General features: G+C 40.6%; 1 long non-coding RNA gene and 1 pseudogene across 1 annotated transcript; one reads left to right on the top strand and one right to left on the bottom strand.

Annotated features, from left to right (window-relative positions):
• The first annotated feature begins 41,116 nt into the window (after positions 1-41,116).
• On the top strand, positions 41,117-47,963 carry LOC117483696 (annotated as a pseudogene).
• Positions 47,964-54,002: 6,039 nt separating this feature from the next.
• Positions 54,003-54,909, bottom strand: LOC117483692. The gene is made up of 3 exons (XR_004556001.1): positions 54,825-54,909; positions 54,635-54,743; positions 54,003-54,051 (listed from the first exon to the last, which is right to left on the bottom strand). It is a non-coding gene; the product is annotated as an uncharacterized LOC117483692 (long non-coding RNA).
• Positions 54,910-72,089: the final 17,180 nt, after the last annotated feature.

The following is a 72,089-nucleotide window of genomic DNA, read 5'->3' as shown; positions in this document are numbered from 1 at the left end:
CAAGATATATGAGGTGTTTGCACTTTGGGTGTGTGGTTTGGGTGTGTGGTTTTGAAAATTGTGTTTTGAGAAAATGAGCCCTGTTGTCAAGAAAATTGAAAAAGGGGAAAAAGAACATGACGTTTGGTAAAGTTAGAATGAAACAGAGGCTTACAGTTTTTTTCAACAGGGCTCATTTTTGCACTGCACCCAAAACTACATCAACACTTACCAAAACCTAACTTCTGCACCAAATGGCACACACTTCACTTAAAGTACAAGACTCTTTGTCCAACCAACTACACACTGTGGTGCTTTATCTAAAGCACACTCATCTTTTATGGTGATCTGTATGGAGAGAATTCTGCATATTAAGATTGTTCAAGTCTACAGAGATATGTGCAGAAACACAAATATACAGTTGTTATACTTTTATCTTTCTCCCAAACAAATTGGTGCAACATTCCTACACAACACAAAGTTTTTAATTTTAGTGTTTTGAAAATGGCAAACAAGTGAATATGTCAGATTTCTGTGTCTTACTTAGAGAACCGTGTGCAGTGTTTTGCACAAAGTGCCAAGTTGAACTGCAAACTGGGTGCAGAGCTGAAAGTGTGTTTAGAGTGTTGGAGATTTGAGCTGAGGTTTTGCTCTTTGAGTGTGAGTTTAAATCATTATGCTTTATGTGAGACACGTGTGTGTTTGCAACGGAAAAAAACTGTAACCGGACATTATCTGATCAAACACATTTTATTAACATCAAAGTTCCTCATTTGTTAGTCGATTTTGGAAAGAACAATAACATTTAGCAACCTGGTCTCACCAGAATGCGTGACTCCACCACGACTCCTTAACACCGCAGTGCGTGGTGGAGTCACGAACTTTGCTACATTTACGTGTCTGCACCACGCAAACAACCCCAATGTAAAGTGAATGAGGCTCCTTTGTCGTGGTGCACACACGCATTTCTACAACGTCCCGCAGTGAGCTTTTATTCTATAACACGTTTTTAAAATCTACTGTATAGCTTGTAGTAACTCACAGGAGGCTTCTTTTATTTTATTTGTATTCATAATCATTTTTATTTTTCGTCAGAATGTATTATGGTGCATTATTTACCAATTTTTGTTCTCAAAAAACAGTGCATTGTGTGTAATACAACTGTGATTTTTATTAAATTAGTTAGTTTTTAAGGAAGGCCAGAGCTTCAGCTGTGTCAAATAGATTGTTCCCTTTAGTTAACGTTATTTAAAAGATAATTATATTCCTATTTGATCATGTCCCCTTTATTGTATTACGGACACAGAGAGCGATGAGCGTCCATTCCCATTGGATAACGGAGCATTTTACACCCGGAAGTATTCTCCTTACTGTCGATTGATTTTATTTACAGTGATATCTGCCCTACTCATCAACTCAAAAACACCAGATTATCCTTGTTAATTACACAACATTGATTGGTTTAAATTGTGTGCAATGCTTTTGTATTTTCCCCTTTCGATTCGGAGAAACAAATATTTGTTCGTAGTGTGTGGATGGCAGAAGACACTACACTACCCAGAATCCTCAGCTATGGGACTACACCATGTGCTTAGAACGTGTCCTACCCCCCCCCCCTTAGGTCACAGGCTCCTCCAACAGTGCAACACAATAAAACAGATACACAGACAAAATAGTGCAGTAAATACAAAAATAAAAATAGTAAAATAGTAAAAAGTGAAATAGTGCAATAAGAGTCTATATACAAGTGATTGAATATGATATATTAGATAAATAATTTCTAAGTAGCAGCCAGATGAATGTTATGGATGTTGTTTCAAAGTTCAGGTGTTTAATAGTCTTCTGGCCTGTGGGATGAAGCTGTCCCTGAGTCTGGTGGTTTTAGTCCGGATGCTGCGGTACCGCCTGCCAGACGGCAGCAGACAGAACAGTTTGTGGCTGGGGTGATGGGGGTCTTTTATAATCCTGAAGGCTTTCTTTAAGGTTAACCTGGTATTTTTACTCCACTACATTTATTTTAGTTACTTTACAGATTTGGATTAATGATGTGAAATATAAACAACCCTTAAATCAGACTTTAGTTACACCTGAGTAAAATTCAGTGAAGGTGATTGTCAAGTGCCAACAATCAGGCGAGATATTTGGTAGTGGGTGCTTGAGAAGGCTAAATATTTATCTGCAGATCCCTATAAAGTATATTCATTACTCGTTATTCTCTACTAATAGTTCATTGAAAACTGTATATAATGGCTATTTTGCACATCCCTTTCAAGATTTCAAGATTTTCTAAGGTTTATTGACATATCATATACACAACTACGGTGTAGTTATGCAATGAATGAAAAACTTGGGTCACAGGTTCCTCAACAGTGCATTACAAGACATCTATCGATATCTGTGTACCTCCACCATTAAACATATTCTGCACATTTCTTATACTATCTACATACATCTTATAAGAGTATAATTAATATGTATAATATCAGTTAAAATAAGTGCTTCAACATAGTTAACATTGCAGGAAAGTTCCAAAACAAACCATGCAATATATTAGACGTTAAGTACTTTGTCAGGCTTAATATCTGTAGATACCCCCAAAGCTTTTTTCTTATTTAAAAGAAGACCTTAACCTAAAGTATTCTTTAATGTTTAAATAAAGCCTTATTAGTTTGTCTGTTTTGCACATCCTCCTATCAGGCACTAAACTGTTTTATTGTAGAGATCACTTACAGTATCTTCTTGATATTTTCTATTCTATATTATTTATATCATTGACCTTCCACTTTCCCACTATATTAAGAGTATGTACTCTTAATATTTAAATGTTTTCATCAAATATAACACATTCAAAAGTGCTTTACAAAAATGAAAGACATTAAGAAAAAGGCATTTTAAAACAGTCATTAAAAAGCAACACAATCTACCTGCATTGCAATGACTCTAAACGTGTAATAACGTGCTTTAACCAGTAGGAGGTGCGGGTTAAAAAGCTGTCAAGTTTACAGTGTTAACAAAATAAAATATACTGCTGTTTCTGGTTTAGTTTATGACGGATATATTCTGTTATTGTTTTGATATTTGTAACACAAAAGCGATGTAAAAAACCCACAGCAACACATAAAAGATGGTCTTAACATGACCCAGCGGTCTAGTAGTTAATAAAAAACAATAATATCAAAACAAATTATTACTACTAACTTTATTGTGAAATTAAAACCGAACGGTAAAAGAATAGTTTCCGGTCTATTCTGAGGCCCGATCTCTGTAGATAAATAAAGAACTACGACAGATGTGTAATGTTTAATGCAGCCAAACCATTCATTACAATGCATTCATGTGATGACTTTCAAAGAGTAAAGCAAGCACTGCTGAATAAAGTATGATTTGATCTTTTACGAAACGTTTTTTTTCCATATGGAATGCAGTTGGAGGTCAACCAATCACAGAGCTTGAGGCAAAGCGGAACAATAGCTGAGGATTCTGGGTAGTGTAGTGTCTTCGGCCATCCTAAACTCTGAACACATATTTGTTTCTCCGAATCGAAGGGGAAAATTACAAAAGCATTGCACACAATTTAAACCAATCAATGTTGTGTAATTAACAAGGATAATCTGGTGTTTTTGAGTCGATGAGTAGTGCAGATATCACTGTAAAATCAATCGACAGTAAGGAGAATACTTACTTCCGGGTGTAAAATGAATGGGAATGGACGCTCACATTGCTCTCTGTGTCCGTAATACAATAAAGGGGACATGATCAAATAGGAATATAATTATCTTTTAAATAACGTTAACTAAAGGGAACAATCTATTTGACACAGCTGAAGCTCTGGCCTTCCTTAAAAACGAACTAATTTAATAAAAATCACAGTTGTATTACACACAATGCACTGTTTTTTGAGAACAAAAATTCGTAACTAATGCACCATAATACATTCTGACGAAAAATAAAAATGATTATGAATACAAATAAAATAAAAGAAGCCTCCTGTGAGTTACTACAAGCTATAAAGTAGATTTTAAAAACGTTTTATAGAATAAAAGCTCACTGCGGGACGTTGTAGAAATGCGTGTGTGCACCACGACAAAGGAGCCTCATTCACTTTACATTGGGGTTGTTTGCGTGGTGCAGACACGTAAATGTAGCAAAGTTCGTGACTCCACCACGCACTGCGGTGTTAAGGAGTCGTGGTGGAGTCACGCATTCTGGTGAGACCAGGTTGACCTTTACGCAGCATTTACGGCAGATCGTCTCACCGTAGCTGTCAATTAGATCAAAAGACGTGTTCAATGGCATTAAAACGAAAAAAATAAATGCTACAACTGTTGATCCATAGGTTGATAATGTACCTGTGCCTTTGAAAAAATTATTTATAATCCATAATTCCATTTTTTATGTAAAGATCGGAGCGGAAAAGTTAGCTGCTAATGGTAGCCACCAGAGTGTATGCAGCTTCCGGTTTTGGTAACGCGTCACTCTCACACCTTATTTGTTAACGTTTTGGTGTGTATATAATTTTCCCTCGATTCCATTGGCTCTAGCGGTTATAAAGAGATTTCATTAATCAAATTGAGCAAGGGGGGCCAGAGATAGGTCAAATCCACCCAAATGACCCCAGAAGTGGATTTTTTTGGCTAAATCTCTCTAAAAAGGTCAAATTTCACTTGTTTTGCATCAATCTTGATACAGGGTACTTATTATATGTTGTACTTTGGATTCCTAAAGCTTTTAGTCTACTGACCCATCATCCAAGGGTGGTTTTTACTATAAGTAAAAAAGAATTTTTGGACGGACACTATAATTTACAGTTTTTTAACACTGTAAAAACTGTTCCGATGGTGAAGTCAACAAAACTCAATTTTTTTATGTAATTTACTTGCCCTAAATTAGTTTTTTTTTCAATGTGCGTTTAAATAAGTAACACGTAAGCAACAATGAGAACATGTTTTAAGAACTCATTAATTTGTAAATTAATATCACATTTACTGAACTTTCTTTAAAAAGACGTTTTGGAAAACGTAATAAAAATGCTTTTTTCAACGCCACGGTCATGCCACGCCCTCAAACGAGAATAATAATTTTGAATAATAATCAAAAAAGTGTGAGACTTCCTGTTCCTCTTTGCAGCGGTTCTTCAGCAGTTGGACACGTGTTTGCGTTGGATCCTCCTCAAACCATCGTAAAACAAGTAAGCATGCCACCGGAGTTATTAATTACTGCTTTTTAACTAGAAAGTGTTATTTACTTTTCTTGTATTCACTGTTTTGAACGAAACATCGACATTTTAATGCATGCCAGCGCCATTACTGCTGTTCAAGTTAGACTCAGCCCTGTCCTGCTCATGTAGTCTATTTCTTCACGCAAAGTTTGCATCAAGTGCTTACCGACGCAATTCTGTTAAAAGTGGTGAAGTTAAGAGTATGTATTAAGAATCAACTCCGCAAACTGTTCCCCTATGCCGCTCTAAGCGTTTGCCCGGGCACCGTGATGCGGCCGCGGGGCTCAGAGGCTCTCCTGCCGTGCATGTTGTGCGGTAAAATACCTCCGTTAAAACTATTCCCTACTACTTTATAACCCAGCGGTTATGTAAGAGTAAGTTACTAATGCGCCTATTTGATATTAATTCCTCTATATGTATTTCGCCGTTTGTTTTACTGTGAGCAATGAATTATCTTTCAACAATCTTAGTGTACCCAATTTAAACTCATAGTCTGCAGTTACAGCATCGAGTTCTTATTATACAAAATGAAGTGAAAACTATATTTTTCATGCTTTTGCAACGCTATCCATGTTGGAATCTGCAGGAGAGTTAACGTTAGCTCTCAGTAGAAAGTGACGGAGGTGATTTCAGTTAAGGTGCATTCAGGCGCAATTCAGTAAAAGTGTGTATTGGGCGAGGAGGCATGTATAACGTCAGCAAGATATGTTCAATGTAGTACAGTAAAATGCAGTCTTTAGCGAGAAATATCAATAAATACAGTTTTATTAAGGAGATGTTTTACTACGACAAAGTAGATATTAGACAGTATGCAAACGAGATAAAGGAGTGTATATTGAAGTAATTAGGATCTGCTGTGTAGAGAATCATGGAATTGTACTGGTATCTAACAATGCCATCCTTATAAATGTATATAAATACAATACCGTTTTAAATGATAATTGTGTTTTAATGTTTGATTCCATTAATTGAATTAAATATGTTTTAATGAATTCTACTGAAATGATTGTTACATTGTCATCATGTAACTATTTTGTTCTTTCATTTGCCTCACCAGAAAACACACCTCCTCTTGAAGACATTTTGCCTCCTGCTATGGACTTCAGGTTCACATTAGGTAAGCCCTTGAGTGTGTCAGAGTTGTTGTTTCAGAGGTTAATTCAAGACGTGTTATGTTTACATACTACAGGGTGCGTACGGGTGCTGGAAATCCTTGAAAATGCTTGAAATTGTACGAGGTGTTTTCAAGGTTTGAAAAGTGCTTGAATTTTGGGAATGGTACTTGAATTTGGGATAAAGTGCTTGAAATTGTAAATGCTTTACTTCGCTTTTTAGATTAAAAGAAAATAAAGAAGTCGGAGCGCGCTTAATTGCCTCGCTTTTACATAAAACAGCTCCGCTCCGGCCTTCCCGCGCAATGCGCGTGACCGGCAAGTGTTTTTGTTACGTGTGTGACCTGGGCATTCTGATGAGAGTGATAGATGACAGTATGCCAGGAGGTTGCCGTTTCAACGAGCGTTGGCTAGCAGAAGACAAATACAAGCCATGGCTAAGACGAGGGTCAAGCGAAGCCCAAGAGGAGCCTCCTGCAAAGTGTGCAACAATGATGCGAGAGTCTGCGCTGACGAGCCACACACCACACGAAAGGTACGCAGTACACAGTAGAGCATTTTAGATTAGGCTATCGTTGCATGTAAAATACATGACACTTTTCTCTGTGCGCGGCAAAACAAGCTCGCCAAAATGGCTTCACTAGTCTGGCAGTATTTTAAGTGTCCGAAAATGACAATAAAATAGCGGTATGCAACGTGTGTGTGAAGCAGAAATCCTGCAGCTCCACCCGCTGTGACGGACCGGTGAGCGGAGCAGAACACACATTAAGAGTTAGACCTAACACACTTAGCTATTTTATCTACCTCTGGAACAAGATAAACTAGTTATAAATATATGTATTCTTCACTGTCGGGTCGCTCATTACTGGATCAGTGAGCTGCAGGAGATACTGACGGGCTGTCAGGAGAGAGAGGGGGGGAGAGAGGAAAAGACGATCGGAGCATCCCTAATAATTGTATATGATATGTTTTATAATGATTGATCATGAAAGTGTTATCAAAGCTGGTAAAGGTGCAGCTAGTTTGAATGACTTTGTATACTACAGAGTAGCTTGTGAATTTACTCCAGGTGGAACTAAAGTCTGATTTAACACTTGATTATATTTCACATCATTCATCCACATCTGTAAAGTAACTAAAGGTATTAAATACATGTAGTGGAGTAGAAGTACACCATTTACCTCTGACTTGTGTTTACTGCCAACCTAAAAGTACCTCAAAAATAGTAATCAATAATATATTGAAAAGTTATTTGGCTGATTGTTTTATATTGGCTCAGCCAGGTTATATGGGATGCCCAGTCTACGTACAGATGGGTCACACATTTTGAAATATTAAACTTAGTTTTCTTTTCTAACATTTTTTATTTTTCATCCTCATGTAGAATGCTATTATGAAACACACATTTGGTTGTTTATAGCATAAAGAACATCTGATTTAATGTGAGGTAGGGAAATAATCATTTGAGTATAAGTATGTGTATATAAATATGTAATTTACAACAGCTGTAAGATGCTTGAAAAGCTTGAAAATGCACCTTGAAAATGCTTGAAAAGTGCTTGAATTTGACTTTGGAAAAGGTGTAAGAACCCTGATACTAATATAATGAGCATCAGGTAAACGTACCCATTTCTATTTTTTGAATCACAAATGGGATGGAGATGTAAACTATGCAGCACTAGTGTCACCACTCAAAGTGATATTTTAAAACATTATCGACTCCATCATGGAACCTTTGGACAGAAACGTGCCTTGCCCTGCATTCATGTAGACTGGCCTGCGCTCTCACTTATCAAGATAAAAGTTGAAATAATCGTCTGTTCTTTTTATTCTAGGACCCATGTGCCACTTTATATACATCTCTGAGCATGAGGTGGGGTTAAAAAGAAGTAGTTGGACATTTTATGAACTATATCAATATCATGACTATTTGGTTCATTTTCTTGCAAACCAGCCTTTTTTTGATGGCTTAAACCCCTTGTAATGCATGTGAATAGCACCTCTGTTACCGTCTGTTAACAGCTAATGTAAACTGGCTCGTTATGTTTTCAAGACGGTTTTGATTTTTGTTTTGAGGAAAACACATGGTGTGTCCTGATTTGTACTCAATTTAGTGTTTTATTTGTATTTACAGGAAACAGCAGAGGTCGAAGTGCAACAGGCTCGTGATGCACAGCATGAAGTGATACGTTGCCCAAGAGCCAGATGCAGTTATAACCATCAAGTAATAACCATGTGTCTCCATGTATGTTAATGTCTTGTGCTTTTAAACAAACTTGTTACTCTTTTATGACAACTGTTTTGAAATAATCACATTTTAATAAAATGTATTAACATGTCCATAACGTTCCCTTTTTTAATTTATTTGTTTAATCTGCAATGTTTCAATGCTATCAAATATTTAAAGGGTTGGATTGAAATCAGGAAGAGTTTGTCGTATATAGGTTCCGGCAACTCAATTGTGTTTTATAATTTACTTTATTCTCGTGTGGTTCTTAGCAGATTGTTATTTGCATTGGTTACACTTAATATCTGGGCTTTTAATTGTAGGCTCATCTCATCTTTTCATATGCAGAAAAAATCACATTAGTGAGTTTACCCAACTCCTATAATTGCTTGGAATCGCTTGACACATATTTTTTAAGTTTTAGCAAAGTAACACATTCTTGAGTAGAGGAAAACTAAAAAAAGTACATTTCACCAACTCAAAAATTGCAAAAGTTGACTAAACTCTTAAAATTGCTTGGAATCGCTTGACACATATTTTTTAAGTTTTAGCAAAGTAACACATTCTTGAGTAGAGGAAAACTAAAAAGAGTACATTTCACCAACTCAAAAATTGCAAAAGTTGACTAAACTCTTAAAATTGCTTGGAATCGCTTGACACATATTTTTTAAGTTTTACCAAAGCAACAGTTTTTACAGTGTATGTAAAATCTGAATATTCTTTAAAATAAAAAACATCTATATTGATTCTGATTTTTCTACATCCAACTCACAGGTTTATCATTACTTTGAGAATAAAGATTATTAATTTAACCCTTTTAGAGGGGAAGATATGGTCATTTGTTCTGGGAATGTCATTTTCGAGACTGAGACCTGAAAAACAGGCTCAGGGCTTAAGAGGTTAAAGGGGACCTATCATGCAAAATGCACTTTTGTACGTCTTTTATACATGAATATGTGTGTCAGAAAACACAACCCTCTCTATTTTCCTCCATACCCAAATCTCTAAAAAAAAGGGGCTGCAACGGATCTGATATAACTGATCCAGATTTGAACACTGTCCTGACGTCAGGACGGTGGCGCTACGGCTATTGGGCCAACTCCACCAATCAGGAGGAGACAGCCACGGCCATTGCCGTTCGAAAGCGCTGGAGTACATATGCCAGGCCTGTAAGTGGTGCTGTAGTCTGCCACAAAAGCAGCGAAGAAGATTTCCCGCCCATAGTTACCATGTTTACCCTTCTGTTTATTCTCCGCTGTGGCTTTTTTTCTCCCTCCCCGAGGCAAGCGTTTGCTCCCGCTGCAATGCAATCCCTCCCCGTCGAGGCAAGCACTGTAATTCTCTCCGGTTAGTCCACCAGCAGATGACAAACACCTACCTCTCCGCCTCTTCCAAGGAACAAGGGGACCGTGCGGCAGAGTTTCAGTTTCAGTTTGTTTCGCCGGTCAAGATGTCCGTTAAAGTTTAAATCTTCCGGACAAAATTTGAAAAGTGCCGGTCAAAGGTCTTCTTTGTTATTTATTGAGCTTTAAAACAAATGAATAACGACTCTATATAATAAAACACGGAGGACGGAGATCTCTTTTTCTCCCCCTCTTCTGACAGCCCAGCAGCTGATCAGAGCACGTCTCCCCTCTCCTGCAGGGGGGCGTGGTCAGCAGAATCAGACCCGTAGACAGCAAACAGCACATAGAGCGAAATGAGGCATGGCTAAAATGCATGATCTGTTTGGTATTTTGAAAACAGAAACGTATAAATATACCTTATATAGGTATGGTCCTACAATATATCATTTAAATATAGCATGACAGGTTTCCTTTAATTACTGCTTTTCCTTCTCCTTTTCCAAGTTGAACTGGTAATGTTATTTCCTTTTGTAGTGCTCATTTATCAGCACACTCGTTCCCTTTCACCCCCCCATGTGCAGGCACCCAACAGAACTGCAGATCTATACCGCCTCTGTGCAGTCCAACCCTGTCTCTTAAAAATTACGTTCCCACAGAACTAAACTGCATTCTCAATTACGTTTAGCTAGAAACGTATTTTCTCCCACGTTACGTTTGTTATGAACGTATCTCAAATACGTTTATTTTCTACATATCTTCTAGAAACATATTTTCTCCCACGTTACGTTTGTTATGAACGTATCTTAAATACGTTTATTTTCTACATATCTTTGCCATTTATGGTCTTGCTTATAATAATGATAATAGTCATTTATAAATATCATTTTAGAGCACACATTTGAAATCGACGATCGGGCTCGATATCCTATGGTTCAATTCAAATCAGTAGGCGAGGCTGTAATTTCGCCAGCTGCGAGGCAGAAAATAATAGTTTTAACATGCCAAAAAGCTGCTGTGTCGTTTATTGCACCTCAAAGAGCTCTGTGGCTTCAGGCTTGATCGCCGTTCAAATTACAGCGTTGGTTTCCCCAAAAGTGGGCGGGGCCGTAAAGTGACGTAGATTTTACTCTCATCTATTATTCAAAACCATTCTATTTATTCTAACGTAAATTACATGCCAGTGTTTTATATTTTTATTTAGCGATTTGTTTCTGTTGTTTAACTGGGAATGTTTTCATGTTGAACCGGAAGTACTCACTTCACTTTGTCTTCTTCGTCCCTTTTACGTTCCAGACAATGCATGGCTCAGCGTAACAGACTGAACAGCGAATTGGAATTACATCTTCATTACTGAAGGAAAAATACTTTACCTAGTGTTTGTTAACTGGGTTTTTAATGCAGTTGGCTTTTCTTAATGGTTACAATATTGCTATGAGTTATATCTGAAGCAAATTATGTTTCTGAAGATGTGTAGTCAATTCCACCCTTCAATGTAGCATAAATGTGAACTCTCATTACCGGAACAATACCGGAAACAGACGTAGGAAAGATCCTCAGCTCGCTGATTGGATGTTTTAGCCGCAATGCACGTTGGGATATGGTGTTTATGCGATGTGAAATCCGAAAACATAAAAAAAAATAATAATAATACTTTATTCCGAGTGTTCTTGCTTTTCTCTTTGGAAGTCATCACATAACGGCATTGTAATACACGGTTCGGCTACATTAAATATTACACATCTGTCGTAGTTCTTTATGTACAGATGAAGCGTCTTATTTTGGACAGTTTAAAGTGCGAGGGTCCGTGATGGCCGGCCGGCCCCCAGTCAGACTTGATACCGCCCCCATGATAAATACATTTAATTATTGTGAAGCCAGCTGCAATGGATCATTGATCCACCAGGGGGTGCAGTGGGGTTCCACACTGGAGTCATGTGAAATCAACTTCTAAATAATAGATGTTGTTTAGTCGGAAAAAACGAACGAGCCGGCTCTCCCGATTTTTAATCCTAATTTAATCATCATCATTGATGTTTATGTTCGCCGAATTGACATGAAATCACTGACAAATATGAATATTCTGTATTCAACTTCATTGAAACGATCAGGATGGGTGTTATTTTTCCCCACAATGACCAAGTCGCTGCAAATGATCCCATGTATTACATGTACATGGCCACATTCTCAACAAAGTTACGTAACGAAACATTCTGTATTCCTTGCTTAATTTTTATTTAATGCTTTATAACAGCTGGAATAGTTCGTTTAGAACAGGCACCTCACTCGCAATCTGCTCCTCCGCAACGCCTACCACCTACCTCCGGCTGAAATTATGAATGTACAGTAAGGCATAGTAATCATAGATAACACGGCAGGGTCCGTTACAGTTTGTTTTCATCTGATTTCAAATATTTCAAATGTCTGAAGTTAATAAATACATTCTCAGTGTTCAAGTCAATAATAGTCATATAAGAAAAGTACTGATCTAATAACAGAGATTTTATAAGGACTTTTCAATGTTCGACATCGCTCATGTGAAATACAGTAAACTGGATGTTGTGGTGCCGAGAGGCGGGGTATCAAAAGTACAAGCTAAACTTTTATTTAGCATCTGAACACACTTGTAAACAACGTGATGCCCGGGAAGCGAAGACCCGGCGGAAACAGCTGGTCTGGTTCACTAAAATGTCCGTGTACAGTATATCTGGTACTAATGTATAGCGGATCTTTGTTAAGATCCATATGTCACGGATAGATATTATATATAGAGATGGGATGGCAGAAGGTGCTATATATATATATATAATTCCAAAGCTGGTAAAGACCTTTCAAATTTAGCAATAATAGTCATATAAGAAAAGTACTGATTTGTTCTTGAATATTATAATAAAATAAACACCGGCTGTTGTTATGCCTGCTGTAACGTTTACTTTCTCCGTTCTCCGCTTAAGTAATTATTACTTCCTGGTTAGCTTTCCGCTCGAAATTTAAATCTGAAAATGGCAAAATAACGGAGAAAAAAACGTTCACAGAGAAGACGACAACAATTGTCACTTGCACTTGTCATTTAGCATCTGAACACACTTGTAAACAACGTGATGCCCGGGAAGCGAAGACCCGGCGGAAACAGCTGGTCTGGTTCACTAAAATGTCCGTGTACAGTATATCTGGTACTAATGTATAGCGGATCTTTGTTAAGATCCATATGTCAGTAGAGATGGGATGGCAGAAGGTGCTATATATATATATATATATATATATATAATTCCAAAGCTGGTAAAGACCTTTCAAATTTAGCAATAATAGTCATATAAGAAAAGTACTGATTTGTTCTTGAATCAACTTTTTTATGGAAAATGTTTTATGTAATTTTATTTCATTTTAAATAAAATGAAAGACATTCACAGTTAATGTAATTAGATATACATTATTAATGCCATACATTTTTAAATGTAATTAGATGTACATTATTAATGCCATACATTTTTGCATAAATATTTATTCAGTATGATAGCTGTCTAACAGAAGTTAAATCGATTTCTCACTTATTCTGACAATGTACTTAACCCCAAATAAAAGAACCCAATAAAAATAGTTGTTAAATAATAGTGAAGTCACGTTGTAATAACAATAACTCATCTCTCTCGGTTTTTTTTGTTTTCTTTGTGTGCTTTGCCAAAAGCCACTGTGTCAAGTGTCCTAGTTGGGTTACCGTAACGAACAGCAGCCGGCTCTCGATTTTTAATCCTAATTTAATCGTTTATGTTCGCCGATTTGACATGAAATCACTGACAAATATGAATATACTGTATTCAACTTCATTAAAATGTTATTAACGTGCCTAAACTCAGTAATTCACTAAAAATTACTGATCCCTGTGTGTTATTTTTCCCCATAATGACCAAGTCGCTGCAAATTATCCCGCTTATTACATGGCCACATTCTCAACAAAGTAACGACATGACTCCCAATATTAATTAAAATGCTTTTATGGATTTAGAAAATATTTTTATTGATTTAAAACATAGTTCTATGTATTGATTTAAATTGACATGCATCCGCTAAGAAAAATAGTCCGTTGTTACCGTTTTTTAAACAGTCAGAATGAAACGGCAGCTCTCAGCTGTGTGTTCACACTCCTAACTCTGATCTTTCTTTTCCAACAGTTAAGTTAACTGTAGGTTACTCTGAGTGACAAGCTTACAGTTAGTGAAGTAACACTTTTTTTTTGTGAGTCACGACCTCGCTGTTTCATTCTAACATAACGCTCCAAATATGACTGTTTCCACTCGGACTTCAATACAGCAACACCATTGTTTGGTTTCCATGGTAGCGTGTCTCTTTAGTAGCGTGCACTCCTTTCCTGTAAATTACAGGTCCAGCCAGGCAAAACAGTAATATGAAATATGAACGTTAGTTTTTAACTGAAATAATCAAATAAAGTCAAAATGTCACAGTGTTTACAAACATTGACCATACCGTTCACCAGCCCCCACCCCACTCTTTGTTTAAAACGAATTGGCCATCGGAATGTGTGTGTCCCAACCCCCCCCTGTGATATCTCTTCACAGGGGGGAGAGAGTTAGACGCTCGTGAATTGTCAAGGGGGGGGGGGGGGGGGCTCTCTGCACGGAGGAGCCGCGGAGAAGTGAATCACAGTGATCTGCTATTTTAAAGTAAATTCAACACATATCGACCCTAAATATAGCATATATTAAGAACGAGAAAGTGTTAACATCGTTTTTTGTAAACATATGACCAATGTGCGAGGGTGATGACATCAGAGCATCGTCCTATGGGCTTAGCCCCGGACAGGTACAACAGGTATTCACTCAGAGGGGGGTAGTTACCCATTTACATGTCAAAAAGCAACATACAGTAGGCGGGTGGGGGATGGTGAACGTTTACATTTCTCTACAGCAGTGGTTCCCAAACTTTTTGTGCCCAAGGCACACCAAAGGACAAGTAAAAATCTCAAGGCACACCTATTGTGCGAAATAGCCCTTATAACACGTGTTATCACTCATATCATGTAAAATATCTGTAAATGTGCATAATTATTTACTAATGCCAAATAAAATGTATAGATAGAACAATCAGTGGTTCAAGTTAGTATATTCCTCAGTGTAACATATCCACTAGTTGCAAAGCTTAAACATTTTTATATATTTTTTTATTTTAAGGGAAAGGATGTTTTCACTACTCAGTTTGTCAACTATGTTACGGACAAACTTGATGTCATTACAATCATTTGATTAAGTCCTGCACTTCAAGTAAAATCAAATTTGAAAGGCTCTTGAGTCTATTCTACCATATATCCAAAGATTTTTTAAAGTTTAAAAAATAATTGTATTAAAGTTTTGTTTTTTCATGTGATATGTTCAGCACTGTCATTAAGTTTAGGGATATTTTGTATTATAAAACTACCATACAGGTCATTTTGATAGTTTTAAGAGATGTCATGTAAAACTCCAACCTGTGTAGATATACATTATACTATAAAGGATATCAGAAGCACTATTTTAGATATTTTAAATTTGAAAAAATGAGGTGCAACATAGTTGACAATGAAAGTCAAACATTTGACGCAAATAACATAGTTGACTGGACACATTATTAACCATCAGCACTATGTTAATTTCAAGGCAGAAGTGCAAAATTCCATTGATAATGATGTGTAATGACGTCTACATGTCGTACAAATTGTCAACTAGGTTACCTGTCAACTAAGTTACTACAGTTATTACAGTACTGGGTAACTCAGTTGACAGGTAACCTAGTTGACAATTTCCCTATTTTGACCCATCATTTCAATGGTAGGCCTTGCCTGGATGACCACATGTCATTTTCTTGAACAGGTTTAACATCACATTTGCACATATAATTGAATTAAAATCATTAAACAATTGTAAACCATAACAATGTACGTAACATTGTTGATTGTCAATGAGTATATTAATTGACCATGTGCTATTATACATAAAATATTGTAAAAATGTAGAGGTCAATCACCACAGTGTGTTCAAAATGTCTGCCAAAGAGGAACATGGCATCATGTGATGCTGGTGACATGGTATTGGGACAAACAATTTTTGAGTTAAAGGGGGAAGTTCTGTTAGTAACATAGTTGACAGAACTTTTGCGGACATTCATATATTAAGATATTTAAATTATTTAAAGGGGGAAATCAATTAAAAATATGTTATTATTCTTTAGTATTTAGACTTTTGAAATAAATGAATCATTTTTTAAATTTACTTTAATGGTTTTTATTCATTATTTTGAATCCAAGACACCCTCAACTGAAAAACGGACATAGCAAAAACTGACAATTTAAGAACATCATGACACATTTCAAGCTAAATAAAGCATAGGATGCACATAATGTTTGTGTGATATTATAACATGCTTTCCAATAATAGGCAAAATATGATATTTTTGAAGAAAATAGTTAGAATAATTATAATTATCATCAATGGACATCAATGGACATGGAATGTACCCTAAATTGTAGAATCACTCAGCAGTTACATACACCAAACCTTCCAGTTATATTCCTATCAATATTATGAAGGCTTTTACAGAAGGGTTTGGTCATATATAATTCATAGCCTGAATTATATAACATTGTATACCTAAAAACATGGTGAAAATTGATATTTTAGGGCTGTTGACAGTATTTTCTGATTTATGGAGTGATAAAAAGAGATATCCAAAATCCCTTCTGTAAAAGCCTTAGATACTAATATGACTACAAAATGAAACAATAATTTTGATCCTGGCTTTATCCAAAGTTCAGATTTCGGTTCCTGAAATGTGTTAAAATATGCGCATATTTCATGAGATAATGGTTCATTTGGATATTTAAACATGCTATTTCAGAAAACTTGTAATACAAAAAACAATTGCCTTATTGTAAGTAATTAACTGGAGAAATATTTAGCTGATATCTTTAAGTTAAAAATACCCTATTCACCTGGGGTGTCTCGCCTTAATTAGATGTTTGATAAGTGCAGATCACATAGTAAAACACGTACACAGATACATTATTTTGTATTTTTATTAAATTCGACAATGTCAATTTCACTTTCCACTATGTCCACCGTTGTTTTTCACAACCAATGGCAGAACTTTATTGAGGCCTGTAATTAGTCAACTACAGGTCTCTTGAGTCAGTCTTTTTCTTCCAAAAAGCTTGTGACAAGATGTTATTGCTCTTGGGGCATTAAAAACAAGATTTTAACTTTAGTTTTTTATATAATATCTGCATTTTCTATTGTGAAAAACTAAGTCTTAGTTATTTAATATATAGCGCCATCTCCTGGTTAAACCCTGAAATTGGAGAATAGTGGGAGGGCCTAACATTCCTGAATACTGGTCTTTGGCAGGCAACTGACTGGCAACTGGCTGGCAGTCGGCAGGAAGCTGTATGCTGGGGTCCAAAATAAGAGGCTCCATCTGTATAGAGCCCTGATGAGAAGACTTCTGGACAAACAGGAAGAACTGCCGCCGAAACTGAATACGTGACGTGGATCATAAATATATCAACAATTAAACAATATCTTACATTTATTTTCACAAAATACGTCTCCTTGCAGTATCAATAGTAATTCGGCTGACTTTTATATTTGATCCAATTGGTAGATAGGTTATATTTACACCATAACGGTGCACAGCTGATAGAAAAGGACTTGTAGTTTTTAAAGATATTACTGATTTTCTTATGTAATGTAAATACTGAGTTGAGAGAATAGTCAGGGGATTTGGGTGATGGGAGACACATCTATGGAATCACAATTTCAATAGCTTACCATCAAATGACGGATATACCTTTCTGTCTGTGATGTTTTACAAATCAGATATTAATGTGTAGAAGTAAAACATGAGAAATAGTATACCAATATCCTGTAAAATTATGTAAAAACATGTGTATGTACACTTGTGTATGTATAACATCTTCAGATGTTATACATACACAAGTGTCCTACACTAATAATACAAAGTTATTATTAGTATGCTGTGTGTACCTTGTGTGCACCGCCTAGTGGTTAAAGCACGTTATTTAATTATTTTTGTTGAATAATGTTATTTTTGTTGAATAAAATATTAAGAGTACATACTTTCATAGGGGGAAAGTAGAAGGTCAATAATAGAAATATAGAATATAAAAAATCAAGAAGATACTGTAAGTGATCTCTACAATAAAACAGTTTAGTGCCGGATGTACACAGATATTAATAGGAGGATGTGCAAAACAGACAAACTAATTAACCTTTATTAACACATTAAAGAATACTTTAGGTTAAGGTCTTCTTTCAAATAAGAAAAAAGCTTTGGGGGTATCTATCTACAGATAAATATTAAGCCTGACAAAGTACTTAACGTCTAATATATTGCTTTCCTGCAATGTTAACTGTGTTGAAGCACTTATTTTAACTGATATTATACACATTAATTATACTCTTATGTATGTAGATAGTATAAGAAATGTGCACAATTTGAGTTTAATGGTGGAGGTATACACACATATTGATAGATGTCTTGTAATGCACTGCTGAGGAACCTGTGACCCACATTTTTCATTAATTGCATAACTTCAACATAGTTGTGTATATGATATGTCAATAAACCTTAGAAAATCTTGAAAGGGATGTGCAAAATAGCTATTATATACAGTTTTTAATTAACTATTAGTAGAGAATAACGAGTAACTAAAGTCTGCTTTAAGGGTTGTTTATATTTCACATCATTCATCAGAATCTGCAAAGTAACTAAAATAAATGTAGTGGAGTAAAAATACCAGGTTAACCTCTGAATTGTAGTGGAGTAGAATTACAAATTAACAATGAGCTGGCATGTGGGTATATATTAATGCTTCCCATTATGGACACAAGCGATTTTCACCCATTTATTAATTACATGTTTTACATTTGTACACACCAATTTGTTTCCTATCCCCTAAACCTCCAGGGCTGTACACAGTTTAATACTGTCAACTTCTAATTTTGGGAAAAAACGAAAACGTCTTTTAAAACTACAATTCCCAGTAGAGACGTGCCATAGAACATGTTGCGAAACACAATAGAGTGGTGAAGTCCCTCCCCTTCCGGTGGACCTCCATGGGACCTTATTTCGGAAAAATTATGTATTGAAGTCAATGGAGAGAGAAAGATTATCTTTCGATCCCGTTTGAATTGTGCCACGAATTACACATATGTTGTTTGTCAATTTAAAAGATAATTTTGCAAGTCAAAAAAAAAAAAATGTGTCGTAAAACTGTGAAGTAACACATTTGTTTGTGTGAAACGCTCAATGAACTACATCTCTGGTCAACAACACACGTCACCAAGATGGCCGTCACTACTGTCTTGTCAACACAACCATTGACTACCCTCACTATCACCACAATGAAACACGTCCTGAAGAATGTCATGCAAAGCTGCCTGCCTGCCTTCCTTTGATTCTCTCTGAACTGCCTGGTCGTTTTAATGTTTAATGTCAACCATTTGTGCAGATAGCATGAAGTAGAGAAGATCGCTAGCGTTAGCGTTAGCATTTCTCCCCCGGGCTTAAATTGTGTATTATAGAATGATCACACCGGTGACAGTACTCTTCAAAGGGTTCACGAAATATGACTACTACTCTTACTGTTTAACATTGTGGGTTACTTCATGTTACTTCATGTTAAGGCTAATAAAAATGACAAGGCTGTAATGCTAACTAACGTGCTAGCTACTAGCTAGCTTGATCCAGAGTACTCCTGGTCCTTTCATCAGACGGGAAGCGAAAGAACGAGCAAGACCCATTGCTGGTATAATAACAACCTGGTACTAAGCACACAGGCATCTTGTTAAAGTTATCTTATCTTAGCCAGCGCCATATATATAGATTATATCTATATGGCGCTGATCTTAGATCTTAGTGGAGGAAAACAATTGTGACATCACTTACGCGACTCTGGGATTTGTAGACTTTCTAGTTACGTATTTTTCATAGTCTTATATTTCAACAGTTTTACGACAAACTGTGACTTTTTTGACATGGAAATTATTTTTTAAGATTGACAAACATCATATGTGTAATTCATGGCACAATTCAAACGGGATCGAAAGATAAGTTTTCTCTCCCCATTGACTTCAATGCATAATTTTTCCGAAATAAGGTCCCATTACCCGGAAGTAAGTGGGCGTGACTTCGCCACTCTATAGCCAGCATGTGTAGTTCTGGGGGGGCGTTCGAGTCCAGTTTTGGAAAGTCTGCCGTGGTTTCATTCCATTTCAAAGAGCTGTTTGGCGCTCGGCGTAACCTTGGCGCACTGCCACTCCAACATCCAATCCCAGAGCTTGAAGATTAATCACGGGGTTTGTCAATGGGACTGTAGTCCCAAACGATAGCTGGGGATTATGGGTAGTGTAGTGTCTTCGGCCATCCTAAACTCTGAATTTTTTTGCGGATTTCATATCGCATTAACACCATATCCCGACGTGCATTGCGGCTAAAACATCCAATCAGCGAGCTGAGGATCTTTCCTACGTCCCTTTCAACCCGGTATCACGGCAAGACGTGAACATGTGACGATCTACCATGCTGGGAGACGTGAATATGTCACGGTTTCGTCCCTTCAAACGTTACACGGTATTGTTAACATGGCCCAACCAGTGGAGAAATACCCGGAAGTGCCAAGCAAATGGTCTACCGCGCCTATTGGTCGATTTTTATTGTCAAAATGAGATGAATTTTGTAATCGTCACACTTGATTTCGCCGATTTTCTTGTTGCCCTAGCTGGTCGACACCTCTTTTAGCAGAAACAAAGGCTACATTAATGTATTAAATCGATGTTAATCCATGTGTGTGGATCATAGACTGGTGTGGAATTAACGGACGTGACGTTGTGCGATTGCGTTGCAACGCAATTTACAAACTCTTCAACTACAACCCTAATTATATTTTAAAACATTTTAGAAGGCCTCACGAAATACTTTAATGTAAATTAAAATGTAAATGTGAAGGGGTGTGTGTAATGCTTTATATATACAGTCTATGGTGTAATGTGGTGATTGACATTATTCACCCACGGATCTATGGGTTGGGGGTATTGTTCCGCACGGACATTTTAGTTAACCGGACTTACTGTTGATGTGAAATCCGAAAAAACAATTAAAAATAAAATAATACTTTATTCCGAGTTTGCTTGCTTTTCTCTTTGGAGGTCATCACATAACGGCATTGTAATACACGGTTCGGCTGCATTAAATATTACATATCTGCCGTAGTTCTGTATTTATAGAGCCCTGATGAGAAGACTTCTGGACAAACAGGAAGCACTGCCGCCAAAACTGAAAACGTGACGTGGATCATAAATATATCAGCAATTAAACAACATCTTACATTTATTTTCACACAATACGTCTCCTTGCAGTATCAATACTAATTCGGCTGACTTTTATATTTGATCCAATTGGTAGATAGGCTGTATTTACACCATAACGGTGCACAGCTGATAGAAAGGCACATCCAGTGGTTAAAGCACGTTATTGAATTTTATTATTTTATTATTTTTCACAAAAATGAAACCATCAATAGCAGAAACAGAATTAACTGTCATTAGTAAACCACCCAAAAAAAAAGATCATAAATGGTTTTGTTTTATATATATTTTAAGGATAATAATAGCAATGTAACACTGTCTATGACACTTACTGTATAACACTGATTTGAAAAACATACAGAAAAAACTAATTCACTGCCCTTAATAAAGTATTTAAATATACATTTCAGGTGTGCTGTTTTGTTTAGATCATTGACATCTGGAGCTCTTTTAATGTCCTTTTTGATTATTGTTACACCAGGTCTTGTCAAAACCTTTATTCCATATTCAATATCCATTACTAAACAAAACAGCAATTCTACTCCAGGTTAACCTGGTATTTTTACTCCACTACATTTATTTTAGTTACTTTGCAGATTCTGATTAATGATGTGAAATATAAACAACCCTTAAATCAGGCTTTAGTTACACCTGAGTAAAATTCAGGGAAAGGTGATTGTCAAGTGCCACAATCAGGAGAGATATTTGATAGTTGCTGCTTGAGAAGACTAAACATTTATCTGCAGATCCCTATAAAGTATATTCATTACTCGTTATTCTCTACTAATAGTTCATTAAAGACTGTATAGAATGGCTATTTTGCATATCCCTTTCAAGATTTCAAGATTTTCTAAGGTTCATTGACATATCATATACACAACTAATTCAATAACGTGCTTTAACCACTAGGCGGTGCACACAAGGTACACACAGCCATAATAACTTTGTATTATTAGTGTAGGACACTTGTGTATGTATAACATCTCAAGATGTGTAGTTTTATTCATGTTTTCACATAATTGTACAGGATATTGCTATATTATTTCACATGTTTTACTTCTAATATCTGATTTGTAAAACATCACAGACAGAAAGGTATATCCGTCATTTAACAGTAAGCTATTGAAATTCTGAATCCATAGATGTGTCTCCCATCACCCAAATCCCCTGACTATTCTCTCAACTCAGTATTTACATTCTTATATTCAAAGAAAATCAGTAATATCTTTAAAAACGACAAGTCCTTTTATATCAGCTGTGCACCGTTATGGTGTATAACGTATTTATTTTCGGATTTCACATCAACAGTAAGTCCGGTTAACTAAAATGTCCGTGCGGAACAATACCCCCAACCCATAGATCTGTGGGTGAATAATGTCAATTACCACATTACACACACCCCTTCACATTTACATTTGTAAATCGCACAACGTCACGTCCGTTAATTCCACATCAGTCTATGATCCACACACATGGATTAACATCGATTTAATACATTAATGTAGCCTTTGTTTCTGCTAAAAGAGGTGTCGACCAGCTAGGGCAACGAGAAAATCGGCGAAATCAAGTGTGACGATTAAAAAATAAATTAAAAACATCTAATTTTGACAATAAAAACCGACCAATAGGCGCGGTAGACCATTTGCTTGGCACTTCCGGGTATTTCTCCACTGGTTGGGCCATGTTAACAATACCGTGTAACTGTCACGTTTGAAGGGACGAAACCGTGACATATTCACGTCTCCCAGCATGGTAGATCGTCACATGTTCACGTCTTGCCGTGCACGTCTTGCTTGGTCCCTTTACAGCCCTGCCCACTTTTGGGGAAACCAGCTGTCATTTGAACGGCGATCAAGCCTGAAGCCACAGAGCTCTTCTGTTGTATACTGTCCTTTCTTCTTAGAGGAAGTACAGAAACACGTAACTCTGGATTTGTTTTAATGTTTGAGGTGCAATAAACGACACAGCAGCTTTTTGGCATGTTAAAACTATTATTTTCTGCCTCGCAGCTGGCGAAATTACAGCCGCGCCTACTGATTTGAATTTAACCATAAGATATCGAGCCCGATCGTCGATTTCAAATGTGTGCTCTAAAATGATATTTATAAATGACTATTATCATTATTATAAGCAAGATATGTAGAAAATAAACGTATTTAAGATACGTTCATAACAAACGTAACGTGGGAGAAAATATGTTTCTAGAAGATATGTAGAAAATAAACGTATTTGAGATACGTTCGTAACAAACGTAACGTGTGGGAGAAAATATGTTTCTAGAAGATATGTAGAAAATAAACGTATTTGAGATACGTTCGTAACAAACGTAACGTGGGAGAAAATACGTTTCTAGCTAAACGTAATTGAGAATGCAGTTTAGTTCTGTGGGAACGTAATTTGTAGGAGACAGGGTTGTGCAGTCTTAACAGGCTATGATTCAGTTCTATGAGAATGTCTTCTGACAGTTGTTGATTGTATGCTTTTTAATATGGACAATGAATCTGTGCATATCACCACCCTATCTGGCCTGACCTCTTCAACCCACTGTAATCCTATTATTACAGCCAGCATTTCTGCTGTATACACTGATAGTTGATCAGACGCTCTTTTTGAGATCGATATTTTAAAGTCTGGGATGTATATACCAACTCCAACACACTATTCCTTGTTCTTAGAACCATCTGTGTACATTTTGAGGTAATTGTAGTACTTTGTTCAGGTACATACTTGTTTTAATTCCCACTTCATTTATTTGCCACTCTTTTTTCCTTTCTACGATACTCATATCTATGTTAGCTTCTGGGGAAAGCCATGGTTGAACACTACTAAATGGGGTTGCTTTGGCAAACGTGAAGGTCTCCACTCCATATGCCCTCGTTCTCTCCTTACTTGTCGAGCCAAACCCACGCCCCTGGAACTTTGCATATTCCCAGCAATCCTGTAGTATTCTGTTTGTAATATTTTCCTCTCCACTTCCTTGTAGTCTGACCCAGTATTGTTACGGCCTAGAGATATTGGACCCCAAAGCAAAAGACTTGGAGAGAGAGATGGTCAAAAAAAAAAGTTTATTTTAAGCAGAGGCACAGTAAACGGCAGTGGAGGCAGGAAGCTGGCTGGCACGGAGACGTCAGGGACAGGAGGCCAAAATCCAGGCGAAGAGATCACAGGGACGAGGAGAGCAGCGAGACACACCGGAGGGTCGAACACAAAGGAATTATCTGGCAGGGAAGTGGCAAGAGGACCGGGCTTTTATGTCAACAGGTGAAGAGGTGAGTGGAAACAGGTGTGCCTCGTCTGCTGCTGGGAGGAGCCAGCCAACTCCCTGTCACACACCAGCCCTGCAGTGGAAAACAGAGAAGGGAGGGGGGAGACAGAAGAAAACACAAAAAAGCACACAACAAAACCAAAACTAAACAGAACAACCTGGTCTCACCAGAATGCGTGACTCCACCACGACTCCTTAACACCGCAGTGCGTGGTGGAGTCACGAACTTTGCTACATTTACGTGTCGGCACCACGCAAACAACCCCAATGTAAAGTGAATGAGGCTCCTTTGTCGTGGTGCACACACGTATTTCTACAACGTCCAGCAGTGAGCTTTTATTCTATAAAACGTTTTTAAAATCTACTTTATAGCTTGTAGTAACTCACGGGAGGCTTCTTTTATTTTATTTGTATTCATAATAATTTTTATTTTTCGTCAGAATGTATTATGGTCAGGGGCGGCGCCAGGCGGTAGCTTGCAGTTGCTACAGCAACACCAACAATTGGCCTAGCAACTGCTAAGCAACCCCAATGTATGTAAAATGTATGTTTTTTTTTTATATATGTGAAATTCATAATTTCAAAAATGATTGATTCGAAAATGATATGCAACAGTACAGTACAAGTAGCCTACTTCTGGGTGTTTCATTCAAGCTCGGCTCCGTGTGTGTGGCAAGAGCGAGTCATCGTGGGGGGAAACATTCACGAGTCCGAGTCCAAGTCAGCGTACGCGATAATTCACGAGTCCGAGTCCAAGTCATCGTGCGCGAGAATTCACGAGTCCAAGTCCGAGTCGCGTCAATCAGTGCGCGAGTCCGAGTCGAGTCACGAGTCCCGAAAATCGGCACTCGAGTCCGACTCGAGTCCGAGTCCAGGACTCGAGTACTCCATCTCTGCTTTATCCTTCCTATATGCCGTGAGCTGATTATCGAGCCTTCATTGTAACAGCCGCGGGTGTAGCCTACTGTATGTGCGTGTGGCAGAGATGGAGTACTCGAGTGCCGATTTTTGGGACTCGTGACTCGACTCGGACTCGCGCACTGATTGACGCGACTCGGACTTGGACTCGTGAATTCTCGCGCATGATGAATTGGACTCGGACTCGTGTATTTTACCCCCCACGATGAGTCAGACTCGACTTTTACATTGACGCTCCGACTTGGACTCGGACTCGAGCAAGTTTTCTCTGGAGCCTGATGTCCTCTATCCTGGCATGTGCACCTGTGAGGCGAGTTCACGTACTGGGCCCCGCTATTCCAGTCTAAAGATGTCTAGAGACACACCCTGCATCGTGCTGTATGCTTTCACACATTCTGCTTCCACATTGGAAAAGAGCAGCGCAAAATGCTCGTTATGTGGAAACAATATTGAAGAGAAGGCTCCGTAACACATTACTCTAAGGATCGAGTTCAGACATATAGGCTGTCTTGAACACTATCATCAGAGTAATGTGATCTAATCAATAAATAAAGATTCAGCCGATACTTAACATGCAGAATGACGTCATTTTGCATGCTAAGTAGCCATGTGCTTTCTGGGGCTAAATCTTTATCAGTAAACCGATTTAACCGGTAAAAGTTCCTTCAAAATAAGAGTCCCGATCTTATTACTATCAAAATAAAAGTGCAAAACGAAAACTTACCAACTTACCATATGAAAATATTAGCATACTGTACAAATATAATCACTTCTCTTAAAGGTAACTCATTTTAAATATAGTTAGACATATTAAAGGTCATTTACAATAATAATAATAATAATAATATTAGTAATAAGCTTTATATTTGTATAGTACTATTACAAGAATTGTAGCCAAACTGGCTTCACAGCAGTTCAATAGACAGATTAGTATAACATGACAGGATAAAAGCAATGTAGAGGAGCAGCTACATTCCAACACATATATCCACGAAGATTAATACATGAAGACTTGTGACTCGGACTTGACTTGGACTCTTCTTAGGTGACTCGGACTTGGACTCGGACTTGAACACAGGTAATGATGACACTCCTTGGGTGACTCGGACTTGGACTCGGACTCGAAGAGTGGTGACTCGAGAGTGACTTGGACTCGTGAATTGGTGACTTGACTACAACACTGGCGTGTGGGGAGTGTTGCAGTTGAACATTATAGCCCATATAGCTACCTTAATGGGAAACCCTACATGTTTGAGCAACCTCTATGAAGCGGCAAGCTACCCCACAACACCCCCAACAGAAAATCTCTGGCGCCGCCCATGATTATGGTGCATTAGTTATGAATTTTTGTTCTCAAAAAACAGTGCGTTGTGTGTAATACAACTGTGATTTTTATTAAATTAGTTCGTTTTTTAAGGAAGGCCAGAGCTTCAGCTGTGTCAAATAGATTGTTCCCTTTAGTTAACGTTATTTAAAAGATAATTATATTCCTATTTGATCATGTCCCCTTTATTGTATTACGGACGCAGAGAGCAATGTGACCGTCCATTCCCATTGGATAACGGAGGATTTTACACCCGGAAGTAAGTATTCTCCATACTGTCGATTGATTTTATTTACAGTGATATCTGCACTACTCATCGACTCAAAAACACCAGATTATCCTTGTTAATTACACAACATTGATTGGTTTAAATTGTGTACAATGCTTTTGTAATTTTCCCCTTCGATTCGGAGAAACAAATATTTGTTCAGAGTTTAGGATGGCCGAAGACACTACACTACCCAGAATCCTCAGCTATTGTTCCGCTTTGCCTCAAGCTCTGTGATTGGTTGACCTCCAACTGCATTCCATATGAAATTTTTTTTTTCGTAAAAGATAAAATCATACTTTATTCAGCAGTGCTTGCTTTACTCTTTGAAAGTCATCACATGAATGCATTGTAATGAATGGTTTGGCTGCATTAAATATTACACATCTGTCAATGTTTTGGATAGTGTGCCGTCGATGGGTTTCATTCCATTTCAAAGTGCTTTTTGACGCCCCGTGTAAACTTCGCGCACCGCCACTCCAACATCCAATCACAGAGCTTGAGGACTGATCACAGGGTTTGTCAAGCTAAGCACATGGTGTAGTCCCATAGCTGAGGATTCTGGGTAGTGTAGTGTCTTCTGCCATCCAAAAACTCCGAAAAGATATTTGTTTCTCCGAATCGAAAGGGGAAAATACAAAAGCATTACACACAATTTAAACCAATCAATGTTGTGTAATTAACAAGGATAATCTGGTGTTTTTGAGTTGATGAGTAGTGCAGATATCACTGTAAAATCAATCGACAGTAAGGAGAATACTTACTTCCGGGTGTAAAATCCTCCGTTATCCAATGGGAATGGACGCTCACATTGCTCTTTGGGTCCGTAATACAATAAAGGGGACATGATCAAATAGGAATATAATTATCTTTTAAATAACGTTAACTAAAGGGAACAATCTATTTGACACAGCTGAAGCTCTGGCCTTCCTTAAAACTAACTAATTTAATAAAAATCACAGTTGTATTACACACAATGCACTGTTTTTTGAGAACAAACATTGGTAAATAATGCACCATAATACATTCTGATGAAAAATAAAAATGATGAATACAAATAAAATAAAAGAAGCCTCCCGTGAGTTACTACAAGCTATAAAGTAGATTTAAAAAAAAAAGGTTTTATAGAATAAAAGCTCACTGCGGGACGTTGTAGAAATGCGTGTGTGCACCACGACAAAGGAGCCTCATTCACTTTACATTGGGGTTGTTTGCGTGGTGCAGACACGTAAATGTAGCAAAGTTCGTGACTCCACCACGCACTGCGGTGTTAAGGAGTCGTGGTGGAGTCACGCATTCTGGTGAGACCAGGTTGAAACAGAATCATCACAAGTATGACAGAGCAAGTTTCTCTCTTCTGATCTCCAGAGGCGTCTCTCCTGCTTCTATCAGAACTGCATTGATAGGGGATGACTTTATCACTCCAATACACAGCCGCAATGCTTTATATTGTATTCTATCAATTTTTAAAAGCGATGTTTTTGCTGCTGCTCCATACACTATACAACCATAGTCTATTGTGGACCTCATAATTGATCTGTAAATGTCTATTAATGCTTGTTTGTCTGCGCCCCAGTTTCATCCAGCTACAGCTCGCAATACATTTAATCCTTTTTTGAATTTTGTTTCCACTTGATTAATATGCATTTTCCATGTATATTTGCTATCAAACCACAGTCCTAGGTATTTGAACTCATTCACCTTTGTCATTGGACGATCATATAGTGTTGGTTGATAGTGTTAGCTGTTGGCCATCAATCTTGCGTTTATTTGTAAATACCATGTAGCATGACTTGCTTTCTGACATTTTGAATCCCCAGTTATATGACCACCTCTCCACTTTTTTAATCGCTCTAGCTGTTAGGATGGCGTGGAAGGGTAGGACCCAAATGCAGACTATCAAAAAGGTAACAGGTCTCGTAACAAAAGGCGAGCTTTATTTTAAAAGCTGATCAAAACAAGGCATGAAACAAATGGGTTGTACAAAAAACTGACCGTGACCCACATGGAGGAAGACAGGAAAAACCAACAATGAACCGACAGGGGAACACAGGAAGAGACAAGACTAAATACAGGGAGGGGTAATCACAAGACAAGACACAGCTGGGGTAAGAGAGGCAGAAACACAAGGGCAACAGGTGAACACAATCAGACACACCAGGGGAACTAATGACAGGAAGGCAAACACAGGAAGAAGGAACAGAGAAGACACAAGGAGGAAAACATTTCAAAACAAAAGGTGGAAAATGAAAACATAAATACAAAACCGTAACAGAACCCCCCCCTCAAGGGACGGATTCCAGACGTCCCAAGAAAACCCCCAAAAGTCCAAAAAATTCCAGCAGGGTGGGTGGAGGGGGTCTGGAGGACGGGTTTGGGCTGACAGCCCAGGGGCACAGCGGAGGACCCGGAAGGGGTCTCGGGCGGACGGCCCGGGGGCAAGGCAGAGATCAAGGAGGGGGTCTCGGGCGGACGGCCCGGGGGCAAGGCAGAGTTCAAAAAAGGGCGAAGACCACAGCGGGCGAACTCAGGGGGCCGGGCATGAGAGCAAAGGCAGCGGCTGAAAGCGTCAGGAGGCCGGGCTCGAGGGCGAAGGCCACGGCTGGGGAAATCAGGGGGCCGAGCTCGAGGGCGAAGGCCCCGGCACTCAGGGGGCCGGGCTCGAGGGCGAACAAGAAGGCGTCGACAGGACAGCTCCGGAGGCCGGGCAGGAAGGTGCTGACGGGACAACTCCGGAGGACGGGCAGGAAGGCGCTGACGGGACAGCTCCGGAGGCCGGGCAGGACCCGTTGTCGGCCAGACAGGAACCGGAGCCGACGGAACAGGCGTAGACGGGATCCTGGACATGACATGGACTGGTGTCAATGGGACCCCGGATGGAGCAAGGGCTGGTGTCGACTGGACCTCCAACGGAACAGGACACAGAGTTGGCAGGACCCCCGGTGGAACAGGTGTCGGCGGGACCTCCAACAGGACAGGACACAGAGTTGGCAGGACCCCCGGCGGGACAGGTGTCGGCGGGACCCCCAACAGGACAGGACATGGTGTAGGCAGGAAATCTGGTGGAGCAGGTGTCGGCGGGACCCCCAACAGGACAGGATCTGGTGTTGGCAGGAAACCTGGCGGAGCAGTAGTCGGCGGGACCCCCAACGGGACAGGACATGGGGTTGGCAGGACCCACAGCTGAACCCCCAACGGCACATGACACAGGGTTGGCAAGACCCCCGGCAGAAGAGTAGTCGGCGGGACCCCCAATGGGACAGGACATGGAGTTGGCAAGACTCCCGGCAGGAGAGTAGTCGGTGGGACCTCCAACAGCACAGGACATAGGGTTGGCAGGACCCCCGGCAGAAGAGTAGTCGGCGGGACCCCCAACGGGACAGGACATAGGATTGGCAAGACCCCCGGCAGAAGAGTAGTCGGCGGGACCTCCAACGGCACAGGACATAGGGTTGGCAGGACCCCCGGCAGAAGAGTAGTCGGCGGGACCCCCAACGGGACAGGACATAGGATTGGCAAGACCCCCGGCAGAAGAGTAGTCGGTGGGACCCCCAATGGGACAGGACATGGAGTTGGCAAGACTCCCGGCAGGAGAGTAGTCGGTGGGACCTCCAACAGCACAGGATATAGGGTTGGCAGGACCCCCGGCAGAAGAGTAGTCGGCGGGACCCCCAACGGGACAGGACATAGGATTGGCAAGACCCCCGGCAGAAGAGTAGTCGGCGGGACCTCCAACGGCACAGGACATAGGGTTGGCAGGACCCCCGGCAGAAGAGTAGTCGGCGGGACCCCCAACGGGACAGGACATAGGATTGGCAAGACCCCCGGCAGAAGAGTAGTCGGCGGGACCTCCAACATCACAGGACATGGGGTAGGCGTCGGCCATAGAGCCAACAGGACACGGGGTGCTGGAGTCGGCCGGACCACCGACAGAACACGAGGGGCTGGAGTGGGCCGAACCACTGACAAAACACGGGGGGCCGGAGTCGGCCGGACCACCGACAGGACACGAGGTGCCGGAGTCGGCCGGCCCACCGACAGGACACGAGGTGCTGGAGTCGGCCGGACCACCGACAGGACACGAGGTGCTGGAGTCGGCCGGACCACCGACAGGACACGAGGTGCTGGAGTCGGCCGGACCACCGACAGGAGACGGGGTGCTGGAGTCGGCCGGACCACCGACAGGACACGAGGTGCTGGAGTCGGCCGGACCACCGACAGGACACGAGGTGCTGGAGTCGGCCGGACCACCGACAGGACACGGGGGGCTGGCGTCGGCCGGGGAGCCAGTACTGGAGCCGAAACTGAAGTCGGGACCATGGCTGCTGGGGCCGGAACCATGGCTGCTGGGGCCGGAACCGGAACACGGAACCATGGCTGTGTGGGATGGTACTGGAGCACGGTACCATGACTGTGTGGACCGGCACTGGAACACGGAAACATGACTGTAAGGTCCGGTTCTGGAGCAGTGACTATGGCTGCTGGGCACGGAACAGAAGCCTGGACCCTGGCTGTGTGAGCCAGGTAATGGAGTACGGAAGCATGGCTGTGTGGGCCGGTACTGGTGCACGGATCCATGGCTGTGTGGGCCGGTACTGGACCACGAGCCGGCCTCCCGACCTTGCGTTTCTCCGAGGCCCCCTGGAGGCTCCGTGGACCTCCAAACGCCAGGCGGGATCCCAAAAAAGGGCCAGAGAATGGAGCTGGAACCACTGGAGCACGGGCTGGAATCTTGGTCTTGCGTCTCCTAGAGATTCTTTGGAGGATCTGTGGGCCTCCCCAGGCCTGGTCATACCCCAGGAAAGGGTTAGAGGCTTCGGACAAGTCCTCAGGACTACTTGTGAAAAGTTGTAGCCACTCAGGCAACATGCTCCTAAGCCAGGGCTGGCGAGCAACCTCCTGACGTGCCTCCTTCAACGCAGCCTCTCTACCACGTCTAGAAGAGGCGCCATTCCAGGTATAAAAAAAATGTACTCCAGAGAGTACCCAAGACATTCTGCCTGTAGAGCAAAACGATCCGAGTCTGCTGAGTCCAAAGCTGGTCGGTTCATTCTGTTAGGATGGCGTGGAAGGGTAGGACCCAAATGCAGACTATCAAAAAGGTAACAGGTCTCGTAACAAAAGGCGAGCTTTATTTTAAAAGCTGATCAAAACAAGGCATGAAACAAATGGGTTGTACAAAAAACTGACCGTGACCCACATGGAGGGAGACAGGAGAGACAACCGTGACTGACATGGAGGAAGACAGGAAAAACCAACAATGAACCGACAGGGGAACACAGGAAGAGACAAGACTAAATACAGGGAGGGGTAATCACAAGACAAGACACAGCTGGGGTAAGAGAGGCAGAAACACAAGGGCAACAGGTGAACACAATCAGACAATCAGACACACCAGGGGAACTAATGACAGGAAGGCAAACACAGGAAGAAGGAACAGAGAAGACACAAGGAGGAAAACATTTCAAAACAAAAGGTGGAAAATGAAAACATAAATACAAAACCGTAACACTAGCTATATCATCTGCGTATAGAGCCGATTGAATGCATGTCAATATATCATTAATCATGATGTTAAATAATATTGGACTGACTGCACTCCCTTGGGGAATACCATTTTCTATTTCTAAATAATTTGAAATATCTGCTAATTGGAAATAACCTTTACTCTAAATGTCCTTTCTGTTAAAAAGGCCCTTAACCTGTTAAGCCCTGAGCCTGTTTTTCAGGTCTCAGGCTCGAAAATGACATTCCCAGAACAAATGACCATATCTTCCCTTCTAAAAGGGTTACATTAATAATCTTTTTTCTCAAAGTAATGATAAACCTGTGAATTGGATGTAGAGAATTCAGAACAATATAGATGTTTTTTATTTTAAAGAAAATTCAGATTTTACATAGTAAAAAACTGTAAATTATAGTGTCCGTCCAAAAATTCTTTTTTACTTATAGTGAAAACTACCCTTGGATGATGGTAAGGTGGACTAAAAGCTTTAGGAATCCAAAGTACAACATATAATAAGTACCCTGTATCAAGATTGATGCAAAACAAGTGACATTTGACCTTTTTAGAGAGGTTTAGCCAAAAGAACTCCACCTCTGAGGTGATTTGGGTGGAAATGTTTTTTTTTCCATATCTCTGGAACCCATTGGTCGATTTTGATGGTTGACACCTCTTTCTGACCGTTAGAGCCAATAGAATCGAAGGGGAATCTCCCCTCTCACTAACATTGCACAACAAAAAGGTGGGGGCTTTGCGCATGTAGTTTTGCATCAGAGCAACCTACACTCTAGCTCTGGCATCTAGAAACGGAAAAGCAGTTTTATTGCTCATGGATTATCAGAAATAATTTCAAAGGGACACAGACACATTGGATTAACCTATGGATTAATTTCAGCAGCGTTTTTATCGTTTTAATGCCATTGAAGACCACGTTTGAACAGACAAAGACACAGGTGAGCCATGTTAGCATTTTTAGCTACCTAGCGCCACATGTTTTGATGTCTGTTTTTGTTTATAACGTCGCGATTTCGTATAATTTAGTGATATTGAGGGTACCCTTCGATTCTGTGTCACCTCACGATGTGAAACAATGTCATGGATGGGGAGAAAAGATAAATAATAAGGTTTTGTGAGTGATTTTCGGTGCAGTAATCTGTTAGCATTTTTCGCTCGTTGCTAATTCAGAGGCTCAGCGTTAGCATTGTGGGTTTTATTTTTATTTTTAAATAAAAATTATCAGTTAGATGAGTTTCTTCCCGTTACATGGATATAAAACATTCATAGTTTATTAAATGAACATGCCTTCAGACACTGTTTCCTGCAAGATGTTGGGGCAGTGCCCCGGGACCGGGGTCTCTCGGGCTTAACAGGTTTTAACCAATTGTACATTCTCCCTCCAATACCCATTCTACTCAATTTGATCAGTAATCCATCCCTCCACATAGAGTCATACGCCTTTTCAATGTCAAAGTACACTATTGCCATTATCTCTTTCATTTTCAATGTTTTTTCCACATCATTACTCACTCTTACTAATGCATCTATTGTGGACCGCCCTTTACGAAATCTGCTCTGAAAACTACTCAGCAGCCCTTTCTGTTCCAGTACATGTGAGAGCCTACGGACAATGATCTTTTCCAACTATTTACATAGGTGTGATGTAAGAGCTATTGGTCTGTAGTTACTAGGGTTAGCTGTATCTTTCCCTGGCTTATTGAATGGTAGCACGACTGCTGTTTTCCACAAACTTGGCATATCTCCTTCTCTCCAGATTTTATTGAAAAGACTCCGCACCATTGTCCTAGTTTCCTAGGTAACTGTCTAAACATAGCATAGCATAGCTGGTCTTGTCCTGGGGCTGTATATCCTGTACCTTGTAAGGCTATTTTGAGTTCTGACATTGTAAATTCCACATCAAGAGCTGACCTATTATCCTGTCTCTTCTCCTTCACGTTTTCATTCTCTGCTAGTAACTGCTGTTTTTGCTGCCTATGAATATCACTGAGATGCTCCCCACTCTGCAAGTGTCCTTCCTAACATATCTGCATTCTCTTTATCTGTCACTGCCAGCCTCTCCCCATCAACCAAAGCTGGAATTGTAATTGATTTCCTTTTTCCACTCATCTGCTTAAACATGGACCAGACATCACCTAATTTTACTCCTCTTTCAATGGTAGAACAAAATTCTCTAAATGCATTATTTCGCTCTTTAATAGCCCTGCTGCATTCCTCATTCCACCATGGCACCACTTTCTTCCTACCCTTGGTTGTTGTTTTGGGTATACTGTTCTCTGCTGCATTTAGCGTTATTTGGCTTGTAATTACCTCTCTGCTTCCCTCTGATGTTAGCAGGTGTACCGACTCCTCACACCATATCCTACATTTCCCCCAATCAGCTTTAGCAAAGCACCACCTGGTTATTACACCTTCCTGTATATATACATTATTATTCATTTTAGTAAGCACTGGATAATGGTCACTTCCTACAGTGGAGTTATTCAAAACAAACCATTCGCATGTATGAACCAAACAGTTTGACACTAATGTCAGATCCAGGCATGAAACTTTCCCCCTGTGTACATCTACTCTTGTGCCATGTCCATCATTAAGGCATACTAGTGTTCTTTCCTCCAGCATTTCTTCCACGATATTTCCGTTACTGTCTGTATGGTTGCTGCCCCATAGACTGTTGTGTGCATTGAAATCACCACACCAAACTTCCTTCCTATGTTTATTGCCTGCTATTTCTTTAAATATATCAGTGGTTTAGATTTTTAATGAATTGATTATCCTAATGTTATCTTGTTTTCTAGGGTTGCAGATTTCCACTATAATACACTCTATATCAGTGGTTCTCAACTGGTTAGGCCTCGGGACCCACTTTTTACTTGGTCAATACATCGCGACCCAACATTTTGAAGCAACAAAAAATCGTGCTGTAATATATACGCTTTTCAGAATACAATATTAATAGAAGTGAAGTACAGTGCATATATCCCTTATATCCCTTCACAGAACTAAAGTATGCTTTAAAAAAAGGTTTAATGAGATGATGGAATCAAAGCTGAACTATATAAAAAGGCACACATGCTGAAAACCCAACCCCAGCAGGGGGGTCTGGGGGGATTCTCCCCCAGGAGATTTTTAGAAATACTAACATAAACTACGCATTCTGGTACACTCTGAGAAGAAAATAAATAAATCTATTACTACCCGACATATTAATAATATTTTATGCCATTGTTTGTTCTTCACTTTGTTCTGACAGCTTGCTGAGAGAAGAGTAAAGAGGAGATAGTCTGTGTGAATTACTTTAAATTGTGGGTAAGGGCAGATCGCTCCCATTGTTCTGTGACCTGTCAATCATCAAACCGGGGGTCATATTTCATTATGTGTTCATTTTTATCTGAAGTTGTACCCATGGATGTATAAAGAATAGTTCTACCGCAGTTATTCTCCGTGGGGACTTCCGGCAACAATCTTGATTCTGATTGGCCAGAAGACTCGAAAAAAACATCAGCAGAGATGTTTTATTGAGAAGATGATCACTACGTGACAGAAGTTTTCAAAACCATTTATGGTCTCCGGTACTTCCAGTCCAACGCCTACTGCATGCACAGCGTTAGAAAATCGGTCCTTCAAAATAAAAGTTTGCATTTTTTCCCAAAAAAAAAAAAAAAAAAATTCCAATTTTTTTTTCAACTTTTTTTTCTTCACTCACACATCCGCGACCCACTTGAAACGGGTCCGCGACCCACTTTTGGGTCGCGACCCACCAGTTGAGAACCACTGCTCTAGATCATATATTTCTTGAATTCTTGACCATTAGCTATGAGGCTTCTTGCGTTCCACTGTAGTATGTGCAGCACCATGATTAAGGATCTAACCCTCATCCTGATTTTCATTTCCCCCAACTCCATTTATAGCTAGCATTGCATGTATCTGGTCTGCTTTCATATCTTTCATGTCAAGGAATTTTCCAGCTGCCTCCACAATGGCTTTGATTCTATCACTTTTCTTTTTTTAGCTGTAATGCAACATTTAGAGTATGGCATATAAATACCACAAAATTCACCTTTTTCACTCCTAAAACATCATCATCCTCTTTACTCTTGGTGGCGCTGTGGGGTTGGATTTGAAGATTACTTTTTGGTGTGTTCCTGCCATTTTGTATTGTAATGCTCTGCTCCATTCCACTAGGGGTCTTATTGATTGTTACTGTTCCCCTTACTTTCTTTATTGCTTCTGCGTATGAAACTTTGTTTGTAATCTTAACTCTCTGCACCTCTCTGGCCTCTCTCTGCATTTCACATCTTCCAAACGCAGCACTGTGATCTCCTCCACAGTTACAACATTTAACCTTTGCATCCTTTTCACATTTCCCATACTCATGTTTTCCTCCGCATCTCGCACACCTTAGCTGTCCTTTACACTGCTGCGCTGTGTGCCCCATTCGTTGACATGCGTAGCACCTGAGAGGTTTGGAGATGTACTCCCTAACCATGAAGTTCAAATATCCCATTTGTACTGCCTTAGGTAAGGCTCTCTCAAACTGAATGAGAACTGATAATGTTTCTTTGAGTGTGCCATCCCGTTTGCTTTTAAGCCTTGTGACTTCCACTACTTTGCCTCCTTTTAATTCACTTTTAACATCTTCCATTGACATGTCCAATGGTACTCCTGAGATTACTCCTCTCAGTTTTGCCATTGCTCCTGGGACATGCGCCTTCATTTTCTCTCCATTCAGTGAGTTCATTCCGAGAATCTTTTCCTGCTGCTGTTTGTTATTGGCATGTATCAATACCCGCTTGTTGTTCATGAATTTAGCTAATTTAATTTTTCCAATCTCTTTTTCAATTGCTTTGGTAAGTTTAATCGGGTGGTAATGCCCACCATCCTGATTGAATTCTGTTACAACTTTCCACTCGTGTTCTAGTTCTTTATTCAAAATTGCTTGGCTGTCATTTTGACTGACTTTTGATTTTTTGCTTTGGTTAGCCTTGTCTGCTTCACCCGACCAATCCGACCAACTTCGAGCTCTTACTGAGCTATCTCTTTCTCTCAAAGATCTTTTCTTCTTCGCAGCTTTGGATATCATCCATTCCATATTGTTTCTTTGGCTACCATCTGAGCTGGTTGACATGATGAGATAGTCAATGTACAGTTTATGCAAATCCGCCAAAATAACAGTCCAATGCTACCGTTTCTGTATGTTTCTGAATTTTCCGATTCTCTCTGAGCTTTCTGCAACGCGTCTCCGACTTCACTTCCTTCTTCCGGTCCGAACCCCCTACATTGGTTGGGATGATGACAGGGTTTGTTCCCCTTCACAAGTTGCTCTCTGCTGGTGAGGAATGAGGAATACCAGTAAATCAGGTATGGATTGATATCCATTTTGGCCATTTTTGACACCAAGATGTTCGCTTGTATTGTGTTGAATGCTGATGAGAAGTCTAGGAAGAGTACTCTTGCATAGGTGTGACGTTTATCTAAATGTTTAGTAATGATATGAACCAGAGTATCACACCCTTGCTTATAGGAAAATTGGTATGGATCAAGTTTGTCTTTGTTGTACTGATAAGAAATCGGAGCAGAATTCTTTCTAATAATTTCATAATCACAGAGTTGAGGGCTATTGGTCTTTAAACCTTATGTTATTTTGGGCATTGGTTTTATGCGTGAAGTTTTCCATGACAGAGGATGGTGTGCGTGTCGATGGAAGCCTGAAAGATCGGTAGCCATCAGCTAAATCAGATCAACATCAGCTCAAGTCTTTCGAGGCCACTAGATATGCATCATGAAGCCTCAGTTATCTACCACTTACTGTCAATCTGTTTTCAGATTATTTTCTGGTATCTAATAACAGATTCTAATGCTTTCCAGACCACAGGGGATTCCACCCTTTTGTCATGTCTTTGCAATAGCTATTTCCTGGTTTCATCATATTTTCTTTCTTGTATGTTTGTCTGTCTTGGAAAATCTTTAATAAAATCCAATCCAATTTGAAATAACATTTAAGACATTCATCTGCTTTGAATCCGACTCACAATGAGCCACATGTTGCTGATGAAGTGCCAGACACCCAACCTTCAGACCCTTGAAAGGCTGATGGCGCCATCTGCTGGAATTTAAACACTTCTTGGCTCACCATTCATACATAATTGTCAAGTTTTACATCTCACAGAGCCTGTTTTGGTGTAGTTCCTGATTATTGAATCTTGGTAGTTATTTCATTTTTAAAAAACATCCTAAAATCTTAATTGTTGAGAATCTTTGTGACCTCTTTGTGAACTCAGAAAATCAAGAAACATTCATATAGGATTGTTCATCATATTTGTTATCCTTGCATGGACCAAATATTATAGAATAGGCCTATATAGTAGACCTACATTCCATACAGTATATATTGGTACAAAGTAGAATATTTAACTCTACTCTAGAAAAGAGTAGAGCCAAAATGTAATGACTCAACTAAATTATACCTCCCTCTTAAATATTTGAATGTTAAAGCATTCTAAAGTAGAAAGCTGTGACATATCTTATTTGGCTTCATTATGGTATTTAATTACTATTTGATTGAATCAGTTTTTAGTGTTTTGTGTTGTGCACTTCTTGCAGTAAGTTGTATTTGCAGCATTTTGCTTATGCAGTGCTTTTTGTGCATGTTTCACAAAGTTGGTGTTTTTTAATTTGCATGTGTTTTGGCACATTGGTGTTCTTATATTTGCATCATTTCATGAAGTTGATGGAGCTCAAATGCTTTCTCTCTTGCAGGTTTACCACAAGGACAGTATACCTTTTATATCCGGCTTCTTTACACACACTCTCTCCAGTACAGCGTTAGCGATGCTTGCTAATGTAAACAGACCATATTACTTCCAGAACACGCCACCCATTGTTTCTGATACAGCACATAGCTTGACATGTTCTTTATTCAGTCTATATGATTTTGGCCGCTACAAAGTAAAAAACTGTGTCGTTAAAGCGGACTTGTTTTTTCCTTTGTAGCGGCCAAAATCATATAGAAATTAAACGGATAATTAACTTAAAATAACACTGCTGCTGAGGCACTAGTTAGCAGAACTTACGCAGGGCAATGATCCAGGTCCAGACAAAAATCTCCGTTTATGCATTTTATTCCAATAACCATAATAACCAATAACAGGTTTCCTTATTTTTTGTTCCCTAACCCCTAGATTCCACCGGGTCCGTCTGCGCCGCGTTGCGGTTTTGGTCCGGCCTCCTCCGGCGTCATACCCTACCAGGCGCGTTTCAGAAGCATTTCAGAAGCGGAGCGTCTTGCCTGCCGGCTCGCAGTTTTTGTTGATTTGGGCATATTTCCTGGACAGGCTACTTTGTACAGACAAAGTTAATAATAACTGTAATATTCCAGTTATAAACGACATGAATCAAAGATGTGTTGCTGTATTTTAGTGGTAAAAAAATGCATTCATCATCATAATTATTCTATATATATAATTTACACAGTGCCTGTAAACCGGAGGAGAACGCTGGCATTTCTCTTCCTACTTGAAAGACTACGGAGGGATAGGGTCTGCAAAATTAGTTTGTGTGTGTGTATATATCTATATATATATGCTATATATCAGAGGTGGGCATTTTACGGCCCGCGGGCCACATCCGGCCCGTTGGCCGGCCCGTGTGAGGTTGATCATAAATTATAACATAATGAAAAAAAACAGCAACCTTTTCAAAATAAAAGCAACACAGCTGTATTGCTTGCATGGCGTAAATACTTTTCTAACTGTGTTGCTTTTATTTTGAAAAGGAAGCTGCTGTTTTTTTAATTTATTTACGTAAACGCTGATGTTTGGTGATGCTGGCCGGCTAGTCCTCGAAATGTAAGGGCAAAAAAAGAAAGATCGATACTGAATGCCGCGTTTTCAACAAGACATGGACCGCTAAGTATTTATTTACAGAAGTGAAAGGTAAAGCTGTGTGTTTAGTTTGTGGTGCGCAGGTCGCTGTGTTCAAGGAGTACAATTTGAGTCGCCACTATGCTACCAAACACGCAGATAAATACAAGAACCTGTCTGAGGAAGAGCGGGCAAAGGGGTCGGATGCTTTGCTAGCTAAGCTGCAAAGCCAACAACACATTTTCACAAAACATTCCACATCCAGAGATGCAGCTGTCAAGACGAGTTATGTCTTAAAAGTTAACCGTTTTCGGACGAAGAGTTCATTAAGGAGTGTTTGTTGGACACTAATATGCCCGGAGAAAAAGGAGGCATTTGAGAAAGTGCCGCTCTCCCGACGCACTGTTACGAGGAGGATTGAGGACATCGCGGGAAATCTGGAGCTTCAGCTGCAGAACAGAGCAGTCAACTTTGACTTTTTTTCCTTGGCTTTGGATGAGAGCTGCGATGTACGTGACACTGCCCAGCTACTCATCTTCCTACGTGGGATAACTACAGACTTCAAAATCACGGAGGAGCTGGCAGCCATGCAGTCAATGAAAGGTACAACAACAGGGAGTGATTTGTTCACGGAGGTAAATGCATGTGTGGAAAAGTTGGGACTGAAATGGGACAAGCTGGCAGGCGTGACAACGGATGGTTGTCCAAATCTGACAGGGAAAAATGTTGGACTATTGAAGAGAATGCAGGATAAAGTGACAGAAATTAACCCTGAGCAGAAATAGGTATTTTTGCATTGTATTATACATCAGGAAGTGTTGTGTAAGTCAGTGTTAAAAATTAACCATGTTGTTGATGTTGTAACTAAAATAGTTAACTTCATCAGGGCAAGAGCATTGAATCACAGACAGTTTGTTGCACTTTTGGAGGAAAGTGAGACTGAACATCGTGACATACCCTACCATGCAGCTGTCAGGTGGCTCAGCCTGGGCAAAGTGCTGAAAAGAGTATGGGACCTGAGAGAAGAGATTCAAGACTTCTGTGTGAAGAAAGGAAACGACATCCCACAGCTTTCAGATGCAGACTGGATGGCAGACCTTGGTTTTGCTGTAGATGTGACTGCACTAATGAGTGAACTAAATGTCAAACTGCAAGGCAAGGGCCTTTTGTGCATGACATGTACAGTGCAGTGAAGGCTTTCATGAGAAAGCTGCAGCTTCTCTCAAGCCAAATGGAGGACAACATTCTCACGCACTTGCCAACACTGAAGGAAGCCACACCATCAGCTGATCACCTCCAGAGGTACTCATCCATGTTAGAAGCACTGCATGGTGAGTTTTCAAGGCGATTTAAAGACTTCAAAACAGTTGAGAATGAAATGAACATGATCTTTTCCCCATTTACATGCCATGTGGATGATGCACCCAGTGATGTTCAGCTTGAACTCATTGACCTGCAGTCTAACACACTTCTGTCAGAGCACTTTAGGTCAGTCTCACTGCCTGAGTTTTACTCTTCCCTGAAAGAGGAGAACTTTCCACACATCAGGAGACATGCTCAGAAGATGAGGGTCCTCTTTGGATCTACCTACATATGTGAACAGACATTCTCAGTGATGAAATTCAACAAATCCAGATACAGATCCTCTATCACTGATGATCACCTCTCAGCTGTCCTTCGCATATCCACCTCAGACATTGAACCAGATTTCCGTGCACTTGTTCAAGCCCAAGACAGACTGGATTTTCTCACTGAACAAGTAAAATTAACTGAAAAACAAAAATCAAAAGCACTCATTTCTTTTTGTATAAAGCTGATTCATTTCTTATCTTTAACATACTGTAAAACACCTTTTCAGTATTGGTATATTGAGCAGAATTAAGTTCAACTTATTTTTGATTCGGCCCCCCAACACAGCTCGAGTTTCTGAAGTGGCCCCTTGTAAAAAATAATTGCCCACCCCTGCTATATATGCTCTGAAAGTTCCACTTCCTGCCTGCCCGACCTTACGTTACGGCTGTGCCGCGACAAAAATAGGATTCGATCCTAATTTTAGAGGAGCCCTGCGCCGAGCCGCTTCTGGGACGCTTCTGAGCCGTAACGCGCCGCGTGTGGTGGAATAACACCCATTGACTAGAGTGGCCGCGATCGCCGTGAGCACCGCGGAGCAGCCGTAACGCGCCCGTAACGCGCCGCATACAGACCCGGTGGAATCTAGGGGTAAGCCTTTCCTATGGCTTTCCTTCTTTTTCTGGCTTGAAATACCCTGGTAAAAAACCATGTGCCTGCTAGTGCTCTGCTTCCTCACCTGTCTCCAATATATACAATTACACCAGGTGCTCTAATCACCCAGTGCCCAAAACTGCCTTCAAAATAAAAGCATAGAAACGACTTTAATGACTAAGAATACATTTACTATAAACAGCAAGAAAATAAATGTTTAAATATTAAATAATATAAAGAGATATATAGCTCCAACTGTATATGCGGACGATAGGTTGGGCCGTGGGCGTTACGTTGCCAAGAGTTCAACGTAAAGCCTGCCCACATTTCAGTTATGAAGTCATGACCGCAGCAAATCTGGATCAGCTCGATTGTACCTCCGTTTCTAGACGGACTTTGTGAGTCTACTGACACACCGGGGACACATATTTATGTATAAAAGACATAAAAAAGTGCATTTTGCATAATAGGTGACCTTTAATGTCAACTGGGCAAATTCTGACAGGATAAAGATTGGTTTTAGTTTTAAACTTTTCATGAAAATATTCATTTCCTTTTCTCTTTATTTCTTGCATTGTTTTACTTCCTGCCTTAGTAATTGTTTGCCCTGGGCTGCAGTCGAATTGTCAGTTTAGCTTAGGAACCTTCCTAACGGAGTGAAATGACCCGGAAGTACCTCATCCGGCTTTCACACCAGCGCTTTTCCCTTTCTAGCTCCGAGCTAGAGCTTTTCTGGTTCAGCTCCGGTTTCCCTTTTCAGCTCCCGCTCTGTTCACACCGCCCAGCTGCCGCTGCTGCGTCATGACGTCACCGTTTACATCGCTGATTTTCTCCCCAACGGAGCTCACAACAACAACAACAACAACGGGGGACTGCGTCGGGTCGATGATCGTGTTGCTTTTAATCATACGAAGCCAGATTAAATTAAATAACAACTTCTCCAACCTTATACTTTTCTCCAGAGTGTCGTGGTTCATTGTTTATTAATGTGTTTCAGCGGCATTTAGCGACCGCTGCAGTGCTGGCTGCTCTTCCACGGGAGTTTATTCTCCCGTTAGCTCCGGGTTAGCTCACACGGCTCTAAAGTATTCACTGTCTGACTGTCACACAAGCAGCTGATACATATCCCCAGTTCCCCTTAAGTGAATGTGTGTCAGTCTGAATTGACGCTGTTTGGCATCACAACGCTGTTATGAAAGTTTCTCTGGTATAACATGGGTGATGTTAGCATAGCAACCGAAGCTAAACTGACTACTTGCTAAGCCGTTTTCTACAGGCACATTTTACCGGCGTATTTTTCATTATGATTCTACTTGTGATAGTCGGACATGACAACCTGTGCAGCCCATGTATTGATTCCATCCGATAGCTGCTATAATAACAAACAAAACGTCTGCCTGCTCTCCACAATGATCAATAACAGCGAACGGATGGTCAAAGTAAGGTACAAATAAACAGAATCACACGAAGCCTGGTTAGTGTTGCCTGACTTTATAAAGTGTGTTTTTTTTTATAAGTGTGCGGTTGCCTTCTAGTCACTTTGCTCAGCGCTACTGCTTGTAGGCAGGCATGACGAGACTCTTCAGTCGACCCATGTTCAGGGGAGGTGGGTTTAGTTTCCTGCACGCCTCGATGTAAGAGAGACGTAAGCGACGCCGCCTCTTAGCTCCGAAGCTCTTGCTTCTAGACCGACAATTTTTTGGAGCTGGAAGTTAACCGGATTCCGGAGCTAAGAGGCGGCGCCGCTGCAGTGTGAACAGGAAAAACCGGTACTTTTCAGGCTCCAGCTCCGAGCCGGAGCTGAAAACGCGTTGGTGTGAAAGGGGCATCAGTGGCAGCTATGATAAGAGCCGTTGGAATTCTCTAGATCAGTGTTTCTCAAACTTTTTCATACCAAGGACCACTAAAGTAAACAGATATGGTTCTAAACTGTATTGAAGTAAACATGTATTATTTTGAACTGTATTTTAGTGAACATGTATTGTTTGAACTGTTTTAAGTAATCCTCACTTACACTCACTGACCCAGATATCCTGCTACACACACATACACCTCCTCCCACCAGCACACACACATATTCTTTTCAAGGTCCTTTCTGGGCATCAATATATCTGTGTACAATGTTTGGTTGTCTGGGAAAGAATAGTTTGTGTGAAATATTCCTTGGGAAAGTAAAGTGGATACAGGTGCAGAGATAAAGATTGACTCTGTCCTTGTGTACTTCCGAAAATGTCACGCTCCATCAGAAGAAACATACTTTTTTCCCAGAACTCTGATTCGCTGTATTGGACCCGACAAGAAGTGAATCCAACCAGTAAAAACAGTGGTCCGTGAGCGCCCCCTAGTGGACCATGCACTGCTCTAGATCAGTGGTTCCCAAACTTTTTGTGCCCAAGGCACACCAAAGGACAAGTAAAAATCTCAAGGCACCCCTATTGTGCAAAATAGCCCTTATAACACGTGTTATCACTCATATCATGTAAAATATCTGTAAATGTGCATAATTATTTACTAATGCCAAATAAAATGTGACAAAGACAACTATATTACTCATGAAATATTTATTAATGAAATATTTCAGAAATTAATTTCAAACTTTATCAAATTAGGCTTCATCAAAGCAGCAACACACTCATTTAAACCAGACAGGTCACAAAATTAAAAATTGTGGAGGATCAGGCTTTGGTGGTCGGCTCCCATCTCGGCGCACAGCTGGGAGAAGAGGCGAGATTTCAGGGGCCTTGATTTGATGTAATTCACCATCTGCACAGCCTGATTCAGCACCTCAGTCAACTCCGGAGGCATGGTTTTGGCAACTAATGCCTCTCTATGCAAAATGCAGTGGTTTGTCACGATATGTGGGTTTTGTGCTCTCACCTTAGCAATAAATCCTTTCACTCTCCCCGTCATGCTTGCCACACCATCTGTGCAAAGACTGACGCACATATTCCAGGTCAGACTGTTCTCTTTTAAATAGTTATTAGTTACCCTGAATATTTATTCTCCCGTAGTATGGCTTTCCATTTCTTTGCAGAAGAAAAACGTCTCTTTGATAGAGTCAGCATCAACATATCTGACGTTTGCCAGAAGTTGTGCAGCCCCACTTATGTCAGTAGATTCGTCTATTTGTAGGGAAAATCTGCCGCTCGCCTGCAGTTTCTCTGTCAAATGTTGCTCAATGTCTTCTGACATGTCGTCGATTCTTCTTTTGATTGTATTATCAGACGACGGCACTTTGGATAGCTCATTTGCGGCATCTGGACCCAGCATGACACCTACAATTTTTTTGCAAGCGGGGAGGATGAGTGTCTCCGCTATTGTGTGAGGTTTCTTCTGCTTTGCAATGAGCTCCGCTAGCATGTAACTAGCCTCCATTGCCTTTTCAGACACTTTCACACAATCCAACAAACGGTCTTGCTGCCTCTGGTTCAGATCCCGCGCTCTTTTGAAGTAGGCCAAGTTTCTCTGAACATGGAAGGGATGTTTGGTTTCCAAGTGCCTCTTCAGCTTGCTTGGAACCATGTTCGCATTAGCTAACTTCTCCCGACAGACGACGCACTTGGGCTGAGGATTGTTGCCATCCCCTGTCCAACTGAAGCCATAAGACAGGTAACTTTCATGATACTGTCTGCTGACAGTTTTTTTCCTCTTTTCTTTCGGTGGTGGGTTGTCGGCAGTCTCTGCACTGGGGGTTGGTGGTTTGCTCCGCACAAGAAAGCGCTCCATTTTCCCTCTTGCGTGTTTCTCTGTTTTAATGTTGTCCTTCAGCCTTCGATGTGTCACGGTCTTATAATTCCCACCTGAAACTGCGTTAACAGCGAAATATGGGGTTCTGTGAGGATTTTTTTTAAAAGAATTGTTTTTAGGTATAGAGTTTGCCTCTGTATTATGAAATGAGTGCATACAAAGTACTGATATAGTAAATTAAAAAATAATTATTTTTGTGTAGTTGTATATTGCAATAATAATGTATGGTTGTCACAAAATCCCACGGCACACCCGGACTTGCCTCACGGCACACCGTTTGGGAACCACTGCTCTAGATGATAGGAAAGGAGGTTTGAAACTTCAGCCTCATCTCAATACCCCTCCTCGACTCCTCCTCGACTCCTCCTTTCCCTCACTCGCGTCCCTTCCTTGCGTCTTAGCTCCGCCTCCGTAAGATGCGAGCGAGAGACACGAGGAGGAGACGCGAGGACAGAGGAGTCCTCAGGTATTAATTGTAACGTCCTCGTTCACTCAAACGTCACTCTTAAACGACGTCTGTTAATGATGACATGTGCACAGCTGTATCCCCTCTCATTGGGTTTAACTGAATAACCCTTTAGAACCGGCCCATTTGTTGTTAAATATTTATTTAAATGAATGAATCTTTCTCTTGTTAGTCAAGGAATTCAATGTATGATGGTTGGTCCTGCTTTTGTGTTCCGTTTTGGTGTAAAATGTACATTTCAATAAAATTATAATAATGTGAAAGCCTTTACTCTGAACATGTGTGTCCTGTAGATCCCCATATTCACCACAAACCCACATTCAGGACTGCATTTTAAATAATTTAACTACTCAATATTTTAACACAAAACAAAACAAATAATTGTTATTTATCAAGATCTAGCCATTTATGAAATAGCTTTCTTAATAGCTATGTTTTAGTGACGTTCAAGATCATTAAACATGACTTAAATTGTTAGTATAACCTTAAGAAATGAATTGCACATAATAATTCCCACGGAGCTGTGAGCACTTATACATTTATGTGACGCTTTTCCACTCATTCTTCCAGTTCTCCGTTTTCCTCTCTTGAAATCGACCAGCTGTGAAGGTGGGGGCGGGGCTTTTATACGCGAGTAGTGAAAACACTTCCGCGTAGTCTGCTCTTGTGTATCCTCCCTTTCGTCTCCTCCCACACCCCTCCTCCCTCACCCCTCCTCGACTCCTCCGTGTGCATTTCAGCTATTGGGACGTCCTTCAAAATGGCGTGTCTTGATCGATTTCCGGGTCAAGTCCTGGAGGAGGGGAAGAGAGGAGTCGAGGAGGGGTATTGAGATGAGGCTTTCCTTTATAAATGAGGTTAAATTGTTAACATAGGTTCAGGAGCATGGCCACGCCTAAAACTCCGCCTCGAACCACGGCCACCCCTATTTATATCCGGCAAACTTCCGGCCACCGCTTGTCTCCATCCTTTCAAAGACTGACAGGCAGACCGTGATTCACGCCACGCGTCGTCACGGTTCAAACAAGCGGCAGGCTTCTTCCCCCGTGGATGATGATTTGCTTCCAGAGTCAGAGATAGCGAGACACATGTGCGAACGACAGCACCAGCAGGTAACCTGAAAATATCATGTAGGACTTTGTAGAGCAGCAGCGATGTGAATAAGCAGGCAAGCAGCAGCAACATGAAACACAGCAGCAGGAACATGAACATGACGCAGCAATAGCAAGTGAACACAGCAGTGGCAGCAGCAGCATAGCGAGGCAGAGGCAGGAAGACCTGGCAGCTTAAATAGAGCGGCATGTTTAGGAGAATGTGTTTGGTTGGTTGTAAGAGGGACGAGGTGCGTCACGTGTTAATGTATCATTGGTGCTCGAGTTGACTGCCTGAACTAGCTCGCAGGCTTCGCCCCATTGATGCAAAACAAGTGAAATTTGACCTTTTTAGAGAGATTTAGCACAAAAAAAACACTTCTGGGGTCATTTGGGTGAATTTTCCATATCTCTGGCCCCCTGTTACGTGCTCCCTTTTCTGTTGTCTTCTCTGTCTCTCTGCTGCGCAGGTACACCTGGTCCGCCCCTGGCTCCGCCTCCCCCAGGTGTCCTAATTCCATTCAGCTGGGGACTTAAAAGGAGAAGCTGGAGGAGAAGAGCGGTCTCCCTATCCTTATGCCGGAAGACTCCGTCCGGGAACAATCTCTCTCATGCCGTTTGGATCTGTAGATTCCTGTTGTTGCTATTTAATGTGTGAACTCTGGAAGACCTGTTAGTATAGGTTTTTTCGTGGCTTTATTTTTCCCGTAGGGTTTTTTCTGTTAGATCTCTGGGTAGAGGAGGGAAGTTCTGGGTCCTACGGCCAGTGGACTGGCTGGCCCAGGCCCCCTTCTTCCTTTTGTTTGTTTTTGCCGTCCTCCAGACGTGGTTCATTTGCCGGTGGGCCCATGTAAGTAACGGCTGTGCTCTTTAACCTGTTCCACTCTGAGCCTGTTTTTCAGGTCTCAGGCTCGAAAATGACATTCCCAGAACAAATGACCATATCTTCCCTTCTAAAAGGGTTAAATTAATAATCTTTTTCTCAAAGTAATGATAAACCTGTGAGTTGGATGTAGAAGTGTCAGAATTAATATAAATGTTTTTTATTTTAAAGAAAATTCAGATTTTACATAGTAAGAAACTGTAAATTATAGTGTCCGTCCAAAAATTATTTTTTTACAGATAGTGAAAACTACCCTTGGATGATGGGTTAGTAGACTAAAAGCTTTAGGAATCCAAAGTACAACATATAATAAGTACCCTGTATCAAGATTGATGCAAAACAAGTGAAATTTGACCTTTTTAGAGAGATTTAGCCAAAAACTGGGCCATCTGGGGTCATTTGGGTGGATTTGACCTATCTCTGGCCCCCCTTGCTCGATCTGGTTGGTTGACATACCCTTTGTGACCGTTAGAGCCAATAGAATCGAAGGAGGAGACTCACATAGACACACATTGTAAAGAAAAAATGTTGCCGCCTTCGCGTGTGGAAAGCGAAACTAAACTGGAGGAATGTCTCCTTCTGGAGTTTGGAAACTAAACGCAGTTTGTATTGCTTATGGATTATCAGAAATAATTTCAAAGAAGGCACAGACACATAGGATGAACCTATGGATTAACTGCAGCATCGTTTTTTTATCGTTTTAATGCCATTGAAGACCACTTTTGACCAAGGTAAGCCATATTTACATGTTTAGCTTCTTGGCTCCACATGTGATGATGTACGCTTTCGTTGATAGCGTCGCGAATGTTTATCACTGAGTGTTGAGGTGGGCACCATTAGATTCAGTGTCTCCAGGACACCAAAAAATAGTGTTTGGTTGTGCATCTAGGATAAGTAATAAGGGAGTTCTGAGTGAGTTTATGTGCCTTTGTAGGTTACGTTTTTTCGTCGAGGCTAATTCAGAGGCTGAGTGCTAGCATTGTGGGGTTTTTTTGAAAAAAAAAATTAAAAAGATCAGTTAGCTGAGTTTCTTCCCGTTACATGGATATAACACATTCATAGTTTTATTCATATTAAGATTCCTTAGACGTTGTTTCCTGCAAATGACGCGTTTATCCGCCCGGTACCGGGGGGAAGGGCGTGAAACAGGTTAATAAATGCTCGCCGATAAGTGCTGCGTGTTTTGTGTGATTTGTTTTATGTTGCGGGCCTTCCCACGAGCCACTACCACTTGGTAGAGGACGGGTCGTAACACCCCCCTTGGTCGATTTTGATGAATGAAATCTCTTTATAACCGCTAGAGCCAATGGAATTGAGGGAAAGTTTCACACACACAGGTTACCAAATAAGGAGTGAGAGTGACGCGTGGCCAAAACCGGAAGCTGCATACACTCTTGGTGGCTACCATTAGCAGCTAACTTTGTTTTCTCCGATTTTTTCATAAAAATTGAATTATGGATTATAAATATTTTTTTCAAAGCGACAGACACATTAATTGGACACTATGGATTAACCCGCAGCAGCGTTTTTATCGTTTTAATGCCATTGAACACGACTTTTGATCAGAATGACAGCTAAGGTGAAACGATCTCCCGTAAAAAGGTACGTGTTGTGATGTCTGTGTTTGCTTCCCCTGTCGCGAGTTCGGATCGCTCATTGATGATCTCTAGGTCGTCCTCCATCGTCGCTTCCAGTCATCCCGGTTCTCCATACATCTGGCCAGTTCATTGGTACTTTGTGCTCCTGCGTCATTCTTGAGTACGTCCACGTATGTTAGTGTGCGACGTCCTCGTGACCGATGCCCGTGTGTTGGTTCCCACAGCACCAATTTGCTGGCTGGCAGCTCTTGATGCCTTTGGCAATGTCCTGCTAGTCTCATTCTCCTGGCTGAAATTTTCTCGCTCACCCTTGGTATTCCCTCGTACAGGATCTTGTTGGTTACATGTCCACTCTTGCTGATGTTAAGTACTGCTCGCAACATTCTGGTGTAGCATCCGTCTAGAGACTTTTGCAGGGTTGGCTTCAGGGTCCAGCATTCACTGCCATAGAGGAGAACAGACTCTACCGTTGCATAGAAGAAGCTGATTTTGATTTGTCGGGGGAGGTTGGAGTTCCATACACTGGTCATGCCGTTCAGGGCCCGCCATGCAAGTGCCTTCCTCACCTTAAGATCTTGCTCGGTTGAGTTGACCCATGAGCCCAGGTACTTGAAGTCAATAGCCGCGTTCACACCAAGTACTTTCCTGTACTTAGTTCCGGCACTAAGAGCCCCGGCGCTTTTAACCCCAGGGCACTTAGTACAGATCGCGTTCACACCGGAGTACTTTTCCCTGAGGGAAGATTACGCAAATGAGCCGCTGACGTCACTTCTTCTTCTTCTGCTTTGGATTTACTGGCAGGCCACAAACCACTTCACGGCGAGTACAGTAGGTGGCGGTATGCACCTTAAAGTTGTTTGCAATCCGCTGCAAAACAAGAGAAGAAGAAGAAAAACTTCCCGCGTATACTGCGACGCCCACCCACTCGCTGTACATTAGGCGTCTGTTGTTTACCTTCCGACCTCAGACATGATGGAGATGGAGTCGACTGAAGTTGTGCTGTTTGTGCTCATGTTATACAGCTTTGTAACTGAGTTAATGCAGCCTGAGCAACTTGCGTACAATAACAAAACAAGCCGAGCACGAGTGGTGGTGGAGAACGCTTTTGGCAGACTGAAGGGCAGGTGGCGGTGCTTGATGAAAAGAAACAACTGCAAGATGGACAAGATCAAAATCCAGGTGGCAGCATGTTGCATATTACATAACCTTTGTGAAAGTAATGAGTACAGGGACGAATATGAGGCATCTGAACAGCGTGTAAATTGTACATTGTAAACATTTTGACAATAAAGCTAATCTTTTGTACAGTGCTTTTGTTTCTCTTTTATTTTCCAGTCAAGACAGGCAACATTACAATAGTGTACAGTGTGGCAATATAATAACAATAAACTGTGCCAGGTGTGTTGTATGCACAGTAAATAGGCTCAGCAGCAAACCCACCGTTATTAGTATATATATATCTTCCTGAGACCCACTGCATCCGTCTGCCATAAACACTATGGAAACATAAATGTTAGTTTCGGCCCATAGTGGACTCCATTTTGTTGTGTAAAATGGGGGGGGGGGAATTAAAGGTTTGCAAATCCCCATGTCCTCCTCAGAGGACAATCATAAAAACATTTAGTTTTAGGTCAAATAATATTTAAAATGATATAAATTACTCATGTAAATCAAATTTAGTTTTGAACATTCACTGTGATTGGGTCTATTATCCACGCAATACACCATATTACATTTTTTTCTTAATTTACATTATTTAATTTCATATTCTGTTCTTGTAAATATCATATTCTATTATATTAAATGTATATAAACTTTTTGCACTACTTTTTATTTTGTATTTTTGTATTTTATTGTATATGTTGCATTGTTGGAGGAGCTCAGGTCAGAAGAACTGCATTGACATTTCTACACTGTAGCTGCTGAGCATAAGAGAATAAAACCTTTGAATCTTGAATCCAACACTTTTTTCAGTGGAAAATCCTAAATTGTAGTTTGGCCATAATAATGCTTTATGATTACATTTCTAGTGAGAAGTGTATATTTTACTTTCAGAATCTACCTCCAGTGGATGTGTAGGATCTACACAGGGTATATACAGGAATCCTGAAGTCAAATGTAAAACCTTTTAAGACCTTTTTTAAGACCCTTTCCATACATTTTAAGACCTCATCGCCACTTTGAGTTTTAACCGGTTACCTTGGCGACACACTTTACCTCACATTGACTATATACAGTATTGATTGTCCTTCCTCCTTATCTTCCAACCATTTGGACGCAAACTTGCATTTCCCCATAACGATGTTGTTTAACAACCGGCGTAAACGGAGCTTCACGCGCTATCAAGCAGTGAGCGTGCAATGTCCTGTTCAGATGACGTCAAATCCAAAGGGATGCCATAAATAAACTACACAGAATCACACTACACACCTACGCACTGATTACATTCAGGTACACTATAGAATACAACCTCTTTGGACAATTTATATACTTATTGAAAACAAGCTACAAAATGTAATACTTGGAAAATGCCGTTTAATACTTTGAAATAGCCTTCATTTTCGCTAAATTGATTTATCAACTTTTAATACTTTTTGAGACCCCGCGGACACCCTGCTACAGTATGATAGATATATTACTTTACACCCGGAAGTATGTATTGTCATTCTTATTGTCGATAAATTGAGGGATATACGCTATATTTTATTAACACCAGTATGTACTTTATACATCCACCTCGAGTGTTTGTCTCTGCACCGGAAATAATGTAATTTTAAAGTTCAACCGCATATTATATAGACTATATCAGCGCCACACCTGCGTAACACATGGTGCCTCTTGTCTGAACAATTTTTTAAGCGATTTGTAATCTATTCTTGTCGACTTGCAGCCTATCTACAAAGATAACTCCACTCTCCTACCACTGCTTACCTCTAATGAGCCTTGGTAGAACTAGTGTCCGAGTCATGGGGTCCAGAACTGACTGAAGACATGTGGAACAGAGGACAGGCATGGTTCCATGTACAGGGACTGGAACTTTGAACAGGTGTTTTCATCTTTTCTGCCTGAAGATTCACAAGTTCTTGATCAGGTGTTTGATGTAGGCTGGCATGATCCTTTCTGCAGCGATGAATAAAGAAAACAAAGAAAACATTTTTAATAATAGTAATGATGGTAACAACAATAATATTAGTATAACTATTTATATAGCACTTACACAATTGCAAAGTGATTCTCACAACAAAAATAAAGAACAAAACAATACCAACAATAAAAAAACAAATGATTATAGGAATGTTAAGAGACAAAGAAATTATAAACATTCTGATAGGCCGACTACAAAAGGTAGACTCAATGGCTCTTGATGACATCAATGCGCAGTCCCAATAGATGCTGTTGTATAAAAATAAATAGATTTATTCTATTTTGTGTTGGATGATTTGTTTTATTGATTGCTGATGGATGTATATATATATATAGGGTTTATTGAACAGCAGTAAAGCATTAAGTTGCTAAATTAACGTACACTGAACTGTAAAACAACTTACCACTATTTAGGAAAGGCTCAGGAGGGTTGACTAGTAGGACAGCAAAGAGGTGGAGGAGGTCTATGTACAACCATTGGTAGATGTTACACCTGAAAGAAAGATAATGAAATAAAAGAAGACAGGAGTACAAACATCCTCTTAAAGTGGGGTAGGTAAGTTTGAGAAAACCGGCTCGAGATAAACTTTTTGTTATATTCCATGGAATGCTCTTAACATCCCGATAGCAATGAAAATCTTAAGTGCTTTGACAAAAAATCCATAAAAAAAATGTAATCTGTGGAAGCCGTAGTACTGTAAAAAGCACGACCAATCATTTTAGCCGGCCCGGCTAAAGTAACTGGATGGCCTACCTGCCTGTCAGCCTTCCATCTGTGCACAAACTTATCTCGTGCCCTCATTGGTCAGTGTGCGCGCTCGTGTGTGTGGAGAAGGGGCTCCTGTAAGGAAGTGGCCAGATTTTTTCCGGTTGTGTATTTTCAAATTCTAGCGGCACTCGAGCTGGTTTCTCCAAATTACCTACCCCACCTTTAAGTAAAAGACCAAATCATGTCAAGCTTTACTGGAGCCTGTTTTTTTCAGTCTTTACAATGCACGTTGGAAAACACATACCATTCCAAAGGCTAAATTCAAAACTCAATACCAATAAATAACTGGGTACCAACAGTGCTTTACCTGATAGAACACGTTCCACATGGAGCAGCAACCATCCGGCTCGGCCTTTTGCTGCATATCATCTCCTCCCTCTCCACTGTTTCCATTAGATCTCTACTGTCCAATAAAACTGAAATTCCCCAAAAAATCATATTAAAAAAAGTTTAAAACAATAACTTGCTTTTGGCATTGAAATGGATTAGAATCTCACCATTTTCCTGGATGTCAGGAAGGCCAGGAAGTCATTCCCTTCAAGACCGCAACCAGTCATAGGAGTTCAAATGCAAAGCCCTGAACGATGACAAGAGCGGAAGACTTACATTTTACCATTCTATTTTTAATTAATACCAGAGCAGTGTGTATACCTAGGCCCTGTACGACATGCAGAGAACAGATCAAATCCCCTGACAGAATCACACACTTTGGTGATATCCTCTTCTGATAATGTTTCATTTTTTAGCAGCAAAGTAACATTACTCAAAGTATGTCAGACCCAACTCATTTACAGTATGTTTTGCATCTCCTCAACAATGGTCTGTATCATTGAGTAGAAAACAACTGTCCCTACAATTTCAGGTAGATTAACACACATTTGTAAGACAAGTTTAAATGAAGCACAAAAACCCTCTTTGTATTAAGCGAGCTGCCACACAAAGTACAGCTTAACATGCTAACCTTTGGTAGAGAGCTACAGTTTGCTAACTTCATGTTCAACACAAAACCTCTAATGGCATTACATTGACAATTTTAAACCAAACGTAACGCTCTCAACTGTAAGATTAACGTTAAGTTAACTTACCCTTAAATAACTACATCACCTTTTTCAGGGGAAACACAAACTGCAGAAAACGTTAGCTGCTAACTGTTGATAGCTAAGACAGCTAGCCTCCTAGCAAACGTAATATTAAGTTAACATTAACGTAACGTTGTAAGAAAGCAAAACGAACCTTCGAGAAAGCTTTTACTCTCAGACTTGGTGGAATTGTGTAGTGTTGCTTACCTCCAGAAGGACTTTGAGCGCGTTTCCCAGTAGACAGAGCTGTCAGAGCGGTGCCTCTCAGAAGAGCAGCCGCTGGGCGGAGTCACAGAAACGCTCAACTGATCTTCTTCACTCCTTGACCGTTGTGCCGTTAGTGCACGTTAGTGCCAGTCATACATACCGCTTTGTTTCAACACTGCCGTCTCGCCGCTCCCCCCGCCCTCTCTGTCTGTCTGTGTCTGTTTCAGTTTAGCCAGCAAGACTACTGAGTAGACCAGCATAAATACCAGCTTCACCAGCATCCAGCTTAACTACCAGCTAAAACCAGCATAGACCAGCATGACATCCATGCTGGTCTATGCTGGTTTAGCTGACCAGGCTGGTCTTGAACCAGCCAGAAACAGCTTGTCCAGCCTGGTAAACCAACTAAACCAGCCTAACACCAGCTAAAACCAGCAAAAACCAGCTAAAACCAGCAACCATCTTAAGTGGTCTATAGCTGTTTTTTTCAGCAGGGGCGGTACCCGCGAAGAATCAAATGGCCAGGTGACGTATCTCAACGAGGCGTTTTGGGGATGGTTATTTTTCTGTGTTAGAGTTTTTACCTCGCCTACAGGGTTGTACTTTGAGGGTTTTGACTCTGCACACCGTTTACATGCATAAAACCTTCATAACACACAAGGGGACGGGTAATAACCGGGAAAAGCATGACATGGGAGCTTTAAAGGATCAATTCATATTACAGGAGAAAGGAAATACAGTTTAAACTGCCATTGCAGGAAAGACGGCCCCGGCCCCCAAAATCACGACTGTGTGAACGTGAAAATGAATTAGACTATCACCTCCATCTTCAGAGCCACACTCTGACTATTATAACATTAGCGTTAAGAAAGCTTACTTAAATATGCTGCCACAACATAAGTACCGGATCAAAGTAACATTACGTAGCCTACAGTCCGCGGCACTGTGAGTGCAGACGTCGATGTGTCCCATTATCATTCATATCACATGATATCACATCATAATGTATCATATATTTCCTTATCTGAGTCAGCTTCTTGAGCCGTATCTGGCGTGCAACACTCACAGTGTCATACAGTGGCCTACTGTATGCAGAAGTATTATTTTAAGCACATTAACACATTAAGTTGACGAAACACTCGAGTCAAATGTAATTAAAGTCAGATCCACTCGTGTCTTAGCAGTGATATCATAAAACTGTTAATGAACGTATTCAAACACTTTTTCTTTTACCAGTAAAGTAAACAGATATGGTTCTAAACTGTATTGAAGTAAACATGTATTATTTTGAATTGTATTTTAGTGAACATGTATTGTTTGAACTGTTTTAAGTAATCCTATATATATATTGTCTTTCTCACTTACAACTCACTGACCCAGAGATCCCTACACACACATACACCTCCTCCCACCAGCACACACACATATTATTTTCAAGGTTCTTTCTGGGCATCAATATATCTGTGTACAATGTTTGGTTGTCTGGGAAAGAATAGTTTGTGTGAAATATTCCTTGGGAAAGTAAAGGAGTGAATACAGGTGCAGAGATAAGATTGACTCTGTCCTTGTGTACTTCCGAATCTCACGCTCTGCTCAGAAGAAAACATACTTTTTCCCAGAACTCTGATTCGCTGTATTGGACCCGACCAGAAGTGAATCCAACCAGTAAAAACACCTGGGGGAGTGAGCAGCTCACACAGCTCCTCCCCACGGACTCTCTGATTCGCTCCGGAGTAAAATGGGAAGGAAGAGTCTACACATCTCCGCCCCAAAATATGGATATGAATACTGTTGTTTATGTATGTAAAATGCTTCCTGTTTTCTGACTGGCTGGTCCCGATACCTGTATCGCACAGCAGTAGAAATTGAAAGTATGGAGTACTCTGTAAACTTGTATACGTGTTTTGTTTCTTACCAGTAAAATCAGATTATTGTTATAACCTTTATTCCGGTGTTTTGAATTTCTTCTTTATTAAATATAACCAGCCTCATCTAACGAACGGCGCGTAGCGGAGGGGGGCTTTAAGCCACCATCCAGTGTTTGCTACAACACCAGCCAGTATTCACCTTGCCAGCTGCAACTATGTGGCTTTGATCCTGGATAAAGTGTTTAAGTCATGGATGTTTAAAGTTAACGTCTTCATATTTGTCTAATATTAGTGTGACTTTTCATTCAGGAATATATGACGCGCTGCGCTTGTCAGTACACGGCTTGTCCATGTTGTGATTGGTCCGATCACTCCAAATACCACCCCTTTTATGTGAACGCGCACCTAACTAGATAGGACACGGCTGGCTTGAGCGATCGAGTTGATAGCCAGCATCGTAGGACAGTTTAGCGAGGAGTGTTTTTTTTTTTTGATTAGTCAACCGGAATAACTCAAAACATATCCAGGATATGTTGAACTAGATTCGTAGTATAGGCCCCTGGTCCGGAGCAGGTTAGGTCCAGGATAAGAGATCAACTCAGTGAAAGCACCCGCCTGCTGACCAATCAGAGCTCAGTGTGCAGAGTTTAAAGCTATCAAGTCATATTACAGGACAGAGGAAATACAAAAAAATTGCCGTTGCAGGAAAGACGGCCGGCAAAAATCAACTGACTGTGTGAACGTGAAAATTAATAGAATATCACCTCCCATCTTCAGAGCAATCTGACTAATATAACATTAGCGTACAGTCCGCGGCACTGTGAGTGCAGACGTCGATGTGTGTCCCATTATCATTCATATCACATCATATCACATCATAATGTATCATATATTTCCTTATTTGATTCAGCTTCTTGAGCCGTATCTGGCCGTGCAACACTCACAGTGTCACATACTGTATGCAGAAGTATTATTTTAAGCAACACATTAAGTTGACGAAACACTCGAGTCAAATGTAATTAAAGTCAGATCCACTCGTGTCTTAGACGGGGCAGTGACATCATAAACCTGTTAATGTACGCATTCAAACACTTTTTCTTTTACCAGCTGTATTCACCTTGCAGGTGCAGCTATGTGGCTTTTATCCTGGATAAAGTGTTTAAGTCATGGATGTTTAAAGTTTAACTTCTTCATATTTGACTAATATTAAAGTTCACTTTTCATTCAGGAAGTATGACGCTGCGCTGTCAGTACGCTTGTCTGTGTTTGAGATTGGTCGAATGCTCCAAATACCACCCCTTTCATGTGAACCCGCGCAGCTAACTAGATAGGACACAGCTGGCTTGAGCGATCCACTTGATAACCAGCGTCGTAGTACAGTTTAGCGCAGGGGTCGGCAACCTTTTTGATATGAAGTGCCATTAAAAAAAAAAATTGTTATCAGCGTGCCAACGATCGAGAATTATCAACGGGGGGGGGGGGGGGGGGTTTGAGGAGCTTGACGCTGGTGAACTATCAACAGGAGGGCGGGGGGAGCCTCGCTGCGGGTCCAATGCAATTCCTGCCTTTTTTTGTTGCTAAATTCTGGTGTCTGTGGTTATTTAAACATTCCCTGATAAACGTTATTCAGCGTCAATAAATGAGTGCTAATCCCAGTGTGTTTAGTGTACAACATCACATGTCATTTCACCTTCAATTCACAGTTTCAAAACGTTAGCCACATGCTAATGCTAACCGGAAATGAAGGATTTTCAGAATAAAACTGCTTTTAAACTGACGGAATGTTTACACTAAGTTATGCCATAAAACATTGATTTTAATTTCTAACAATTCGTGTTCACCAACACGATTTCGCCATTTTTTTCGTGTCACACAGAACGATTTTAAAAGCAATGTAAATAATAACAAATTAGAAGGAAAAAGACATTTAAAAAAATACAGATTTAAGTATTCTGACACAGAACGATTTTAGAAGCAATGTATTTATATTGGTAGTATGTTTCGTGCCTGCACCAAATAATAACAAATTAGAAGGAAAAAAAGATGACATAAAATACAGATTTCAGTATTCTGAGGCTCTGAGCCCCATTTCTTTTCCTCACTGACGGCAAAAAAACTCAGACATTATACAATTTAAAATAAAAGGGATAGGGTTAGGCTTAGGGTAAGATATTGAGTAACAACATGTTTTTATGAATCACACAGCTTCTGGTCTTCCAAGACCCGACCGGACAAAAAGACGTGTTGCAGGCACGAAACCAGGGTTGCCAACTTTGGGTACCTGGCTGGAGTGAGATTTTGATATCATGGGTTTAATTCGGTTTAATTACACATATGCGCACGAAATGACTGCTATCGTGTCAGCAGCGGGCCCTTAGCATATAGGATATATATACAATATATACAAATACACAATAATGGACACAGACTATAAAGGGCACACAGTTTCATTCACTAATTAAAGTCAAACATGTTTGTTTCCACTGTTTTATTGTGTGCCTGTCGCGATAAGCAATTAATTGACTTATCGTACGATAAATAAAAATGAACTCGATAACTTTTCTGACCTCGATAAATTGCCATTTACATGAGGATGTGACTAGCAGTTTGAAAGGATGTACTTGAATTATTATTATATATTATCATTATGTCAGTGGTCTAAAATGGTCATACAACGGTGCCGACAATATTATCGTTTATCGCAATAATTTCCGGGAAAATGTATCCAACAAAATTAATTATCGTGAGAGGCCTATACATGAAACACACACACACAAACAAATCTATAGACTTACTCCAAACTGCCAAATATATTAATTAACACACTCTCACTCTCATATACTCTTTGACTCTATTTTGGCCTAGTAGAACAATAAGCAGCAGACTTTTACTTTTTTATCATTTCCACTGGATCTTAGATCTGCGCATGCGCAATACGGGTCGGCAGTTGCGGCTCCAGAGTATTTTTGTTGGGTAATCTATGTTAGGGCTAACCCATACAGTGGTGGGGCTCAAATCAGTATTTGCAATGTAATTACATACACGCTCCCCCCGACAGTGAAACGCCACGCGTGAGGTTTAGATTATTTCCCTGTCTCAATCCAAATTGAACTGTATGAAATAAAAAGGCACATTTGTCTTGTAGTAAATAAAAAGGGCGACCTGGAGCCAATCCTGCAATTTCCCCACAGGTGAAAGAGTTGACATGCTGAAAACCCAACCCCTGCAGGGGGGTCTGGGGGTATTCTCCCCCAGGAGATTTTTTTAAAATACTAACATAAAATACACATTCTGGTACTCTCTTGAGAAGAATAATAAATATATCTATTACTACACGACACATTTAAAAAATGAATGCCATTTTAGTTTTTTGTTACTTTGTTCTGAAAGCTGAACCTGCTGCTCCTCACAGAGAGAAGAGGGAAGAGGCTGTGTGAATTACTTTACATTGTGGATAAGGGTGGATAGCCCCCATTGTTCTGTGTGTCAAAATGAAAGACAGCCCACACACCTATCAATCATCAAACCGTGGGGTCTTATTTCATTACGTGTTGATTTCTATCAACACGTAATGTTGTATCGATGTATAAAGAGATGTACTACCCCGCAAAAGTATTCTCCGTCGGGACTTCCTGCAACAACACCACGCCGTTATCGTGATTCTGATTGGCCAGAAGACATTATCAAAGATGTTCTATTGAGAAGACGATCACTACGTGACAAAAGTTTTCAAAACCGTTTCTAGTCTTCGGTATTCTTGCTTTTGGCGTGAGAATAGTTTGGGCAGCGTGAGAGCGTGAGATTGAGAGTGAAAGCGTGTGTCACACGCCAGATGCGTGAGAGTTGGCAACCCTGCGAAACATACTACCAATAGAAATACATTGCATTTAAAATCGTTCTGTGAGACACGCAAAAAAGGTGAAAATCGTGTTGGTGAACACGAATCAATAGATTAAATTAATTTCGTGACTAATAACACGAAATGCCGTGAGACTGGGTTGAAGTTTTTGCTAACGCTCTGTTATCTGCTTGAAAGCTTTGTGTCCCTATCTGTTCTAAAGCTCACTTCTAACAAATAAGTCTATTTTATCCTTACATTTATGTTCGACAACCCATGCTTTTATGGAGCCCCGAAGGCTAGCTAGCTAGCTAAGGCAGATAGCATTAGCTAGAGCTATTGTTTGCTAACACCATATGTGCCATTGTTTACGTTCAGTTTGTCTTTTCTATAGTTGTTGTTGCTATTTATAGTATTGTGCTGCAGTAGTTTGTGGAATTTACAAGTCATGTTTCTGTTCTAGATGATTACATTGGGACTAGCGAGGAGGAACAGTCCGAACAACGTCCTCTGCATCGAACATCCTCCACATCAACAGCACAACTGGTGCAATGCCATGCCTTTTTTATACTGCTGCAAGAAACACTTCCCAAATTGTGTTAAATAAAGTACTTCTTTGACTTATCTTATTGCTTGTTGATAAATAATTGCACCCAACAGCGATCACACAGAAAGATAGCATCATCTAGGCGTCCCTCTGCAGTCAGAAATATCATAAACACCATCATCGTCCACAAAGCACTGTACAGGGGTTTATGGATTTAAGAGAATACTTATCACAGTGAAACCTTTATCATCTGTTGCAATTAAAGCAAATAAGAGAATAAATACTTGGTTAAATAATACATTTTAAGTCTTTAGCAGGACAACTCTGCATACTGTTTGAAATTGAGTTTGCTAGCTTGAGGTCCTCTAAAACATAACATTACATATTTTGTAATGGTATTAAGAATACATGATAAATAAATACATGTAGTAAAAATTACTCAATTGTAATACCCTCGTTGTGCTAGACTCAAACACATTGCTTATATATTTCAAAGAGAAGAGAACAAAAGAAAACACCTATACAAAGAGAGCGGTGCACAGCACTTAATATTTACTTGCACTATATTTCTGTTTATCTGGGTTATTGTGTTGCACTGTTGGAGGAGCCTGTGACCTAAGATTTTCATTGTCATAACTACACTGTAGCTATGTTCGTATGACAAAATAAAAAACCTTGAACCTTGAGGCTGTGTCTTTCAGACAAACCATCATAATCATATTATTTTATGCTGTGGATACTTTAGCCTCCATCCATGTTAACAATTTTTTACACTTGCATTTATGAATATAGTTCTGCTGTGTTTTACACTTTTGTATTTATGTTTATAGTTTGCTTTGATATTTGCTTAATTTATTAGATTATTATTATTATGGGGCAGTAAGTACTGGTGCTTGAAATTCAAATATTTACTAAATAGTCAATTCTGATAACATTTTTTTGGTTTAAATAATTTGACAAACACATGTATGTGAAAAAAAAAAGATTTATTTATGTTCAATACAATACAATGAATATTTAGGTATTACATTATACATTCTAGGTATTCAGGTAGCGCATCAGACCCTCTCGTATGTCCCTGCCCTCCTCTGCACCTTGTGCCACTGCTACCCCTGGTAGACGTAGGTTTCCTCAGACATCCTGAAGTTGTCCACCCACTGAGTGTGTGTGAAAGATGGAACAATCACATTCCACCACTCGGTAGCTCGGTCGAGCATCCAAACACATGGTCTAAGGCGGCGACGTAACTTCTGAAATACACGCAACTTCTGAAATACACAAACAAAAGCATACATATTTTAATACGTAAAAGTGGTAGCTACAATTAATTAAATACTTGAAATACTTTGGTCGTATACGGAGCGTGAGCCTAAACACATTGCTAGTTAGCGAACGTTAGCTTACCAAGTAGCATTGTAGTTAGTAGTAGTGATTCGAGTCGTCCTGTAGTCTCTGCGGCGTAGGACTGCCCGAACTCTCGCGTCAGCTTCTTCTATACCTCGTCTTGCTATAAGTCGCCTCTTTCGAAACAACTCTTGCCTATTTCTTGTGATAATAAACCACACAGCAAGAAACAAGCAAACGATCGCTTCCACATCTCCACATCCTCCATTGTTGTGTGTTGTGTCGCATTGAAGATGACGTCACGGCAGTTTTAAGCAGCGTCGCTCCGCCTACACTGCGTTACTATAGATACTACCCCAGTTCCTAAACTGTAATGGAAACGCGCCATAAAGTGAGCTGGCTAATTGCGGCCAAGCGAGGCCGAGCGAGGCCGTGTAGTGGAAACGCGCCATAAATGTGTTTTGGGGGAAATGTCCGGGCTGCAAAGTAACCAGTACGGTAATAGCCTTTCAGTTCCCCCCAACCATTTGTATTGAAATAAATCAACATGGAACCCGTAATCACTAACTTTGTTTCCCCCGGCCCCTTATCGGAGAACACCCAGCTAGTAACCTAGCAACCAAGCTTCAGCTAGCGGCAGGAACTCATGTATCTTCGAATCTACTTACAAATAAATATGGGGAAGTGTAAGTTCAACCATATTTGGTTGGAAAAGATCGAATTTAGTGCTTGGTTGAAACCAGTAGAGGGAACGTGTTTGAAGCCCGCTGCATCTTTTGCAAACAAAATTAGCGTTTGTTTTGCTAATGCAGCATTAGCTAGTGCAGCGTTAGCTAGTGCAGCAGCTCCCGCAACAACACCGGGGGACCTCCGGGCGACGTTTGGGTCTATGTCAACCCTAAAAGCGGAGGTGCTGTTGACGCTAAATACCGTAGTTAAACACCAATCATACAACAGCAACGATGAAAGATTGTAGCCAAGGCAGCAGAGCTCTGAATATAGCTCTTGTCACTCTCTCACACATTAAACTTTTAAACATTTTTATAGTGATGAACACGGTTCAATTTTTTAATTAATTGACAGCACTAGTATCTCTATATACACAATTTAGTAAATAATATATGATTATGTAATGATCCTTAGTGTTTGTCTGTTTTCTTATATTTAGAGCAAAACAACATTTTGACATTAACATAAGATAATATAGGGTATAGGATTTATACAAGGTGGAAGCTTATACTTTAATATAACAATTTATAGTATAAACAGCAGTATAAAATGTAATATCAAGTATAATAAATTGGTATCATTTAAGAAATAAGCTTGTTTAAATGAAGAGAATGTGATATTCAAATCCGTTTTTCAGAGTGTATTGCTCCTCAAAGCTGTATTTAAAAGCAACATTATAGTAAAAGCTCTCTCACACACACAAGCACACAGAGACACACATACACACTTTTTGTCTAACACGCTAACACAGTTCTGTGTAGTTTTGTATATCATGGCTTATGTAGGTAGCATTTTTGGGAATGGTGGGGGCAATTTTCGCGAGTTCTGGGTCCTTTTCGATGGTATACTCAAACAATGACAAAAATAACCCACTGCCAGACTTGGACATACACTCTAAAGAGTCGTGGTCACCTCGGAAAGGAAGATTGCTGGTAGAGAGAAAAGTCACAATGTTAATAATGGAGCCCACGTAATATCTGTTACGAGCCAGCTGATCTTTGTTGACAAGAGTTGTGATTTCCTGACCAGTCTCGATGCGCATTTGTTTTTCTCTCCACAATTTCTCACACACTAAATGTTCCTTGGAAGAGCTGTGTTTGCTAAGACCCGTGCCCTTTTGTAAGGCATGCTTCCAGTCTTTGAAGCCTTTTACAGTGAACGATGCGTCATGATGATGAGCCTTAAACTTTCTGCATGGGAAACAGTACGCAGCATCGCCTTTCACGGAGTATTCAAGCCAGGGTCTGTTTTGGTACCATGAGCTGGCAAAACTACGTTTTTTCCCGGAGAACAGCCGAGATGGAAAACTATCCAGGACTACCTGTTTTGGTGTTGTAATCACACGTTACTACTGCTTAAGCACTCACAACTCTCCTTCTCTTAGCGACTGCAACTCCACAGTTGCTTACACTCCTTTCGGGTTTGCTAACGGTAGCTACTTTAGCTTGATAGCTAGCCATTGCTCCTTCCCCACCCTCGGGTGCTATTTCCTGCTCTATCTGTCTCATGTTTGGTTACTTCCCTACCTCCTTTACTGGTACTGTTGTAGCAAACACTTTTGGATGGTGGCTTACAGCCCCCCTCCGCTACGCGCCGTTCGTTAGATGAGGCTGGTTATATTTAATAAAGAAAGGGATTCAAAACACCGGAATAAAGGTTATAACAATAATCTGATTTTACTGGTAAGAAACAAAACACGTATACAAGTTTACAGAGTACTCCGGACTTCAGGTTTCTACTGCTGTGCGATACAGGTATCGGGACCAGCCAGTCAGAAAACAGGAAGCATTTTACATGCAAAAACAACAGTATTCATATCCATATTTTGGGGCGGAGATGTGTTGACTTCTTCCTTCCCATTTTACTTCAAAGCGAATCAGAGAGTCCGTGGGGAGGAGCTGTGTGAGCTGCTCACTCCCCAGGTTGTTTTTACTGGTTGGATTCACTTCTGGTCGGGTCCAATACAGCGAATCAGAGTTCTGAGAAAAAGTATGTTTTCTTCTGAGATTCTGAAGTACACAAGGACAGAGTCAATCTTATCTCTGCACCGATATTCACTCCTTTACTTTCCCAAGGAATATTTCACACAAACTATTCTTTCCCAGACAACCAAACATTGTACACAGATATATTGATGCCCAGAAAGAACCTTGAAAAGAATATGTGTGTGTGCTGGTGGGAGGAGGTGTATGTGTGTGTAACAGGATCTCTGGGTCAGTGAGTTGTAAGTGAAAAGACAATATCTATATATGTGATTACTTAAAACAGTTCAAACAATACATGTTCACTAAAATACAATTCAAAATAATACATGTTTACTTCAATACAGTTTAGAACCATATCTGTTTACTTTAGTACCGATAGGCCTACATGTGTTAAATGTAGTACAGTTGCTAGGTTGGAGGCGGGAATCATAGCCATAGAAGCCCGGCTCCGCATTTTAGAAAGTAACTCAGCCAATCAGAATGCACCAAAGTTAATGTGGCGTCGGTGTGTAGATATGCTAAAACAATGTCGGACACCGTCATTTTCTCTGGTCCCCTCCCCAATCTGATCAATGACGACATGTATAGCCGCATGTGATCATTTCAGCGCTGGTTGTCTTGGTGGTGCCCAGCAAACGATGTGGGCTTCATAAATAATTGGACAGCCTTCTGGGGAAAACCTGATCTGATCAAGAGAGACGGCATTCATCCTACTCTGGAAGGTGCAGATCTCATTTCCGCAAACATTTCAGAGCTTTGTGGACCTAATCCATGACAAACTGGAGTTGAGACCAGGAGGCGGAGTCGCAGTCTTACACGCTTCTCTGCACTCTCTCCAATAAAATACCCAATATTAACGGTGTGTGTGTGTCTGCCCAAGGACAATTTAAAGTAAAACCTAATAGAGGTGTCACACATAATAACCTAATAAAAGTAAATGTAACAACTACTACAGTGCAACAAAACAGGAAGATTACATGTGGACTCTTAAACATAAGATCTCTAGCATCTAAAGCAGGGGTGGGGAACCTTTTTCCTCTCAAGGGCCATTTCAATTTTTACAACATCCTCCGAGGGCCTTACACATTATTGAACTCAACATCTGCTAAAAAAAAAACTAAAATCAGCGCAATCATTTCGCCTTTCTTTCATGCTGTGCAAAGAAAAAGCAACCTGTTAATCCAGATATCTTTCTGTTTTATTTTCAATGTTTTTATGTTATGCTTTGGAGAGAGTGTGTAAAAGGCGTAAGGCCAAAAATGCAGACACTCATAGCAAGTACCTTGAATTCCAGGAATTTAATGAACACTTCAATGCAACAAACTGAGGAACACTGGATACTACACTGCAGAATGAGTGAACACAACAGAAACTAACACAGCAAAACCAGGTGAACATCACAGACGAATCTGACATAAAGTGACGTGTTTGGCAGTTAAAAACACAAAATAAATACAGGAAACATGAAAAGACAACACTAGAAATAAACAGGATCATTACATTTTAGTCAATTAAACTGTGTTACATGATCTTATTGTTTTCATGCACTCTATTTTAAATAATTATATTCCTGTTGTTTTTAGATTCACTGATATGAAGCACGTTGACACACTATGAGAGGTGCAATATAAATAAAGTTATTATTATTGTAGGAGCCAGTTTAAGTTTATTTATTATATTATTATTTTTAGCTTCATAATGCAATATTATTTTTGGACACTTGGTGGCAGTGATTAGCTGTACAGGGGTGTATAAATGGGGTCATAGGTGACCGGACAGGGAAGGGCTCAGGTAGAGACAGCACATAGTTGCCATTACAATTATTATTATCTCACCTAATGCGAAGGCTGGAACTGCTTCTCTTTTGCGAGGCGTCTGATGTCAGATGGAAGTGATGAAGATGCTACTCGCAGCTGGTTTTCTAGGTTTAGGTCAGTCAGAGCGTAACCTGGTCTTGGCAAGGCTCAGCTTTGAAAATAACTGCTCACAGCGGTAGGTTGTCCCAAACAGTGATGCGAACTTCAGTGCATGTCTCCTTAGAATGGGAAAATCCTCAGCCCCCACACACAGTTTGTAGAACTCAAGCAGAGGGAGGTTGTTGTACCTAGCTTTGAGTTCATCATTGCTTTGCAGCTCAATGATTTCCAGCTGTAGGTTTTCAGGCACATCAGCTGGTTCCACATTGAACGGTGTTGCAAAAATGTTCAGTTCCTTCTGGTAACGGTTCACGTCCTGGAACCTCTCTCTGAAGGCCTGATGTAGTTTTGCACACTCACCAGCATACTCAGAGGTCACAGCAGGCTTTTGTTCTTGCAGAGTGGGAAAGTGCACAGTGTTTCCCTTCTCCAGTTGCAATTGCCACAGCTTTAGTTTAGCTTCAAATGATTTCACATTTGAAAGCAGAGAGCTGAAAAGCTGGTTAGGACCTTGAAGTTTGACGTTCAGCTCTGCGAGGTACTTGGTAATGTCCACCATGAAGCCCAAATCACAGAGCCACTTGCTATCACTGAGTTCCACGACTGGTTTCCCCTTCATTTCAGTGAACTGTTTTACCTCTTCCCTCAACTCGTAAAACCGTGCAAGCATACTTGCGCGACTCAGCCAGCGCACCTCACAATAATAAATCAGATCTCCGTACTCCGACTCTAGCTCTCTCAGTAGCTCTTTAAACTGGCGACTGTTAAGTCCTCTGCTTTTAATTAAGTTTATGGTGGAAACAACGGTATGCATAACATTGTTGAGCTTCAGGGAATGTGCACACAGGTTCTCTTGATGTATGATACAGTGACCAGTGGCGAGCCGTGAGCTTTATACCTAGGCCCTCTGACCCCCACCAATTCCCTTGAAAAAAAGAAAAAAAAAGAGTTATTACGTCACAGCGTATACTTCAGCGGAATATCAAAACAACGGCCCAGGGTGCAAAACGCATCAATGACAGCGACCCTCTACCACACAAAACAACACCTGTGAACCCAATTTGTGTTCTTTGACATTGAAAATGATATTGCATTGTGTTTGTTACTTTCGTTGCAGTTGTATGTCTTAAGTGTAATTTGGCATGCTTTTATTTTGAAGGCGAGTTCACGCTGTTGACAGGAAGTTGTTGTTGCTATGGAAACAAGAAAAGTTTCACAGCGGGCGGAACTTGTCATAAAGTCCGCGATAATAAAACCCACCCATTTAGAGGGAAGATATGATTGGTCAATTGTACTGTCATTTGACATTACTATAGCGGGCCCTCTGTGAATCGCAGAGGGCCAGACGAGCTTCTTTCATGTAACCCTTCACATTCAACAGAGACTGAACAGGCAGATTCGAAGGATTTATTTCTTTGGAAATGTTATTTTAAATACAATTAAATCAAGTTTTTTTTCGGTAAAATTAATGAAAAATATAACAAATAATATTAAAAAAATATATATTTAAAAGATATATATATTTTTTAAATGTTTTTAAATATTATTTTTTAGAATATCTTAGGCCCTCACAGAGGGCCTAGAGGGCCCTGACGGCTCGCCACTGACAGTGACATACAACCAACTCATTTGGATCGAGACTGAGACGACTCATTTCCTTTCTGACCAATGCAGTCAGTCCTTTCTGCACGGCCACCATGGCGGGGGCGCCATCTGTCGCCAGGCCACTTAACTTGTCAAACTGTAGGTCAAATGTGTTCATGGCCAAAACAACTTGTTTGAACAAATCCTCACCTCTGGTAGTGCCATGCATGGCTTGCAGAGACAGCATTTCCTCCCGAGTATCAAAAGCAGATGTAATCCCTCGCACAAAAATGGCTAATTGGGCGGTATTAGTTATGTCCGTTGTCTCGTCACAGGCCAAAGAGAAAAACTTGAAATCTGTTGCGGTGTCCTTCGGAGTTTTTTCAATGTCTTGTGCCATGTCGGTAATCCGATCCGACACAGTTCTTCGGGACAAACTAATACTTTGGAACACTTTTAATTTATCTGGTGCGAGAACCTCCGCGGCGGCAACAAGGCACTCCTTTACAAATTCACCATCTGAATGAGGCTTAATGTTTTTGGCGATTAGCTGACTTAAAACAAAACTAACGTGCGTGATGTTGTCTCGGTTAGCCTGTGGTCTTGCGAAAACCGCTTGTTGGGACACCAAACCCCGCCTAGGAGCGTTGAGCTTATCCAAACAAATTTGTCCTTTCAGATCGTCCATTTGTGCATGTTTCGTGCTGTAATGCCGCTCGATATTAACCTTTTTCATTACAGCAAGCGCGTCCCCGCAAACGAGGCACACTGGCTTGCCTTTTACTTCAACGAAGAAATAATCATTCGTCCATTTCCCCTGGAAAATCCGACATTCCGCATCTACCTTTCTCTTTTTAATACTCGCCATATTAAGTCCGCTGCTATTAATGATAGTGACACTGAAGTCTCGAAGACGTGACGTGACATGACACGTTACGCTCATGTTGTGTTCAAGGAACCTGACCTTCACCAGGAAAAACCATGGATGTATAGGGAAAAACAGTAGAGATGGGCGAGTCCTGATTCATCATCAACCCGGATCCTAGAAATGAGCTGGTCGTGACGAGTCTCCCTCTCCATTAACCCGAGTCCTTTGAGTCCCACACTTGGTGTGACGTACAAATTAAAACTATAAATTGCATCACTCGCTACTCTCTTTATAACATGTAAAATCACATTACAACGTACCCCAGTCCATCTGCCTACCCTTTAGCAAGTAGGATAGCTGCCAGAAGTGATCGTTTGGCTCAGGGGAGGGGACGCGGATCAGTGAAACTTCCTGCAGACTCGTGGGGACTCAGAGGAGCCGACGGCTCCTAACCGTAATAGCATAGCAGATCCAGAGATCCATACTCGTCATGTGCACGAGCATAGCCCCTCCTCCAGCACCCGCGGCTATATTATGCACGAGTCAACAGCAGACTCGCAGATTCGCAAATCCTGACTCGCTGTGCAAAACATAGCAGACTCGTGCGGACTCAGAGCCGTAACCGTATAGCAGCAGATCCAGAGATCCAGCAGACTCGTCATCATGCACGAGTCAACAGCAGACTCAGATTCGCAAATCCTGACTCGCTGTGCAAAACACAGCAGACTCGTGCGGACTCAGAGCCGTAGCCATATAGCAGCAGATCCAGAGATCCAGCAGACTCGTCATCATGCACGATTCAACAGCAGACTCAGATTCGCTAAATCGCAAAATGACCTTTTTTTTGTGATCAATATGTTTTATTAAAGCAAAAGACACCACTTTACACACATTTAACACATACAAACACCAGTATTGCAATGATTACGCAGTCCATGAGAAAATATGGGGGGCATATGATTAGATATAATTATATGTTTAATAATAATAATTGTATAATTAAGACATTTTATATATTCTAACTGTTTTGCAATTTTCTATCATTTGTCATTGTTTGTTTCTTTTTGTGTGCTATGTTCAAAATAAACGTTTTGCCAAGTAAGATCCTTATTGGAAATGCAGCTATTACACGCAGGAGACTGTTGCACAACATGACAATTTTGTTAGAAGTCTACACTGAAACTTCATTTAGAGCCGGAAACATAATGGACTTAATCAAAATCGCGGGATCCGTGAATCCAGGTCAATGATCGAGAGAGACCAGTAGCCTACGAGTTAGTCAGCGGAACTTCACTGTTAAGCTCCGTGATCGCTCTTTCAGGACTGAACCCACAATGCAAACACGGACAGGAGAAACAGGAGTTGCAGCAAAAGGTTTCTTTATTACTAAACAAGTCAGAGGATTCTAACTGTTGTTATATTGTCCAGGAAAGGGGAAAACAAAGCAAGAGAAAGGAGATCCTCCGCCGAGGCTCCGGAGAGAGCTGGGGATTACGCCAGGCAGAAAAGAGGTGGACAAGCCTGTGTCTTTGTGCTCCCAGGAGCGAGTTGGTTGGAGCAGGAGTGAGAGGTTGTCCAGCCGGACAGGAGAGTGACGAGCAGGAGTTTCCGAGCTGAGGTTTGCGAACAGGCTGGAGCTGGTTGTGTGAAGAGACGATGAGTCCGACGAGGAAGTGGCTGGACGTGGCAAGCGGAGGAGGAGATGATGGATTCTGAATAACGAGACAAACAGGTAAGACAAGAACTAATTCCAGAGTAGTGATGAACCAAGCTAGAAAGCAATACGTATTACCAGTG

Source organism: Trematomus bernacchii, unplaced genomic scaffold (genome assembly GCF_902827165.1).
Source record: "Trematomus bernacchii unplaced genomic scaffold, fTreBer1.1, whole genome shotgun sequence".
Classification (NCBI taxonomy): Eukaryota; Metazoa; Chordata; class Actinopteri; order Perciformes; family Nototheniidae; genus Trematomus; species Trematomus bernacchii.
This window is presented reverse-complemented; position numbering and strand designations above follow the sequence as displayed.